We start from the raw sequence: 72,089 nt of genomic DNA on the forward strand, positions 1-72,089 counted from the left end.
CCAATCCCAATTTCCTGCCAGTATCTGCGTTCTGTTTTTGAATGTAAGGATGTTCACCAGTCTGACCGTGGATTCACTGACCACAAACGAACTGGGATTACAAATGATGGTAAAATGTGGTTAAACGTTAAATTGTCGCGACAGATAACAAATGTAGCTGGTCAGTCAAGACATAGTACTGTATCTGATGTCAGAAATTTGCTTTGTTCGGTTCGACAAGCACTAATGCTAACACTTTATGGAAGCAAGGCATGCCTAAATCATCACACACTCACCTCATGCATTAAAATAAGACTTGCTTATTTGGGTTCTGACAAAAATGGACAAAAAAAATAATCATTATAGCCATCCTTAAGCAGGAATGACTTTCTTCCATAGCACATAGTTTTATATGACTCCATGCAAACATCAGACTTGGGTAGGAGATGCAATTCTTTACATATTCTGTTCTTTTATGAAACTGTTCATGAACAGTGTCTTGTGAGGCTGAGTGTATAATGACAAACTGGTAGCTAGAAAGATGTCTATTAGCGTAACAGAAAAACATTCACATTATCGTTGGAAATTGAATCCTGACAGCCGGTGGCCAGGAGTTCAAGACAGAGTAACTGGCAGTGATTTCTGAGTGGGAGGAATGGCATTACTCTCATCTGAGAGTGTTACGATGTCCTGTGATGTAGCATGAGCAGCAGTTCAAAAAGATGCTCAAAAAGATGACTAGCTTCATGTTTCTCAGAGGAAGCATGTGTTAGTCTTCCTATTTCTAGTTTTTTAGCTGTTGTGTGGAAGAACAGCTACTGGGTAGGAATGGGAAATTACTAAAATTGGGAGAAGAATTGAAAAATAAAAGAAACACTGGTAGCTAAGGGTAGCGTATAACATAACGTACTGTAAGTTTTTACTAGTCAATCAGTAATTTAAAAAGTAGTCGACTAGGCATCTTTTCCATAGTTGAAGCAAAACTCATACAGGATATTAACTATTTTTATGTTATTTACTTAGCGCAGTTAAATACAGATAAACAATAGCAACGGTTGTCATATTCAACTCTGGCTTCAATAGCATCCAAGTCTGGATCAGCCTTTGTGAGCTGACAGGCTTTAAATGAGCTGAGTGGGCACAGAATGCGTTCTTTCACACAACGCTGGTTATGATAGAATTTACTACGCCAGCGTGCAAGGACATTATCCAAATTTTATTAAGGACAACACAATTTGGAGGAAGTCCTTCAGGAGCAGGCATGAAGTATATACAAACTGATATGAAAGTTTATTTGACCGGCATTTCTACAGACTGCATCACTATTGTTTTTTCACCTCTCCATGATGGTCTGGTCTACATCCCCACAGTCTATGCAGCACATACTACCTGCTGTAAGTCATAAGATGGTTAGATACGTCACTGAAGAAAATCCCAGACTTCAAACATACAGTATCTTGCCTTATAGACTGCATTTGGGTTAAGTGAAAATCATATATTTCATGTTCCTTAAGTTGTAAAATGATTCAATTAATCGTTCAAAAATTGATGCTACACCTTTACAACAAGGATCAGGTGTGTTGGATTAAGACTGGAACTGTGCAAAAAGGCATACTGGACAATCCTTGTTAGGAACAAGCTGTTACAACAATGCAATTACTATAAAAATTAATAGCATATGCATATAACAAACGAGTATGGGATGCCTGCCATGTGAAAGTGGTGACGGAGCGCCGGAATTGGAACCGAGCCTTGGTTGTTATACCCTCTCCTAAGCTGAAGCGTTTCCTACTATCCCTGCCACATGTATCACATCCTCCCTCGCTCCTTTTCTGAACCCTCTGACAACATCAATGATTAATGACAGGAAAAATAATTGAGCCAGCAAGGAGAGAGACAGAGGTCGGGAAATGACTGGCAAGCTAGAGAGAGGCTGGGGGCCTAAAGATCTATATCGGGACACATGAGGCATCGTTCAGTCATCTGTCTGTCTATTCTTTATCAATCTCTCTCTCTCTCTCTCTCTTTCTCTCACCTTCCCCAGGCATTTTTCTTTCTCTGTGGCCTTCAGGAAAAGTCAGTCATTCGCAGCGCTGAGTACAAGGTGCAGCCAAGGCCAGAGGGCCACAGATCAATACTTCATTTGCTGGGCGAGATTTACTTTCCTTCGTGGAATCAAACTCATCAGATGTCGAGAAGAAAAGGAACAGGATTTGGTGGAAAACTACACACATGGCCTTTAATTTCCCAAACATGTGAAAGGGTTTTAGAGGGCATGGCCCATTACAAGTCCAATCATGTGCACAAGGTCGGGACCTAAATATGCTTGAAGCCCAAATCAGGTGTCTTTGAAAAGTGTGTTTTAGTTCTGTAACCTCTGTTTTAATTAGAATAGCAGTAGTAAATATCTCTTCTGCACATTAAGTCAGCCTGGAGTATAATTCGGCTTGAACACTAGGTTGGGCTACAAGGAAATCCCAGGCTCATATTAAGCATTCGAATATGTGATCATTTCTATAGTTGCAACATACACAGCAACTTGAATATGCCATTGTTGATATGATGAAATTTTCTATAAGGAGTCTCCAGTGTCAGTGTTTTGTAACAGTCAGATTTAAAGCTGTAAATTTACTATAAGTTTTGAGACGTGACAGAGGACATGGTGATAGAGGTGTTATAATAGTGTTATAAATCAGGTGATTGTGTCTTTATTACAGTTCAGGAGACACTGTCATACACACACACACACACACACACACACACACACACACACACACACACACAAAAACCTTAAATTAAGGGCAGAATTTCCACTTAATAACATATGTACTGTTGTTTCAAAAGTAAATGAGTAAATAATGGCAGGTTTATGTGAAACTCATTAAATATAAATATCTACATAGAATTAGCAAAGAAATACAAAGATGAGTCACAAAAGTTCTGGAACCAAGATTAACCTCTACCAAAGTGATGGAAAGGCCAAAGTGTAGAGAAGGAAAGGATCTTCTCATGATCCAAAACATACAAGCTCATCTGTGAAGCATGGTGGAGGTAGTGTCATGGCTTGGGCTTGCATGGCTTGGGCTTGCATGGCTGCTTCTGGAACATTCTCACTAATCTTTATTGATGGAACTCATGATGGTAGCAGTAGAATGAATTCAGAAGGTTACAGGAACATTTTGTCTGCCAATTTACAAAGAAATGCATCCAAATTAATTAGGAGGAACTTCATCATGTATCAAGACAACAATCCAAAACACACTGCCAACTCAACAAAGGACTTTATCATGGGGGAAAGTGGAATTTTTTAGACTGACCAAATCAATCACCAGACCTTAACCCAATTGAGCAGCATTTCACCTCCTGAAGAGGAGACTGAAGGGAGAAACCCCCCCGAAACAAACAACTGAAAGAGGCTGGGCTAAAAGCCTGGAAAAGCAACACAAAATAAGAAACCAACAAATTTGATTATGTCAGTGAGTTGCAGGATTGATGCAATTATTGCAAGCAAGGGATATGCAACCAAATATTAAGTGTTATTTACTTTAATTACGCTTATCTGTTGCTATACTTTTGTTTGCCTTAAAATCGAATGTTCTGATACAAAAGGTTTTGTGTTTTACGTTGTTTAAACACATCTAGATGTTAATTCCAGAAAATAAAAGCTGAAATCCAAAACTCTCATCTCATATCCATCTTCTGATCTCAAACCCAAATGTCTTTTGTGTATATAGCACAAAGCAATGAACTGGCCTTGCCATTCTAGTAGTTTCGGAGTGAACTTCATTTATTTGTGCAACATGGACATTAAACCAATACGTAAAAACTACATACTTTACTAATGTGGAAACTCTGCCCTTAATTTAAATATGTGATCAATTATGTGATAAATGATACAGTGATACATCTTCTAGAAGTGCTGAGCTTTGTTTATTTACCTCACTAGGCAGCTTATGTCACTTCCTCACCCTGTGACACTCTGATATACCAGAAACAGACTGATTTCTGGAAAATATCTCAACACAACCTGCGTCACTTGACATCAAAACTGATGAAAGTTGGTCTTAATGATGATAAGCTGATGCTGGTTGGAATAAACCTTTAAAAATGTGTATGTAGGTTTATGTCAGTTGTCAGAAAGGGTTTATGTATAGACCTATGAACCAACCTTGTGTAAGTTTTACCCTTTGTTTCATTTCGTGCAGGCAATTTTATTTTAAATAATGCTTGCACTGCCTGTAAAATGACCAAATCCTTTAAGTGCCATCTAGTGAAGGTTTAGTCAGTTATTGTGTTCACTGCTGTATTTAAGCTTTTGCTACATTCCTGGTCAAACATGGAAAATCTCAGGCCTTACAACACTGTTTAACTTTGAAGCATTGCCGTTCATCTTATAAGTTGCTATTTTGTCCTATTACGGTTGCTATGCTTATGATAATCATGTTAATTTCTTATAATCTTTATGTAAGGACTGTTACTAGAGAAGCACGGCTATGGAAAAAGAAAAAAAATCATAATGATAACATATATATATATATATATATATATATATATATATATATATATATATATATATATGTATATATATATATATATATATATATATATATATATATATATATATATATATAAAATTAGTGCTCTGCTGCACTGAAGAATGTGCTTTGATTTTACATTTAGGCTACTGCAGCAATTATTACAAATGTTGTCTTCAGTGAATAAATCAAAGCACATGCTATAGTGCAGCAAAGCACTAATTATATACTCAGGGAAAATACAATATCTGGGACAAGACAGGATGTAGCTTTTCAGCTTTTCAATTGACCTTCAGTGTAGGACAAAGCATGTCTTGAACAGGCATGACAGGCTTGTATTCATAATCAAATTGATTTTAATGGCATCCATCTGCCTTAGAGGGAAATTATAAAACAATCAACTATGAAGTTATAAAGCAGCACTTACTCCTGACTTTTGCGTCACTATTTTCAAAAATGCGATGATTTTTTGTGCTACTGGCGATCGTATTTTATACAGAATATAGCTTGCTCTTGACAGATCTTGTTTTTAGTTGGCTTTAGTTTACTTTTAGCAGCAAGCAACATTAAGAGGAAGTGTGTTAAACACTAATTGTTCATTAGCAATTCCTTTATTTTGTTTATTTTCAGGAGGATGTCAAATCCTGCCCTCTTGTTTTCTATTGGCTCACAATTTCAAGCAGGGCCGTTTCCGAACGTTTAGAGGCCCTAAGCAAGAACTTCCTCAGGGTCCCCCAACCTACATCAATGAAAGAAGGTACAGAGTTAATGCTTCTTTATCTTGGATGAGGGAAATACAGTTGAATAAACAATAAAATAAAAAACAACTGAACAAGATCCAAGCTAGCTCTAGATACTAGATAGCTACCTGTAGCTAGTTACCCACTGTCCTTTCCCATTTCAATTACGTCAGCAGACAAAGGCAAACAAACGATCTCAATCCAATTAATTAGCACTGATTTCTTACCAGTGGTTTGGGTTTGTCTCTCCTCTCCTCTTTTTGACTTTTTGCGTTTTTCCATGCCAGATAAATATGAATTCTCATGTTAGTTACATTAGTTAATAAACTTAGTTGCATAAATTGTAGTTTCTATTCTTTTCACACCACAAGAGGGCCTTCTGCTACTGCCTGATATTGTACATGAACATTTTCACACAAATGATAGTAAAGTGTGATAGTAAATACACTTTACTATCATGGTGGTCCAGGGGCAATAAGAGACCATTTATCCCACTTATAGAAAGAAATGGCCCTGATTTCAAGGCTCACAAATATGTTGGTTATGTTCACTTCAATGTATGTGGACTCAAGCAATGCAACAGTAAATCACTAAAGTAGCAATTTCCTTTTTTGCCATCGCAAGCCCTTCATATAAATATCACTCACTCTGCTAAAAAGATGATTCTACTGAACTGGAAAGACAGAACCCATTTCTATAAAGCATGGGCTTCACCTCAGACTCAGCAAATATATATAAAAAATAAAATAAAAAAAACAAGAAATCATTTCAGGACACCTGGTACACATTGCACACTCTCACCTCGACCTATGATGTATCACTTTATCCTTGCACTATTATAAATGATCTGTAAAGAGAGTTATGGTCGCTGAAAAGGAAATGGTGTAGTGGTATGGTGCATCGATACTGACCCTGATTATTTTTAATGGGAACCAAAAAAATAGCACCAGATCAGTCATTTGTGTATGGTCTTAAAGCTCACTGTAATCCACACAACAATGCTAGCTGGATGGTAAATATACCTATAAACCTTCCACAAAAAAACCAACAACTGTATTAATCATTTGGAAGGTCAAACTGTTTAACCTTTATTACATGTTTGGTCATCAACCTGGCCACTACATTTTATTTAATTTTATGTATACAGTATCATATATGAAAATCAGTATCAAAAATGGCCGTGTCCCCGTAAACTAGCTCTGTTAAGGTGCGTGAACAGTTTACTGTTGTTTGCTATTGATTTCTGCTTTTTTATGATGATTAGGGAGCGCATTACTTAATGTCTAAATTCTCCCCACCCTCCAGGGTCCATTTCAGCAATTGCAAATGACATCATTACAGTTTCTGTCTATAATTATTGACCAAGGTCAAAGGTCACGGCACGTCCTTTACTGAGGGGTCAGACATTATGTTAGAGAGGTCAAGCAAACAGCAGTGTTGCATCATTTATGGCATGTTTTGTCCTGTTTGCACTCGATGATCTACAGAGAGGTGAACTGATGTATCCTTATCGTTATTAAACCAACATCAATCATGAAAAACATAAACAACGCGATCCACTTGTTGACCTGATTCATGCGGTGCTTTTGAGTGTGGCTCTGCAACTAGGGCTCAGATGTGAAAATTTTTGGTGCCAAGAATGACTTATTTATATTTTCATCTCTAACCGTAGTGCATGTGTAGCAGCCTGGTTTATATTTTGCTTCTCTCAGATGAAACATTCAGGTCAGAGTAAATTATTGCTGTGTTGTTTTTTTGTTGTTGTTTTTTTTAACATGTTTTTTTTTTTTTTCATTTTTGTGAACCCCAAACTCTAGTTACTGAGAAATAGAATTAAGATGAGCCAAGATACTTTTATATAAAGTACTTTTATATAGAGACAACAAGTCAGAGGAAAAGGTTCAGTAAGGTACTCAACCTTAACAATTGTTGATTTCAAGGCTTTATGACCAGCTGCTAAAATGATTACTATGCATTATTTGATAGTCAATGTTAAAACAGTTATGGAAGTCCATGCATAAATATTTTTCTATCCTATTATCTTCTCATGATCTTGACTTTGCAAAGTTTAATGAGATGCATATTAAGGAACATAATCTAATGTTTATCCAGTATATCCGGTGCTAATTTCCATACCCATGAGCCTCCACAGTATTCTCTTTATTTTAATCCCACTGAAACTGGATAAAGTCCATGTGTTGTTTTTTCCCCCTAATGTTCATCTGCCCAGTTTGGACGAGTCTGTGCACATGATAGCCTAAGATTCTAGTTCTTGGCTGACAAGAGTGAAACTCAATGTGGATTTCTGCTGATGTAGCTCATCCACTTCAAGATTTGATGATTTGTGAATGCTTAAGATGCATTTCTGCTCACTACGGTTGCAAACAGTGATTATTTGAGTTACTATATCCTTAGCGGCAGCTTGAACCAGTCTGGCCATTTTCCTTTGACCTCTCTTGGTTTCCACCCACAGAACTGTTGCTCACTCAGTGTTTTTTTGTTTTTGCACCATTCTGTGTAAATTTTAGAGACTGTTGTGTGTGAAAATCCCAAGAGATCAGCAGTTTACTCAAATAAATACTCAATCCAGCCCATCTGGCTTAAAGTAACTGTTATTTACCATTCTGATGTTTGATGTGAACATTAACTGAAGCTCTTGACCTGTATCTGCCATGATTTCATGCAGTGCACTGCTGCCACATGATTGGCTGATTAAATAACTGTATGAATATTCACCTGTACGGGTGTTCATAATAAAGTGGACAGTGAGTGTAATGTTCGCAGAATGAAGTTCTTATGCCCTGCACAGGGTGTGTGTGTGTGTGTGTGTGTGTGTGTGTGTGGTGGTGTGTCTGTATTTATTCAATCTTGACCTTGATGAGACAGAGACAGCAGGACACTGACTCAATTCAAATTTACTGTCATTACACTTAATGAAAAAATTCACCAGCATCACAAGTGCAATGTGCAAGGAAGAGAAAACAATACTAAAATGCACCACAATGACAAACAGTGCAAGAGAGGCACTGCACAGAGCAGGAATTGAGGACAGTATTACAAAATGTATTAAAGCAATGCCCCAACTGCTGCCCTTGTTCCATTCTAAGTGAGTTTTGAGTAAACCGCAGTTTCTATTTTTTTTTTCTCTGTTGCGGATAACACTTTAAAATTCTTGTCTGTGGTAAGTACGCATTTTACAGATGTGGTATATAGAGATTAGGTTGAAAACACACTCGTGTATTACTTGAGTATTAAATATGTTAGTAATATAATCAGTGACGAGGTGGTCGAATGTGGACTTACCACCCTAATGTTATATTATTTTCCTATAATAGTATGTCCCAAACTGTTTCATTCCTCTTATACCTCAGCAATTTGCTAACAATTGAAATTTTGTATTAATAAAAGTCTGACTAGTAATTTTTTGTTATCAGTTTATAGTTACATGTAATTGATTGTTGTAGAACATCTATGAAACAAGTTAGTTCCTGTTATCACTTATGTTATAGCAGTCATTCCATAAACAGTCATTCCATCACCAGCTTCACTTTCTTATGACAATTTTTTTTTTTTTTTTTACAGAACCACAGCTTGTCATGTTACTGAGAAACCGGAAAGCACAAAGTGCTTCATCCATCCTGAAGACAGTGGATTACTCACTGACTGATTCAGTTTAAATGTTAAATAAACATTAAGCATCATGATATCAGCGATGATACATTTTTCTTTGTTAAATATGTGAATGAGTGGTTAATATAGAAGTAATAACACATTCAAACAGGTGTAAGTCTGCACTAATGTCATAGCTGCTGTTAATCACCACCTTCTGACCAATCAGAATCAAGAATTCAAGAGTGGTATAAAGTGTGGTATAAACAAAGCATAACCATACAGTGTAAAGTAAATTCTGAACAATTCTGAATAAACCACCCAAAAGCTATGCTAACTAGTATTATATCTTATGTGTTCATATGTCATGTTATGCAAAAACGTTTGTCTTCAAGTTGTTTTCTTGACATAACAGGACAGGAAAGCATGCATGGCATTTTATGGAATGTAGTATGCCTGTAAGTTACTCTTCTTTACACTATACACTTCGATCAGAAATAAACAATGAAATTTTCCTCAGCTGCTGTTACACCGAGTGTAAATGGAGCACCTGTGTGTTTTCTCTGCAGCTGTTATTTTATAGACACAAGCCATGGTGCATTCTGGGGAATTGGAGTTTATTGATCAGTTTCCTTGGGATGATGGATCTCTTCTCTTAATCATTACTTCGAAGGTCAATGCACGGCCATCTGCTCAATGCGGCCAATTGTACTGTACTGCTCTGAAAACGTTTTTGTTATTTGCTGAGTCTTCTTTTTCTTTTTTGTTTTTTAATCCTTCATGCTTTGTATCATTTTAGCCCCAAGTGTATTTAGTACTATCAGGATATGAGTATACAAATATGATTTTATCTTAAATAAAAATGCTTTGCTTTTGGCAAATGGTTAGGGAAAGCATTATCAGATTCCTGAACATTATGTCATGTGAGCCAGACTCAGATGTAGACATAATGCAGATATTAAATTTCCATACTGTAATAAAGACAGAATCTTTTGTCACAGCATTCCATGTGTAATGAATGAAACACTTGGGGCATGTTGTTATAGGAAAATAATCATCGATGGGGTGGTGTGATGCAGCCCGACACAAAGTACGGTTAATGTTATGACCCAGAATTATTACTGATTATTAATTATTGAATTAGCTCAAGTAATAAAAATATATATTTTTAAAAATGTGAAGAAGAAAAAAACATTTAAGGGGGTAGTTGGTAAATTGTTGTCATATGGCAACAATGTGCAATGGTGGAAAATATGTCATGTTCAAAAATAACACAAAATGCATGAGATTACAATTCCAATTACTGCATTTTCCAGACAATAAGTATTTTTGCCACCATGTAAATTTTATATCTCCTAGAAAGAAATTACAGTTGTAAAAATATGTGGATGGATGGTAACTTTTTATTTTGTTATGTCAAAGTTAAAGCCCCATTTTTTACAGTTACATATGAAAATAGAAGTTTTGTATTATAGCCTATCAACAAAATGGAAGATTAATGAATTGTCATGAACACCATGCAGGAAATGTTGTGGAACAGCCAAAAAACAACATAGTACCTGTTATTACACACTATCTAGCACCTATATAGTTATTCAATCACCAACCTCTTTTTTCTTTTGGCTATTAATTTCAAGATATTTGTTTGTGATGGTTACAAAATGTTAGAAAGTGCTGAAACTGGAGACTCCTTCCAAGAACATTAACAAATATCTCCTCACAGAAAATGTCACCATATCAGCAATTAAATGATTTTTAATCAGTTTATGGACAGTGGAGCGTCCACAGTACAGCTCCCAGTGAATGAGCTGTTACTATAGAAACTATAACATAAGAACCAGGGCATTACACTACATATAAGAACCAGTGCAAAGATTTCAATGCACAAGTGTACTGATTTAGGACGTGGTCTTGTGAGCAAAATCCTGTAAGCAGTGAGAAAGTCTGATCTTAGATCAGCACACTTACGCTGAGGGTCTTCATAAACACAAGCTTTGTTGTTACAGTCAGTTATCCTGGAACAAAAATGAAACGATAGAATGAAAATCATTTCAGTTTATGAATCGCTGCTCTGGCTGAAGTGAACATCAGTGTGTAAGTGATGCTTTTTTTTCTCAGCAGCAGTGTGTGTGTGTGTGGGGGGGGGGGGGGGGGTGGAGAGAGAACGGATGGTGCCACACACTTTATAAAGGTTCCACACAGAAGGCATGAAACACACATTGCCGCCTGGTTGCCATGGAAGTGAAACCTTCTGTCAGTGTGTCTTCCCTGCCTCCATCACCCTGTGTTCCTCAAAGAATAGCTCAGCCATCTCTCTCTCTCTCTCTCTCTCTCTCTCTCTCTCTCTGTAATTCCACACACACACACTCACACACACACACGTGCACACACACACACACACACACACACACACTCTCTCTCTCTCTCTCTCTCTCTCTCTCTCACACACACACCCCCATATACACATACCTATGTCACACATCACCAATGACAAGCCCCTGCGGTAGGAAGTAAATGAGTGCTTGACTCAATTGTGTGTGTGTGTGTGTGTGTGTGTGTGTGTGTGTGTGTGTGTGTGTGATTTGCTTTTGTAGAAAGACATGATGTAAGTCCAGTTTTTCTGATTGCGATCACTCATTAACACCCAACTGAATCTATTTTGGTGCCTTATCCTTCCTCCAGTTATGAAAATAATACAAAAAAAATGGAGATCATTATTTCACTCTAGTCAAATTGACTCAGAATAAACACACAATACCCAAATGGCCTTTTTAATACAGTACAAAATCTGCTTCTTTTTATTTTTGGTATTAAATTAAATAGTTTTTTTTTCACTGAATCTTTCTTAAATGAATCAGTATTCTTTAAATGGTACCAGTTTAGAAAAGCGCAGATGGTTGTACTTCCTCCACCTTGGCGTGTTATCAGTGCTACTGTTGTGCTCTCTGACCCCAGTGGTAGTGCGCACTCATTACACTACTGCTCTCACGGGCTCCCCCTTCTTATCCTTCTCTGCCAATAGGGAAGTATAGAAGGCCATAAGTGCCAGAACAGATGGAAAAAATACCCCCGAATACTCTGAATGCATAAAGTTTTTCCTGTACAAATGGAAACAACATACTACAATAAACAATTTTAATACATTTGCATATGAATAAAGGAGCACGGCAAAGTTTAAACATATATCCCTATATAACATACCCTTCCTCAAAAGACAAGCTTAAAAATGTGTTCGTTACAATTTATAATAACATGGTTCTCATGTATGCAATATTTATGACAAGTAATTACAATGGGGGAAATAAGTATTGGATGTATCAACATTTTTTTCAGTAAATATATTTCCATCCATCCATCCATCCATGCATCTTCTACCGTTTACTCCTTTTCAGGGTCACAGGGAACCTGGAGCCTATCCCAGGAAGCATCGGGCACAAGGCGAGGTACACCCTGGACAGGGTGCCAGTCCATTGCAGGGCACAAAAATATATTTCCAATGAGGCTATTCACATTAAATTTTCACCAGACATCAGTATTAACTCAAGAAATCCACAAATATAAATAATTCACAACACTAAAGTCCATAAATAGTTATGTGTAATAAAATGGAATGACACAGGAAAAAAGTATTGAACATGCTAAGAAAAAGCAGTTCTCCAAGTCAAGGTAAGGCAAGGAACCAGCTGTAATCCGTAAGTAATTATACCCCATATCTGTGCAAATTAATATCAGCTGGGTTGATAAGATTGCATAATGTAGTTATGCATAGTAATCATGCAAAATTGAAACATCAAACGCACTGTATGTCAACGAAACACTTGGGGTGTGTTGTTATAGAAAAATAGTCCATGACAGGTTTGTATAATGTAAAGTAAATCGTCAATTGAAAACATTCTCATGGGCACTGCTTCTTGTAGTTCTCAGTCTTTTCAAGTGGTTTACAATATGTTTGAAACAGTGTCAGCAGGTATGACATATCAGTTGGTAATTATTTTGCATTGTGTTTCCCATATTTTACATTGACAGTACAAACTGGTATAAGTCTTGTAATCTTTGTGGTACCCTACTGAATATCGCATACATAACTGTCCTTATTGTTGCTCACTGTTCCGTCCAATAGTTTTTACCTTTGTCCACATTTCTACAGATCTTTGCCATTCCATTAATACCTGTTCTAACATCTCATTTTGATGACAATTATGTATGAAACATTCTGTAGTGGTCACGTTGGATCTCAGTTTTACAATCTAACAGAGAGTCTTCTACAGTTCTGTGCTGCCAATCATGAAATAAATTTTAAAAAGTATCGATATCTTGTTATAACGAAATAAAATCATGTTATTACCTTTAAGCAAATTACGTTATTATATAGAAAATATCATGCTATTAGAAGAAAAGATCACGTTATTATGAAAAATATCATGTTATTACAAGAAAAGATCATGTCATTACAAGAAAAGATCATGTTATTATGAGAAAAGATCATGTTATTATGAGAAATGCATCGTGTTATTATGAGAAAAGATCATGTCATTATGAGAAATGCATCGTGTTATTATGAGAAAAGATCATGTCATTATGAGAAATGCATCGTTATTATGAGAAAAGATCATGTTATTATGAGAAATGCATCGTGTTATTATGAGAAAAGATCATGTCATTATGAGAAATGCATCGTGTTATTATGAGAAAAGATCATGTCATTATGAGAAATGCATCGTGTTATTATGAGAAAAGCATCACGATATGTGGCAAAATAGCACAATGTTTTTCTCATAATAACATGATTTTTTCTTGTAATAAAATTATGTTTTTATTGTAATTACAATGTTTTTCACATAATAGTATCATTCTTTTCTCCTAATAATAAGGCAACATTTAACAAGTGATCTTTTCTCTGAATAATGCGATTTTTATGGTATTTTTTGTTTAATGTGTTGCAATACAGAGCTTTATAAGTTTTCCTATTGACAGTCAGTCAAAGACCATTTTTTTTTACCTATTCCACAAATGTTTTATTTCTTTTATTTATTTGTTTATTTGAAAGTTTTGTCCCTTTTGGCCATCCATATTGGTTCAACTCCTCGGTTAATGGCATGGTTTAGTAATGTATGAAAATCAACCGTGTTGGACACAGCTCCTGTGCTCTCTTGGCCCTTTAGGCCTTCCATAACCCAGGCTACTGCTCCGTCTCCCTCCTTCCTCGTCTGTCTGTCGCATTTCAGCCGGAGGAGCCTCGGGGTCGAAGGTTCTGCCCTGCTCGCCTCGACCTCCACCTCTGCACGGCACCCAAATCTCCGATTATCCGATTACGGACGCCTCGGACACTTTAGCGGACGAGCCTCGCGCGTTGGGAACTGACGGGAAAAAAGGTAATACTCGAATGGTTTTGTGGGGAAAAAGAAAAGAAAGCGGAGGCACAAAGCGGCGGGTTAGAGGTGGCTGCTCTGCTCGTCATGCTCCAGGAAGAAAAGATCACAAGCTTTTCCTGTCGCCGCTTTCTTTCTTTCTTTCTTTCTCTCCCCCGTTTTTTTGAAAACATTGAAACATTTCGAGTTTCTCGCGCGGGTTTATCCGTTCATTCAGCATCGCTCGTGCGTCTTTAGATAAAATACCGAATGAGGAAAGAGCGGGAATCATTAATAGCTTTAATAGCGCCATGGAGCTCATTGGCTGATTTTTTTTTCCACCTTCAAGCCAAACGTACAAAAAGCATTCCTTTATTTTGAATTTAGGATGTCGCTTTTCTTCCATTTCTCACAATGTTGACATATTTTGCGACCTTGGTGCACCTTCGAGCTCGAGGGCAGACTTTTTTTTTTCTCCTCGCTTAAGCGAGGTGTTTGGAGGCCAGACTCAGAGTCGAGCTTCTTCATAATTATGGAGTCCGGGGTTTCGAGTTTGGCTCGTCCGGCTTTCAATAATCAATCTTTTCCATGTTTATTCAGCCCAAATGATCCCTGCGCAGTGGTCACCGGGGTCAAAGTTCAAGTTTGGGGTGGAAAGCTTGGCCTCGGCCTTGTAGCTAAACGTCTGTGTGGAAGATTTTACCTCAGGACGAATGACCTGGAAGCTAAATTAGGTCAACAAGGCTGCATGGGTTATTGGAGCTCTGCCTCTGTAATTTGGGTTCATTATACACTGTACAGGGAATAAAAATAATATACTGAACTGTACCTTTCCTTATCATCTTTTATACCTGCAGGGCATGTCTTTTACATAGAAATGTGCATGTTGTGTATCTACATCTGTGTACGTGTTACTCTAAAATCTCATTAAAGGTACAACAATGGTCTTTAAAGGAAAACTCCACCCTGAAATACATTAAATATATTTATTCTGAAATATTTGTGATGTGGTTCTGGTGCTAATTTGCTTCTTGATACTGTGTTTTTGCCTGAGAAGTTAGCAGTTGTGTCACGCTGATGTCACGGGAAGACACTTACAATAGGAGAAAAAAAACCCCAAAACAATCTTAAACCTAAGGAATAATGCACATTTTACTGTTAAAGCCTAAAAATAGATATATATATTTTTTTACCCCCGCTCAGACACCGCAGTCCCATGAGGTTCGACATCATATTAATGAGAAACCCACTACAGAGTAACGGACACAACAATGCAACTGCAGGAAAGTTCCAGAAAGCAGTGCAGCTTATACGATGCCGTTTCTCTGAGTTATGTTTTCATCTGTATCTGCGTCTTTGTGGTGATATTAGCACGAAAGTTGAAGCGTTGGAAGCTGATCTTTGTTTGTGCAGAGGTGTGAGATCTGGGATTAAAGTGTCGCTGCGTTGCTTAATTTAGGTAGAGAGGAAGCCAGACACTATCAGGAGGTAGTCGAAAATAGCATTGTAGGAAATTGTTTAAATGAAAAATAAACCAATATGTTGATGAAAGAAGTTGTGTCAGCTCTGAATTTAATTAAAAAATACATACTGTTAGTCACTGAAGATCATGTATTGATTATATTAGATATTAGATTAGTATGCAAGATGTTTGGGGAGGAATTGCCCTTTAATTCTGTACAAAAGGCATGCCCTTGACAAGCGTTTACTGTTAAACTTCCGAATCCCGAGAGTGTAGATACGGATCGTGTTTAAAGCATGTTTTATACTGAAGTGGAACATTACATATAAGTGAATGTTTCTCCAATGTGTGTAGCTGAGAAAATTCCAAAAATGTTATGTCGGTCAGCCTTGCATATGGTTGGGTCGGGGTGTGTGTGTATGGTTGTGTTAAGACAGTAATAACAAGCCATAGTTGTCTATGAATGTGTCCGTAGTAAAATATGGCATGTTTGCACATCCTTATCACATTATAAATGTTTGCCTGCCTCTAAACATAAAAAGGGTAGTAAACTGCACCTTTCCTTGCCACTGGGGTAAAAAGCGTACACCTTTTGTACTTTTAGTGTTTATTGTTTGCATGGAAATGTGACCGTAGTATAGCTTTAAAAATAATCCGACCTTTAAAAACAAAATCCACCCTGATGATGAGCCTATGCCAGTATTCATATTAAAAAATATTTAGGAACACAGCACCAACCCTCGAATTAGCACCGGGATTGTTCAGTGCATTAGGAATATTTATATATAAATATATTTAGTGATTCAGGTTGGTGTTTTCCTTTTAAGGTACATAATTAGACCTTAAGGACTACTGTTGTACTATTCAGGAAGCATTTGCATTGGTTGTATATCGAAGAAAAAAATGAGCTCTTTTCCAACACGTAGTGGGTAAAAACATTTCACTGTTTAGCTTTGTAAATGCTGGATGTGGTGCTTGGTCCTGTGTGTGTACATTTGACATTTTTAGATCAAGTTTTTGTTTTGATGTTGTGGGGTTTAGGGTAAAAATAGACTTCAATAGACCACAGTGTTTATCCTGGTCAGGTATGCGGCAGAAGCCTATGCCGCGAACATTGAGTGCCAGTCTATACTGCATCATGCACATAGACTTTCACACACTCGAACACAACTAGGGGCGATTTAAATTCACCTACTAGCATGTTTTTTTTTGACAGCGGGAGGAAACCAGAGAACCCAGAGGAAACCACAATATTTAGATTTCAAATAGCTGTTATGGGTAATGATGATCGTCATTGCTATAAAAGCCCTAAAGATGTGTGTGATGCTCTCAGAAAAGTATATTGTCTCATAATATATTGTGTTATTGATATTTTATGGTCATATTGCACAGAGCCATTCTGTGCAATATCTTTCTTATGAATAATTACCTACAGAAAATAGAAGGATTCTTTTTTTCGAACTCATTTGTTACCAGTATGTAAGGGTTTGTGCTGCTTTGCTCCCTCCGTCTCTCATCGTCCTCTCACTGTTCCTCAGGTGTGGATTTTGGGCGGCGGGCGTTGAGTGATGCCCGCTGCGCGGCGCGTTGATCCTGTTGCCCCCCGCTGACCTGCCCATGACCCCAGGAAGCGGCGTTATGGCGCGCCGTGGCTCCTCCCACTCGAAGGTGACCATCACGGTAGACGAGTACAGCTCGAACCCCACACAGGCCTTCACACACTACAACATCAACCAGAGCCGCTTCCAGCCTCCTCACGTGCACATGTGAGTGAACGTCACTTCCTGTTTCTGGCCTCCTTGCTGCTTTGTGCTTTGCTCATTGAAGGGATTGATCTGATTGATCAGTACTCTACGAACAGACATCTGGCAGCTATTTGGGATGTGCAGTGCTCCAGGTGGCCTGGGGGTGTGGTATTGTTGTATATGTAAATGAGAATGAGGGGGAGGGGGTGTTAAATATTTTTTTGGTTAAATATCTTCGGTTGAGGTTGTTTCTCTCTTTTTTGGGGGGGGGCTCATACCGAGTAAATATATGGGAAATTGAATACTGGAGTGTATCATTTTGCAAGTCTTCAAAATCTTTTCTTATTAAGTAAAAGTATGCTAATGATCATCATAGCGTCCAAGTTGGGTGTTGGTCATTAAAAATAGCAACAGTTAGATTTGTTTTAGCTTTTTGAATAAGATATGAAACATGGTGTTAGAACAACAGAAAAATTATACAGTGTCATGTGAAATGGATGTTCGTACTGATTTGAGGTTCATACAAGGATTTCCGAAATGACAAAATAGCTCAAACCACAATACCATTAGTTTGAAATCTTCTTGAGTAGCCATGATCTATTATACAGTATACTACATAACACTGCAGTGCTGTTAAATTCTCGAATCTGTTTGGTTAATATTCTATAACAGCAGCTCTGACAGTAGTTCTAACTGTTGGGCAAATCACAGGGTTTTAAATGATTGCACTCGTTCTAATTTCTATACTGAAAACCTTACACAGAGGCTTATATGATGGGCGCACATAAACTGATTTAAAAAAAAAAAGTGTGTATTGGTTAAGTTTTCTGTGAAGCCATGTTTTATGAGTATTTATGGAAGGAGTCTCCAGTTTTAGCACAGTTTCTTAGCACAGAAATATGACAAGCTGCATTTTCTTTGGTGTTATTAATATTGGTAGTGATAATGGGAACGAACAAGTTTTGTGGCTGTTCAGTAACATGAAAGGAAACTATAAACAGATTTAAAAAAAGTTTTGTGAATTATTATATTATATTATAAATCTTCTAATCTTTTGCAAATTTCTGTGGTAGAGGAAGAGGAAAACAAACAAAAAAAACCCTTAAAGCATGATGTTATTAGAAAATATAACATCATGCCCTCTAGTGTTTTATTCCGTATTACATATTTAACAAGTTTAAATGCCTTTAAATATCTTAACTACTCCTGTGTTAAAGTTGGGATATTTGGCTTTATTTATTTATTTGTTTATTTATTATTCTTTTCCCCTTTCTCTCTGGACAAACTGTGTTCTGTTTGGAATGCAGCATAAGGATAATTGTCTTCCATGCTTTCTGTCTGATTATAAAGCTGTCCAGTGAGATCAGATACATATAACTAAACTTATTAAATTTTTTATTTAATATTGATAGAATCGTAAACCAGGTAACCATTTAGGGATTTGGAAATTTGAAAATTGGCACAAAAGGCCGTTCTTGAATAATGCATGCTGAATAAAATTACCAGCTTAGTCAGAGAACCTCACCACGTCTTGTGCACTGCGTCCTCTCTTTAAAAATCGTATGTATGCAAATAAACACATGTGAATGAAAAGATCTTGAGCAGTCTCCGTATAAAAACCCAGCTCCTTCAGCTCCGTGTGCGTCCAGCGGCAGGTTCCCATCGACGATGTTACAACGCGAATCTTAACGATGATGAAGACATCCGGGCATGTGCCTCGCAAGGCTGCCATCATGTTCCTGTACTTATTAACCAGGAGAGGGGTCAAAGGTTAGTTCAGTTGATTAGCCGTTTAACAATGCCTCTTTGACCCGAGGGGCAGAGCTCAGCTTTTCACTGCCGAGCCTATTGACCGCTGATGATGATGCTCTCATGATGGCGTGAGGACTGGGAAGAGCAGAGCAGGCTGATTTAGAGCAAACCTCCAGCACAGTTCAAAGCTCTAGAGGGAAAAGGAGTTGGAAAGAAATGGTTAACGTGGTATTAGTTTTATACGCAGATGTAGATTTGCGTGTCTCCTGTATGTGTGATGTAGCTATTGCAAAATGTCTACAATTTCTAACACACGTTTATTGGCACTCAAGAAGTCCGAAGTTTTGCATAAAATGTGTATCTTATGCAAGAAAATATACAAAAACAGAGCTGTACATTTACCATATAACCTTTTTTTTTCTTCTTTTGGCTGAATCTCAAATGGTGAGCACTACACGTAGTATGTACTGACCTACGTAGAGCGCATAAGTAGTGAGTAGAAAAACATTTGGATTTTTAGCTGGCCGTTGGTTTGGTGGCCAAGTATCAGCTAGAAAATATATATTTATTTTTATTCGCTTGAAAACCATAGTTTGTTTATAATTCACTGTGTCTCTCATAGTCATTGAGATCCCATGACGAACTACTTCTTCATGTCACTTAGTTTTATCCATGTCATCCAGCTTTAATCTCGCATCCTGTCTGAATATAAAGCGCGACTTTAATAAACGTCCATCACTCCGGCAGGCGTTTAATCTTTTAATCAGCAGGCAGGATTGTGCTATTTTGATTGACGCTTAATTTTTTTTTCTTCTTCTAATTGGGTCTTGGTATAGACAGTACACAGATAAAGTAGTGTTGTTCATACCAACGAAATATCCGGTACTCCTCCAAAGAGTCCGTCATTTCCCGATCGCTTTATCGATGAATAATTCTGAGGCCGAAAGATTCGTAAGACTCAATAAGGCATGCGGTAACTTCACAAGTGTTTTGCGACGCAACAGGCGACATCTCGTAGTACAAATGTCTGGAACGGTTGTAAAATGATCAGATATGTAGAGAATGGACCATTCTTGAAGAAACAGGAATTATTATTATTATTATTATTATTATTATTATTTTTTTTTTTTTTTGTTGAGATTTTAATTCTCCCTCACTTTCAATTCTTGAAGCACGTTTATAACGAACGTGTCTTTATTCCATTTTTACATGATTTTTAGCCGAGTGTAGTAATCCACGCTAGCTTTGTGAATGATGACTCATTTCGAACGACCCGATATACTGCACGTTCGTACAGCAAATGCCGAAATCCAGAGCAAAATCGACCGCTGATTTAGTATAAAACCTACGTGACGCGTGCGTGAAAGAGGGCATTGTGTCCTCCTGAAGTTAAAAGGAAAGCGGCGATATTAAAGCGTGGTTAAATAATTGCTCAAGAGCAACTCGTAAAGTGAAAACGGGTCTGGAGGATAAATGCGCTATAGGTATAATGCTTCACCGGCGAGTTTTGAGCGAGATGGCGCATGCAGCCATGACTCCCTCACCCAATTCATTCATTTCATACATTGTTTAGTGATTAGGAATTTAATATTCAGTCTGTCATTTATTTATTTGTTTTTCTTTTACGTGCAGATCTCATCTTTTTTTTTCTTCTGTATCATTCACTGTGCTTTAGATGTTCGTGTCAGGTCAATATGGGTTACAGCGTGGATTCTCATCGGTCCATGTGGTGAAGAACGAATAGAAGGAATGATAGAATTTATTCGTCTTGAAATACTGGCATGACGAATTTTGCCTGGCTGAGGTCAATGGTGATGTTTCAGTTTAATATTCGTTATGAGCTCTGCCTCTTCTCCCATACTTACAGCAGCACCAGAGGTAGTAGCATACAGAGCACGAAGTTTAAGTGTGAACCTAGTGCTCTCGAAGCACGCTTACTTAACAGTCCAAACGGTTACGCTAACCAGAAGGAAGCGTTATGTGCTAAACGTAAGGACAAATAACGCACTACTGCTCAATGTTTTCACTCTGTCCAGAGTTTACAGCAATTCCGTAGCGTAGCCTTCTGATGGTAGTAACCGGAAACCGCTGCGTATATACATACACTCTGGTTTTGTACTGCGATCTGAAACACGGTTAAAATCGGTGCCTTCAGCGTGTGCCGTGCTTGATGTAAGTCACACTCGCGTCTAAAGCGGTTCAGAAAGCCCGTCTTGTGTTGTGCGGGCAGTCGCGTAACCAGAAAATGAAGAAATATACAAAATAAAAATCACGGTCGTTTTTTCTCATCTGCACGATTAGATTAGTAAGTGTGACACGCTCGTGCGTTTCAGGTGGATGTCAGACGGTTTAAGGAGCGTTGATGACATGAATATTTCATTTGGCCTAATCATGTAAGGCACAAGCTACTATCAAACAATCTTTCCATATTAATAACGTTCCCATGAAATACATTTATGACACTGCAGAAAATCTAAATAACAGGGAACAGTCAGTCCCTCCATGATTTTGCGATTTTGCAGTCGTAGAAATTAACGGAAGATCAAGCGAATTCCACAGTATTCTTGCAATTTTTCGAAATTACCGCAGATTTGGGCCGAGACGCGACACGTGACGTCATCACGACGTGCATTCAGCCAAAGGCCTCTTCGATTCACATGCGTGGAACGTGAGTACAGCTAAAAGGTCTCATTTACCAACAAACATCACTGGGAAAGAGTGTGCAGAACAATTCCGTGTCATTGTGATTTCGCCAATTCAAGAAGTTTTCCACAAAAAAAGGCACAAAACAGTCCGCAAGTTGCATAGCAGATTTTGAAAAAAGCAGCAGCAAACTCGAGCGTTTTTGGCCGTGACAGTCACAACAAACTGTGTGAACTCCTGTACGGACTGAATAATAGGGGGGGAAACAAGTGTTCTTATAATACATTGTATTGATATTGCAGTGGTTCGATTTGTTTTTATTAGAAAATAAATGTAAAATCTTATGTGTCACTATAGTCTGGTGATGCCTGTATATGTCTCATCTCATGCCTAAAGAACAGTAGTGCTCTGGTTTATGCTCTGGTTGCCTGAGTGCAATTGCTGCTGCATAGACGGTGATCATAAATTGCATTGAGAAACTAATCGAGATTCCCCCCACCACCGGGGTTGGGTTTTTTTTTTTTTTTATTTTTTTTTTTCCTGTTTTTTTTTTTGTGCAGCCCTGTTTTAGAATGGAGCGAGTGTTGTAAATATAGCAACTTGGCCAGTAATGGATCATTCTGTGTATTTTAATTAATTAATTAATTAATTTTTCTTTTCTCTCTCCTACATACATCATACAGCAAGATGTTGGAGGGAAAATGCTTTTAGTATGAATGTCTATGAATCACTCGACTACCAAGGATTGATTTTGATTTCATCAGTTAGCACTTTGAGCCCAGATGAATGTAGCATATAAATGTGTTTTAGGGTGCAGAGAGGGATTTGTGATGTCAAAATCGAGATAAACATCTAAATAGACCATAGGCCGTATTCAGAATTGTGTGGTGTTTTTTTTTTTTTTTGGTTTTTTTTTGGGGGGTGTTGTTCGAAGCCTCTGGTGCATTAATCGATCCCAGTAGGGCTGTTAGACTTTTTACTCCACTACTTTGCCCTAATTTTAGTCTATTAGTGTTGATAATTGGATTTGGCATTGTGTTCCTTTGCTGTTTTGTCTCTTGGTTGTATGGCTACTATTTTATTTTATTTATTTATTTTTAAAAAAATGCATCAGTGCATTTGTTTTTATTAGTCTCTTGTTACTTGTCTTCTTATTCTGTTCTTCGGTGGTTGGTCGATGCTTTTGGCTGATATGGAGGAGCTTGGAGAAAGCAGTATATAAATAAAACGTGACTGGTTTCCTCCAGGCTGGCTAACTCATGTGAATATCCTGTGTTCCCTGTTTTCGTTTGTTAATAGAGTCTGTGTGTGTGTGTGTGTGACGGCACTAAAGCTCTGTGACTCTTCGATCAAGGTCGTCCACAGGCGTCTTTTCGAGTAATATTACATGGAATCAATACGTGACATAGAGTTATTACTTTGTTTATAACAATATTTTTTTATAAAACAATACAGAAATTCACTGGTTTATTTTTTAGGGCCTTGTAAAAAATGCCCCAATTCCAGCATCCGCTACCACATGGTACTACCTACGGTACGCCAGTCCATACAGGATTTTTTTTTTTGTGATCGTCGCGGCCAAAAACGCTTGATTTTTGATTGACGTAAGCTTAGTGTACACCGTGGCTGTATTGTACAGATGACATGAAAGGACCACCATCTAGACGTATTTCGCTATTAATGATGATAGTTAAGGTTTATGTTTGTGTTATTTAAATCATGTTGGCGTATTGAAGAAGTGCTGAAAATGATTTATCATCTGGAAGAAAAACCCAGCTTGTAGAAGATTGAGTTCATGTTTACTTAAACATAAAGCCATGGTTTGGTGCTGTTGAGTGTCAAGGTTTATATGTAAACTACTTGGGCATTATTGTAGCAGCAACTAACTATTAATCACAGTAACAAGAGTAGGTACTTACTCGTACCCATGTGCAGTCTCACCACCTCCAGCTGCCTCTAGCATATTTTGGTGAAGGCGCTCCTGAAGGGTCAGGAACTGCTTGCTGGCACAGGCAATAACGCAAACTCAGCTGGATGGTGGAATTTTTTCCCTAATGTGGTCACCTGGTAAATCCCTCCCACCTGCCAGATCTGTATCATGCAACAGCTGACCACTGTGGAGGACGAAAGTTAAAGCCGGGTGCACACCGTGAGATTTTTAATAGATCTTTGTGACTGTTGCTTGTCAGACTGTACGAACATGATCCCTGCTATAAGCCTTGTCACACTGTATGGTCTCAATTGTCATTAATGTCAGACTGTGGGACGGTCAAGGCGTGAAAAATGGACGCAAGCACGAAGACTTGTACGGAGTAGGAGAAGTCACACTACAGGACTGTGCATCAAATCTTCTGACATTGCCAGAATTTAATTGGAGGAAAATTTTGATCGCAACGGCTGTCGGGGAACACGTCAAACTAGCGATCAAAGGAATACAGATTTTGGCCTAGGGTTATAGGAATCTTTTAGGATTCTCAACATTGGTCTCTGACTACCAAATCGTGGCCAAAAATCGTGCAGTGTGAACCCAGCCTAAGACGTGCTTCTGCAGAGACGTGTGAAACCAGCTAACGCCTTTTCGAGCTGTTGCTCATGATGCGTCACAGGGCAGCGTAATACACCCCGAGGAAATCGCTGTCTACCCTCTTCCACATACTTTAGCGCATGGAAGCCTGCAATTGGCTAACATCCCTGTGATTGACAGGGGAGAGAGTGTATACATCTTTTGTAGTGATTTGTCCGTCACTTTATTTGGATTGAGCGATTGAGTCTTCTCATGAGGTTTGAATCCCTGATTATAGCATAAGAGTTTTGGAAAATGTCCACCATTTTCTTCCTGTTGAGTTTCTTTTGTTTTTCAGCACTACGACTGCTTTATCATTTATTAAGAGTTGAATGGGGGAAAATTGCACTTACTACACCAGCCAGGTACGCCGCGATGTGTTTTTGTGTTTTATTTTTATTTATTTATTTATTTATTTATTTATTTTTAAATGAAAAGCCTGTCTCAGCTCAAAGGCAGTTTAAAGACTGCTGTCTTCTAAGATTCTTTTATTGTGAGCAAACCTGAATGCGCATCACGTTGTACTGCATGTGTCCTTCACAGAACGAGTGAGAGGCTGCCGAGACATGTGTGTGGTGATAAATGCTCAGTTTTCATAAGGTTTACGTTATAATCAACACGTGAGGGTGCTTGTAAAGCAGCAGCTACATGACTGGCATTGTTCGCATACCTGCCTGCGTACCTTTTTGTGCATCTGGGGTATTAAAAGCAAGATGCACCAGGGCACAGGTCATCGCAGAAACATCTCTGTCCTCCAGGTTTTCATATCGACATACTATGTTTAGCAATTTCCTGCCAACTATTCTGGGACTCGTACTTGTTGATCTGCAAGTAGCATACAGTGGAGATGTTAAACACACGGATGAGCTCTGTTAATTTCTTTTTTTTATTATTCCATCGTCGTCATGATTGCTTTCATGAACTGCTGTCATGATCGAAAAAATAATCAGCCAACTAATCGATTATGAAAATAATCGTTATTTGCAGCCCAAGTTTTGATACATTTAACAAAAAACAATGTAAACATTTTAAAATCTTTTCCATTGACCCCCTGCAATTACATCATTGACTGCTGACCACTGTCTGCGGACAATTGGATTCAAGTCAGGTGATTGACTTGGCCATTCTAACACCTTGATTTTTTTTCCTCTGAAACTAATTGAGAGTTTCTTTTGCTGTATGCTTTGGATCATCATCATGCTGGACAGTCCACCCACATCTCATCTTCATCATCCTGGTGGATGGCAGCAGATTCTTCTCAAGAATCTCCCAGTAAAGGGCTCCATTCATCGTTCCTTCAATTATATGAAGTCTGGCAGTACCATGCAATGAAAAACAGTTCCACACTACGATGCTTCCACCTCCAAACTTCACTGTTGGTACAGTGTTTTTAGGGTGATGTGCAGTGCCATTTCTTCTCCAAACATGGTGTGTAGTATGACTGCCAAAAAGTTCCATTTTGCTCTCGTCTGACCAGACTACACTCTCCCAGTATTTCATAGGCTTTTCCAAATGAGTTGTAGCAAACTATAAATGAGCTTCAACATGCCTTTTCTTTAGTAATGGAGTCTTGCGGGGTGAGTGTGAGCAGTGGAGTGCATTGCCGATTTTTTTCTGTGTGACGATAGCATCTGCTTCCTCCAAGTGTTTCTGGAGCTCTTTCTGAGTGGCCCTTGGCTCTTGGGGTATTCTTCTGACTTCCTGGTCAGAAATCTTGCGAGGAGCTACTGTGCATGGCCGGTATTTGATGGAGTGATGTTGCTTCCACTTGAGGATAATGGCCCCAATGGTGCTTTTTAATGGCAACATTAAGGTTGTGAAGGTCTTGGGAGAGTTCTTTGCTTTTACACATCATGAGATGTTTCTTGTGTGACACCTTGGTAACGAAAAGCCTTTTTATAGACCATCAATTTACTAACCCAGCTGATTTTAATTTGCACAGATAGGAGGTATAATTACTTATGGATTTCAGCTGGTTCCTTGCATTACCTTGCCTTGCAGAACTGCTTTTTTCTTAGTGTGTTCAATACTTTTTTCTGTATCATTCCACTTTATTACACATAACTTTCATACCTGCAAACTAGTCGCTTTTCGGCGAAATTTGCCGTTTTGAATCAAAATGTCATTTACGTGAATCGTGTAGATCCGAGGAGGTTTTTTTTTTGGGGGGGGTGGGGGGTGAAACTGGAAGTACAATAAGAACCCGTTCTTTTATTCGTTATATGAAATGTAGACGCACTCATGCTGTGTGACGCGCTTGTTTTCCGAGATGGAAAATCCCAACTTTTCAGAATTCCACAAGCGCACCGCAGGTCATGTGACAAGAACCAACCAATCAGCTTCACCCTTTCTCTTTGTCCACTCTGAAATAGGCTTTGAATCTCATGGAGCGGTTGGATAGGTGGTGAAATTCTCAGTGTTTTCTATGTGATTGAAGGGTGGGGTGCGCCCAAGCACGGCGTTTTTTGTCTCTCTTCTCCATAAATGAACCTAGTAGCAGAGCTTCTGCAAGGGATTTGCGGTGCTGTAAATCCATCCTGTGCTAAAACTTCCTCATCGCTTAGCAACGGCAGACACCACGATGAGTGCAAGCGTTTTCCACGCGTTTTTAGGAGCTAAAGGTGAATGGCCCCTAAACCTCTCAAAAATCGGAAATCCGCTAAGTTCCCATACACTGGAGTGAGACCACAGACGTCTCTCGAGCTGTCGCGACCTTTTCCCCAATACAACATCTTTGGTATCGCTTCGTGTTATGTTTTTTCTTTAATGTTACCCCATCAAACTTTTCTCAACCTGTTAGTACGCTTGCTAGCACGTAAGCTAACGTCAGTCAGTTCAGAATGAATCGAAATACTTTTGCTGAGTTTAAGACTCCCACTGCATCCGTATTTCTGTCTGATTTTAACGTCTGTCGTTATGGAAAGTTACTAGGGGAATAAAAACGAACACGTAATGAAAAAGACCCACTGTGTTTTAATGAGTGATCGTGTTGACCATGGTTACGTGTTATACCCCTCTTCCCATGTCTCACCTCTCTTCATCTCCCTCCACTGGCTTCCTGTAGCCGCCCGCATCAAATTCAAGGCCTTGATGCTCACCTACAAGACCTTGTCTGGAACAGCACCCTCCTACCTCAACTCTCTCCTGAAGGCTTGCGTTCCATCACACAATCTGCGAACGATTAGCGACCGACGCTTAGTAGTACTTACTCAGCGTGGCACAAGGTCCCTTTCAAGAACATTCAAACTAACTGTTCCTCAGTGGTTGAATGAACTTCCAACCTCAATCTGGACCGCAGAATCTCTCACAATCTTCAAAATACAGCTAAAGACCCACCTCTTCCGTGAACACCTAACCAACCCATAAAAAAAAAATTGCTCTTACACCTCTACTCTGCGCACTTTGCTTCTTCTGGAACTCAATTAATGGATCTTGTATGGTAGCACTACTTGTATTGTTCTCTGCTTTGCTTATATTTTCTCATTTGTAAGTCGCTTTGGATAAAAGCGTCTGCTAAATGAATAAATGTAATGTAAATGTGTTAAAATTAATGGCGCACTTATATAGCGCTTTTATCCAAAGCGCTTTACACTGTGTCTCATTCACCTAGGGCTGCACGATTATGGACAAAATGATAATCCCGATTATTTTGATCAATAATGAGCTCTCGATTATTTATCACGATTATTCATTGATTTTAGTGACAACATATTTTTATTGCACTTTCACATTTAAATAAACAGACCGCTGCTTTCACCTCCATGTTGTGCTACATTCCTGCTATTGTACAAATCTTTAACAGTGTTTACAGGAGGAGAGACGCAAGACAATTTCCTTTAGGAGCACTTGTGCCCCTAATTACAAAAATTTAGGAACACAGTTGAAATTTAGTGTTTTTTTTTTTTTTTTTTTGTTATTTATTAATTTTTTTTATAGAGGAGGTCATAAACAGTTAAATGTAAGCTCTCTGCTCATGGTCACTGTTAATTTAATTAAAATAATAGCAATGAGAAATACTGTTGGTTAATTGATAAATAAACAAGCATAAAATATTTATTTTTAAATATCTTAAACAATAAAGAGTCCTAATTAAAAAGAATCTAACACAAGCATGATCCATATTAGGAAAAAGGCTAATAGCTTTCTAAGGAAATAGTGAACTAAGATTAATGTCAGATTGATATTAAAAGCAACCCATAGTAATTAAATCATAATAATTATATCATTTAATTTCTCATTTTATTCATATTTAATGAAGTTATTATAATATCTATTTTTATATTAAATTATTTACTTATAACTAAGCACATTTTCGGTCTTTACATTTTATTAGTTTTCTGTTTGTTTGTTTATCAGTTGTTCTTTTTTGATCAGTTGATAATATTGTGTTTTGGGGGGGATTCAATGAAAACATGGAAACTGGAGTTGACTTTTCTAGTGATATCTGGCAACCGTGAGTTTAAATGAAGTGAATTAGAGTCAGTGAAGGCGAGTGTACTGTATGTTTACAGACTGAACAGTTGTTACTCTTGATTATGATCGGTGAGGAATTATTTAATAAAGAAGTTTGAATTAAACCCACCTTGTAGCGTTAGCATTATTATTAATTTACGCCGCGCGAAGACGCTGTGTGTACACGAGCATGTGCAAGTTTAGGCCATTTTGCGGGATCAATAAAAGATGGCGGTTGTGAGATCGGGAAGTTGAGAGAAGCAGATGATGTACAGAGTTACTCTCTTCATCATAATGGCTTCTCTGCAGTATTTACACACTTGTTCGGTTGACTAACTCCGAACAGGTCACTTGCACCGGTGCGCCTAAATATTTATTCACAGTCGCACAAAGTACTTTTCAGTCGCAAATGCGAGTGAAATGATCACACTGTAGAGCCCTGAGTTTATCTGCAAAGTTTTTTCCTGTTTGGCGTGATAACGTTTAATGTCCCCGACAACCTCTGTAGTGCCATTTAGCATCATGTTAATGTCATGATTTCCCCTCACACAAAGCACTGGAGCGTGCAGTGAAGCAGGCTGCTCGAGTGCTAAAATGCTAACGCCATTTCCGGGTTTTGGCACTACAAAATGACGTATTCGCTGCGCCACTCTATGGCGATTGGCTGCAAGTTTAGGAGGCGCTTGATTTGATCTGCAGTGGAGTTTTCTATGAGCAGAGGACGAACTTTAAACGTCAATATCGCAGTTGATCATGTTCATTTAATCGTGGGCAGTCAAAATCGTCATCGCGATCGATATTCGATTGATTGTGCAGCCCTACATTCACCCATACTCACACCAATGGTAGCAGAGCTGTCATGCAAGGCGCTAACTTGCCATCGGGAGCAACTTGGGGTTCAGTGTCTTGCCCAAGGACACTTCGGCATGTGGAGTCAGGCAGGCCGGGAATCGAACCGCCAACCCTATGATTAGTGGACAACCTGCTCTACCACCTGAGCCACAGCCACCATGTTAACATGATCAATGTTTGCTAATGTATTGAATTTAGAGATGTAAAATTTATGAAACACCTTTTTTTCTTCAGTTTTATGCTTCAAAGTCGCGAAACAACAGTTGGGTTTTTAATATTTGTGTATGAGCTTCACCTTGGTCATATACACTAATATATATATATATATATATATATATATATAATCTCCATCTTCTGTACCATTTATCCTTCAGGGTCATGGGGAACCTGGAGCCTATCCCAGGGAGTATCGGGCACAAGGCGGGGTACACCCTGGACTGCTGGCACGCACTGTGTAGCGCACCGCTGGCACGCACTGTGTAGCGCACCGCAACATTGTGTAGCGCACCACAGCACTGTGTAGCGCACTGCAACGTTGTGTAGCGCACCGCAGCACTGTGTAGCGCACTGTGTAGCGCACCGCAGTACTGTGTAGCACACTGCAACATTGTGTAGCGCACTGCAGTACTGTGTAGTGCACCGTGTAGCACACTGCAACGTTGTGTAGCGCACTGCAGTACTGTGTAGTGCACCATGTAGCACACTGCAACATTGTGTAGCACACGGCAGCACTGTGTAGCGCACTGTGTAGCACACCGCAGCACTGTGTAACGCACTGCATAGCGCACCGCAGCACTGCGCAGTGCACCGTGTAGCACACTGCAACAATGTGTAGCGTACCGCAGCACTGTGTAACGCACTGTAACAAAGAAACCAGTTAGAGATCATACTCAAATACTTCAAATTTTAACTAGAGGATGTGATTTGAGAAACTTTCTTATTTCTTTCCCTTTTTTTGCCCATTTTCCCTTCACCCTCTCTACTTTCTTTCTTCCTTTTTTTTTTCTTTCTGTTCCCCTCTTCTCTTCTCTTTTTCCTTCTTCCTTTATCTTTGTTCTCTGTTTTCTTTTCCATTTTAGTTCTTTCCTTCCTCTCCATTTTCTTTTTCGGTCTTTATTTTTCAATCTTCTTTCTTTCTTTCTTTCTTTCTTTCTTGTATTCTTTGTTTCCTTCTCTTCTTTTTCTTCTTTCTTTCCTTCTTATGTCTCCAGTTTCTTTCTTTACTTTTTCATTCTTTCTTTCTCTCTTCTTTCTTTCGTTCTTTTCTTTCCTCTCCGTTTTCTTTTTCAATCTTCTTTCTTTCTTTCTCTTTTTTCTTTTAACTTACTTGTCTCTCCATTTTCTTTATTATTTTTTTCTTTCTTTTAAAACAGACCTTTCAGTAGGTTTGTAGTTACTGTAATGGTGAAGTTGGATTAGAGGAGTAGTAGAGATGTGGGACACAGGTGTAGTTTGTTCAGTGTGCTGCCGTCGTTTTTAAGTATTTTGGAAGTGCAGCATCACCGAGCTGAATGATCACATGACTGCAGTCTTCCCCATGCACAAGTCCAATCTAACACCGCTCTGTGATATTGTACACTGCAATAAAGGGTTTGGAGATTTATTGTAGTATGAAAGTGTATGAGATGATGATGATGGTCATGGTCAGTGAGGTTCACACTCTGGTTCTGTTGCAGGGTGGAACCCATTCCGTACGATGCCCCTAAACCAGCAGGTCACACGCGTTTCGTGTGCGTCTCAGACACGCACTCGAGGACAGATGGCATCCAGATGCCATACGGCGACGTGCTGCTCCACACGGGTGACTTCACTGAACTCGGCCTCCCCTCTGAGGTGAAGAAATTTAACGACTGGTTAGGTGAGGACCTGCTGACAGCTCCTGTTCTTCACCGAGTTATGTAACCTGCAGCAACACACACTCTGATACTGCACACACGCACACACACACACACACACACAGATACACACTTTGATACAGCGCACACCACACATACACTGATATACATACATACACACACACACACACCACACACACTGATTTGCGCACACACACACATACACACTCTGATACAGCGCACACACGCACACTGATACACACGCACTCACCGATACACACACACTGATGCACACTCTGATACAGCGCACACTCACTCACTCTGATACAGCGCGCGCACACACACTGATACAGCACACCACACATACACTGTTGCACACTCTGATACAACTCACTCACTCACTCTGATACAGCACACACTCACTCTGATACAGCACACACACACACTCACTCTGATACACACACACACACACACACACACACACACACACTCACTCACTCTGATACAGCACACACACACTCTGATACAACACACACACACACACTCACTCACTCTGATACAACTCACTCACTCACTCTGATACAGCACGCACTCACTCTGATACAGCACACACACACTCACTCTGATACACACACACACACTCACTCACTCACTCTGATACAACACACACACACACTCACTCACTCTGATACAGCACACACACACTCTGATACAGCACACACACACTCTGATACAGCACACACACACTCTGATACAGCACACACACTCACTCACTCTGATACAGCACACACACACACTCACTCACTCTGATACAGCACACACACACTCTGATACAGCACACACACACTCTGATACAGCACACACACACTCTGATACAGCACACACACACTCTGATACAGCACACACACACTCTGATACAGCACACACACACACTCACTCTGATACAGCACACACACACACTCACTCTGATACAGCACACACACTCACTCTGAAACAGCATGCACACACACACACTCACTCTGATACAGCACACTCACTCTGATCCAGCACACACACTCTGATACAGCACACACACTCACTCACTGATACAGCACACACTCACTCACTCTGATACAGCACACACACTCTGATACAGCACACACACTTACTCACTCTGATACAGCACACACACTTACTCACTCTGATACAACACACACACACACACACACACGCACTCACTCTGATACAGCACACACTCACTCTGATACAGCACACACACACACTCACTCTGATACAGCACACACACTAACTCTGATACAGCATGCACACACACACACTCACTCACTCTGATACAGCACACACACACTCTGATACAGCACACACACACACTCACTCACTCTGATACAGCACACACACACTCACTCACTCTGATACAGCACACACACACTCTGATACAGCACACACACACACTCACTCTGATACAGCACACACACTCACTCTGATACAGCATGCACACACACACACTCACTCACTCTGATACAGCACACACACACTCTGATACAGCACACACACACACTCACTCTGATACAGCACACACACTCACTCTGATACAGCATGCACACACACACACTCACTCACTCTGATACAGCACACACACACTCTGATACAGCACACACACACACTCACTCACTCTGATACAGCACACACACACTCACTCACTCTGATACAGCACACACACTCACTCACTCTGATACAGCACACACACTCACTCACTCTGATACAGCACACACACACACTCACTCTGATACAGCACACTCACTCTGATACAGCACACTCACTCTGATACAGCACACTCACTCTGATCCAGCACACACACTCTGATACAGCACACACACTCACTCACTGATACAGCACACACTCACTCACTCTGATACAGCACACACACTCTGATACAGCACACACTCACTCACTCTGATACAGCACACACACACACGCACTCACTCTGATACAGCGCACACACACTCACACTGATACAACACATACACTCACTCTGACTGATACAACACATACACTCACTCTGATACAGCACACTCTGATACAGCACGCACACATACACACACACACACACACTGATACAGCACACACACTGATACAGCACACTCTGATACAGCGCGCACACATACACGCACACACTGATACAGCACACAGTCTGATACAGCACACACACTCTGCTACAGCACGCACACATACACGCACACACACACACACTGCTACAGCATGCACAGATACACACACACACACTCTGATACAGCACGCACACTGCTACAGCACACACACACACACACACACACACACACTGATACAGCACACACTCTCTGATACAGCGCATACACACGCACACATACTTTGATACAACACACTCACTATACCCTGCTGTTTTGTGGAGCTTCTTTTGCTGGTATTGATCCACATACAGCTATCTGCTTTTGCACTAATTTAACCTGTATTTTTCAATCACATATGAAAAGTTGCTGATTTGGAAATTGACACAGTTTTAATAAAAATGTATTAATACTAGGCTTGTGAGAGTGTGTCTAAAATGCCATTGTCCTATCATGCCCCCTAACTTTCTCTAACTATCGGAATGCTTACAAAACTGAAATCAGGACTATAAACAAACTTAGCGAGTTATTAGGTGTAACTAAGCTCATTAGAAAATGTGCATGTGCTCTGTGTTAGCAGCATAATACTTGGCTGAGATACTTATTGAATTCTTGTATAGTGAAGTCTCCTTGATGAACAACACATTGTTTCTTCATTTAAATCTCCGTTCATGTTTTGGGAGCGATGACATTCATGGTTTTATCTGTTCAGCAGCACAGTCGAGGGAAGCTAAGCTGCTAAGAGAAGGTTATTAAGGTTTGTATAGGACACAAAATGGGTGATAAGGAAATGCATATTACGAAATACAGCACTTTATTTTTGTCGATCTTAAAGGAGACAAGATGTAATATAAGTCTCGGGTGTCCCCAGAATATATGTGTGTGTGTGTGTGTGTGTGAAGTTTTAGCTTAAAATACCCCACGGATCATTTATGATACCGTGCTGAAAATGCCCCTTTTTAGCTGAAAGCAAAAACACGCTGTTTTCATGTGTGTCTCTTTAAATGCAAATGAGCTGCTGTGCCCTGCCCCCTTTCCGAGAACAGCTTGTGATTTGGATACTACATTAGCCGTGGAATCTGCTAACAAGCTTGTTCACAAAACGGTCTGGTGTAAAATCATTCAAAAAAGTTTTCAAAAAAGACAGTCACCTTACTGTCTCGTGCATAATAAAGGTGCGCTCCTGAATTCTACAGACAGTAGGCATTTTCGGGTACATAATAAAAACTATCTCTGTGAATACAATCAGAGACATTGGTAACTAGCCGGGTTTGGCTGTGGAATCTGCTAACAGGCTCATTCGGAAAGGCGATTTGCAAACATTCACAAAATATAAAGTGCAATACTTGCGTCTTCTGGATGCGAAGCTGGATCACGAGCAGTTGCTACTTATCCGTGCTTGAGAATCAAGTTTTTAGCAAATCCTGCTTTGTAATGAGCCTCGATCACAAAGCAGTCTGGTGTAAAAGGATTTAAGGTATTTTTTTTAGGCATATTTCCTTCAAAATAAAACTTCTCCACTGCCTCTGATGCCAGGAGGACATGAAGACGCTTATGTTCGTTCTTACAGCCAACAGCAGAACACTGAGACGTTCTTCTCATCACTGTAGCTGCTCCAGCGCGGAGAACATGGCGGACCGTGTACAGCTCACTCAGGGGAGGAGATATGTTAATAGGGCAGAGTCCCTGGGCGGGGCTTGTTCCAACGTTACGTCACATTAGGGTGAAAATGTGAATATAAAAAAAAAAAGGGGGGTGGGAATATAAAAAAAAAAAAAAAGGAGTGGGTGGAGTTTTCCATTTTAGGGTGGTTGTGTATACACTCTGTAAAAGTGAATGTTGCGTAATAGGTCCCCTTTAAAGCTGCAGACACCCCAACCCCCACCATCCCCCCCCCCCCCCCACACACACACACACAGTGTGTCCATCGCCGATTCCTGATGCTATCGTCAGTCCTCCCAAGGCTAATCAATACCAACATGTCCAAGGTCGATACCATGCTCATTTCCTCTCTGATACTAACATCTGATTGCATGTGATACTGTGTGATGTAAGCCCAGTGAACACACGACACCAAACTCCAGCGATCTGGACGTATATCGAGATTAACGATCAAGCAAATACAAATAACACGTACTGCTAAAACCTTTTACGGTGTTTAAACCAAGGTTATAATCGTAAATGAAAACGAACGAAATAACGAAAACTAGGTGTGAAAAAACATTGTCGTTAACTGAAATCGAAATAAACACAAGACATTACAAAAAACGATAACTAACTAAAACTATATTGTCTGTTTGCAAAACTAACTAAAATAAAATACAATTATAGAGTAAATGTCCTTAGTTTTCATCTTTGTCAATGTCTTTCATAGAGCAAATATCTTTCAGAGTTGACATTTCCGACTGGGAACCCGGAAATTACGACATTCCATGTCAAATTGAACACAGCATAGTCCATGCTCCTCGCCTGGCATCATGGCGGTACTGAAAGTCGGAAGAAAGCGGCAGAGTCCTATTTGGGATTACTTTGAATATGACTGTGTGTCAGATAAAAGCAAGTGCCTTGCAGTGGAAGGTGGTGAAATATGTGGACAATTTATTGAAGGGAAAAATCCCACGAATTTGAAAGTACATTTGAGAAGCACGCACAAGAAGCCTTACCTAGCTTACTTAATAAGGTAAAGGAGAATGCCACGCCCCCCTCCCCCAAAACAGAAGCTAACCCCGGTACGGGGCTAGACAGCATGACAGAGACTACCGCAGGACAGAGAACACTACAGCAGTGCTTTCACCGGAGAACCGATGGCTGCTGGTTAGTAAATACGCAGGAACACCACAAGCGGGAGGAAGCACTGGTTCATATGTTTATTGATACTGGGATGTCTACACAACTGTGTGAGTTGCCTTCAAAAAGGTCGCCACTTTACTCGAACCAAAGTTCGAAACACCTGGAGCTGCAAGAGTCAATAGCCTTATTAGAGCTAAGAAGGATAAGGCAAAGCAGAAATGAAAAGAGCTCATTAAGGATGCGAGGAAGCTGACCCTATGTGTAGATGGTTGGAGCAAGAGAGGATTAACAGCATCTTTCATGGGTGTGTCAGCTTATTTGTGCCCATATGTACATTTTATGTACTGGTGTTATTGTTGAATACATATTTCTAAAATTGTATGATGTTTTTGTTGAGTTTTTATTACACAATACTTTTTATGGCCTTGACAAATAACCCATATTACAAAAGACTAAAACTAATAAAAACTAAACATTTTCAAAAAATAGAAACTAAACTAGCAAACCCACTTTAAAAACTAATTAAAGCTAAACTGAATTTGAAAACATAGTCAAAACAAAATAAAAATTAATGAAAAATGCAAAACAATAATAACCTTGGTTTAAACAGTGTCTTTACAGAGCAGCCTGACCATGCAGCAGTATTAGTGAGCATGAGAGCAGTTCAGTTCTGCGAGCACTGAGACATGCCATTACATCCTAAACAAAACCTCAGCACCATCATTCTGACTGTGAGACATTTTTGGTTCAGATAACGCAGGGTGAACTTTAACCCCGAACGTCAAGGCTTCACCGCTCGATTGTATTACAAGGCAATCTCAGTGTAGCCCCGTGTTCATATCCTCCGCATCTATAGAACAGATTTATGAATGGGAACTCCTCTTTTGGCTCCAGCTCTTGTTTCTTCATGTCCCGCAGCTCAGCTCGTCTCCGAGGATTTTGCTGGGTCAGCGGTTTACAAACCCACACATCGATTTCACAATTCATGTAGCGTCCTCAGTACCTGCCTGCCATATGGCCGCTTTGCTCTTCTAATTAAAATGCCATATTTAACTTGTACCAGACCCTCACTGACTCCACACACTGCTGCCATAACCACTGTGGAGTCGAGTCTTCTCTTCTCGTCTCTTCTCTCACTGTCTTGTCTTCTCTTCTCTTCTCTCATTCTCTTCTGTCTTCTCTTCTCTCTGTCTTCTTCTCTTCTGTCGTCTTCTCGTCTTCTCTTCTCTCTGACTTCTTTTCTCTCACTGTCTTCTCTTCTCTCTGTCTTCTCCTCTTCTCTTCTCTCTGTCTTCTCTTGTCTTCTGTCTTCTCTTCTATCTTCTCTTCTCTCTCCTCTTCTCTTGTCTTCTGTCTTCTCTTCTCTCTGACTTCTTTTCTCTCACTGTCTTCTCTTCTCTCTCTTCTGTCTTCTCTCTTTCTTCTCTTGTCTTCTCTCTCTCTCTTCTCCTTGTCTTCTGTCTTCTCTTCTCTCACTCTCTTCTGTCTTCTCTTCTCTCTGTCTTCTCTCTCTGTCTTCTCCTCTTGTCTTCTGTCTTCTCTTCTCTCTCCTCTTCTCTTGTCTTCTGTCTTCTCTTCTCTCTGTCTTCTCTGCCATGCGCACTTTCTTTTGGTCTTTTTCTTTTTTGCTTCCTTTCTATTCTTGCTTTCTTTATTTTTTTTATTCATAATTTAAGCTATTTAAACTTCCAGGTCTTTTCATATTTATCTTTCTTACATTTTTTGTTTTGTACACATTTTTGTTTTTGTCCTGTCTCTTTTTGCTACATTTGCGTTCTTGATTACTTTTAATTATTTTTTCACTGTTTCACTTTTTTTTAAAATCTCATTTGACATTTAATGCTACAAAAACATATTCTTTCTTTCTTTCTTTCTTTCTTTCTTTCTTTCTTTTGTTTTTTCTCTTTGTCTTGAATTCTGTAATTCTGTAATTCTTTCTGTATGTCTTTTTGGCTTGCTTGTTTGCTTGCTTTCTTCTGTTTTTGCCTTTTTGTTGTCAGTTTTGCTTTTTTTGCTTTTCTTTTCCCCCTTTTGTTGTCTGTTCTTTACATTTTTTGCTTTCTTTTTTTAATTTGCTGTCTTTTCTTTTTGCTTTTTTCTTTCTCTTTTTGCTTCGTCTTCATTTTCTGTTTTTGTTCTGTTCATTTAATTTTTTGCTTTCCCCCTGTTTTTGCTTTCTTTTCTGTTATCCTTTTGTACTTTCTTCTTATTTTCTAAGATTTGTTACATTCATTTTTCATTTCTTGTTTTCATTCTTGAGATTCCTCTCTCTCTCTCTTTGCTTTCGTGCTTGCCTATTATGCGTATTATACTCTTTCAGGTATCAGATCTCTGTGTTCCTAAACGTTACTCATGTCTCGTGTCTCCTCTACAGGTTACACTGCTTCTTATTTAAACTTCTTCACTTTACCAGCACATGTATTCTTTACCCGGATAAACAGTTAAACGATTGTGTGCATTTTCACTTTCTTTTGATCACGTCTCCTCTTCATCTGCAGGAAGTCTACCCTACGAGTACAAAGTGGTGATCGCTGGGAACCACGAGCTGACGTTTGACAAGGACTTCATGGCCGATCTGGTCAAGCAGGACTACTACCGCTTCCCCTCTGTGTCCAAGCTGCGGCCCGAGGACTTTGATAACGTTCAGTCTCTGCTCACGAACTGCATCTACCTGCAGGATTCCGAGGTCACGATCAAAGGCTTCAGGATATACGGGACCCCGTGGTGAGTTCCGCATCTGTTTTTCACAGTCTTCTCATCTTACATTTCCAGAATCACACAGAATTCACACAAAACCTAAGTCTCAGGCTTACATCTTTAGTTCAATTTTTTACATTTTTAAAAATTTTTTTATAAATGTTTTATGGGTCGCCCCCCCCACCCCCCCCTCAGTTTTATGGCCTACGCTTCTGTCTTTGAGATGGGCAAGGACAGACCTTTCAGCTGTGGCACTTCATCAATAATGTGATGTTCGTCCTTGGTTCGGGCCCTCAGAGAAAAATTGAATTAGTGCTTATTTTAACAGAAGAACCGGGTGGGAGTTATGTTTGGACTTCCTGATTATGGACTATAAAAGAGAGAGGAAGTTCCAATAGCTTTAAGTCCTTGGCGATTAAGTGGCTATTGAAAACCTCCTTTACTTTTGGTTTCCGTGTTTTTCTATCACTTGTAATACGCTTTTGAATGGTTCTGTTTTAAATCGTTTTTCTTTCACTCTTTGAGCCTTTTATATACTTTTTAATGACTTCCACGCGATTTTAGCTTGGCTGCTTTTTATCCTCGAGTTCACCACGCCGCAGTTAGACCCTGCAAAGCCATGCCATGCTCTGCTGACTTCTAGCTATGTTCCTGTACGTCTAAAATAAGGCCAGCGGTTGCAGTCGTCTTTAATGGAGCTGCACAGAGCTTAACGTTTTTCTGCATCAAGGCCACTTAGCATTGCTCTGTTGGTTTTAAAGCAAAGGGCCTTTTCTTTTCTTTATTTCATTTAATTGTATTGCAATTTGGCTTTTGGAGATTTTCCGATAAGATGCCTTGGCTAATGTTTCTTCATTTATCGCAAATCCCCCCCCCCCCCCCCCCCCCGAAAAAAGTACAACGTCGAGGATCTGAAAGCTGCTCTGATAGATATAAGTTATAAAGGTAAAAGGGCGGAGTTACGAGTTATTAGAGAACATACTATGCTGAGAAAGGAGGATTTTGAACTGATGTTTTGTTAACCTACAGTATTTGACTAAGTTTTTGTAATTGTGCCAATGTACAATGAAAATGTAACACACTGGTTGTCTCAGGTCTCATTCATATAAAAGCATTTTCCCCTCGTCTTCATTTTGTCCTAAGGGTCTGCATAATTTTGCACTCATCTGTGACGGTTTAAATTTTGATAACATAACTCTGTTTTACAGAATTAATCATCCATTTAAAACACACAAGCCAGTAGTGAAAATGTAATAAAAAAAAATATTTATTATGAAAGATTTTGCGTTTGCACATCCTTGCATACATCTTGCATTCAGAAACTAGCAACAAATCCCCTAATTGTTCCTTTGTCTCATAAAAGAGATATTTTTAAAAGATATATATATTTTTGATAAGGTAAAAAACTATGAACACGTAGATGGCAATAGACAGAAAGGCATTTTAATCTTTTTATTTATTTATTTATTTTAATTGTTTTTATTTATTTAAATTAACCATACCTACACATCTCTCCACTGGGTCACAGCAAAAAAAATGACTTTTGGTTCCTTCTGGTTTTTATGTTGTGGATTTTGTCTTGTATAAGAGAAATGGCTTGTAGCTGGGGCTATAGACTGAAGTCTGTCCATAGAAACGGTCCTTGACGAGACGATCCAAGTAACACGTTCGGTGACATCAGAGTCGTACAGATACGATTCCCACTGCTGAATGAGGTAGGGATTCAAACCAGGACTGGGCGATGAGATGATTTAATCAAATATCAGCAGAGTTGAACAGGTAATCAGCACTTAATCCCTGACCGACAATCATATCACTCATTTTGGAAAGAGGACCGAGTGTGCAGTTTTAAACAGTTTGGGAAATAGGCAACTGTTACCCAAATATTTACATTTTACTCACATTTAATAAGACAACTAACAGCAACTGGCCAAAATTATTCTGAGTTCTGTGATCTAGTAAGTAGTGTAACATTAGGCATCAAATAAATTAACAGCAGCAGCAGGCAACTTGAATCGAAAGAAAGAAAAAATAGACAAGGTGTATTTATTTTTAAGTGTTAGTTGTCACAAAATTGATTTAGTAGAACAAATTCAAACTCGTGCTTGTTAATGACTAGAGTATGACTAATCATAAATAATTTCAGTGTACCGCCTCTTCTGCCTCTTTTCCTTTTTACTTCTTTCTTTTTTCAATCATAATGAATGATCACGCCAACCAACGTAGATAGCAGGATGCTGTAATGACTCTGGACTTCTGGGTTTTGTAGATTGTAAGCCACCGAAGGTGTTGTGGATCAGCTTTTTAAAGGTGTTGGTAGGGGTGGGCTAATAGAATTGCAGTTATTTCTTTTTTTTTTTTTTAGATATTATTTATTTATCATTGCTACAATTATTTTTAGTTGATATAAGAAGGAATTTGTTGGTCATTTGTTGGCGTGGTTGGTTGGTTTCTTTAACCTGCTAGTTAAAAGCTCAAGTCCCCGACATTTAGGAATCAGAAGCATTGAATTTCTTTTATTTTCTTGAAGAAGGAAAAAAAACAAGCCGAGGTCCTCAATCCTTTAATGTCATTAATGTTAAGAAATGTGTTTGAATGAACCTCTTTGCTTTGTCTGTGTGTGCCAAAGGTAGCAGTGCTTGCTGTACACACTTATTTAAGAGACAGACTCTCAGAGCTGAGGTTAAGGTGGAGACCTTCAGCCGATACACAGTTATCCAATTTAATTTAACAGGACCGTGTTATTGTGCATGGATTGACACACACACAATGATATGTCCTTTAGTTAAGCAGTTGTCTGTCAGCAGGAGGAGGCTCACCTTCTACTATGTCTCAAGGCTATGCGAGATTGTGATGTGGATGAATAGACTGGGGGGGGGGGGGTAATTACAAAAATGTCATTATTTAAAGGTATAATTTTGTTCCTCTCTGAGATTGCCCTTGTTTTCAGAGCATCTGTTTGCTAATCTGACCATATACCCTTGGTATAGCCAATCATAAATGTGTTTTTTGAGGCAAGGCCTGTCGTTCAACAATTTTGTTATTTTCTAAAAATGCTACTTGCAGTGAGCAATACCCAAGATTGCAAGCAGAGAAGAAGCAAGAAGATCTTGCCCAGAAAACCAAATATCTTTGGCTGTCTGGCCACTGAGAGGAAATGAGATTCTTGGTTTGGAGCAGGCAGAAGCAGCCATGTGGGGTCGGGGGGGGTGACTCTTTCGGTCCTGCTTTTTCCCAGCCTCTCCCGCAGGAAGTGGCCTTTGTTCCTGAACATCCTGCCTCTTTGTTGGGATTGTGGATCAGACGTTGGGCTGACCCAGGCTGTGCTGACCTCCCTGACCCTGGGGGCCCCAACAAGCACCGAGGTCATTTCCACTGGCTCATTCTTCACGGCACAAAGAGCTCAGCCAGGCTCGACTCTCTTGCCGATGCTTGTCTGTGTTGTGGGGCCAACCAATACACAAGCTCTCCTTAAAAAAATAATAAAATGAATAAAAAATTATTTATCATGCTTTCATTTCATGGTGGTTCTGACCTTTTTCTGCTTCTGACCCAGACAAGGCTGATGATTATTCAAACAACGTCGTTCCAGATATACACATTTTTCCCCCCTCTAAGTTAACTTTCATTTGCAAGATGACTTCGAAGATGGCACAGACTAGCATAAGCTCCTTAACATTATGCATTATGCCGTGTGTTATATATCCTGTGTGTGTGTGTATGTATGTATGTGTGTGTGTGTGTGTGTGTGTGTATATATATATATATATATATATATATATATATATATATATATATATATATATATATATATATATATATATAAAATCCCATGAGCAGCCCCTGTGATTGGTTAGACTGAGGAACAAGCTTTACATCCAGCTTTTGCAAATCAAAGACTTTCCCCTCTAATCCTCTTAGAGAAGCAGACAACAGTCATGTGACCTTGGTTCGCATCGAGTGCAAGCTTTGTATAGCAAAGCCACAAGTGAGAGATTTTTTGGGGGAAGGAGGGGTTGTCGTTGGTGTTGCCATGGAAACCATAGCATGGCTTTGTCCCCTGGAATCATGTATGTTATGGTAAGTGTGCCAACGAGGGTTGTGGGATATCAATAACAAATGATTAGTGTTTGCTTTGAGCTGCTGTTGGATTTTGGGTTCTCTTCAGCAGAAAGCAAGATATGTCTTCTCAGTATTTTATTGCTAATAGTCTGGATGCCTAGGACTGGACTGATGTTCCATCCAGCGTGTATTCCCACCTCGCAACCGGTGTTCCCGCGATCGGCTCTGGGTCCACCGCAACCCTGACCACTTACTGAGGATGAATGAATAATAGATTGGAATGTTTTCATTTATATGGTCTTTACATAGAAGACCATAGCCTAGTGGCTGTGCAAGTCTTTGGGACAGTTAAGATTTTAAGCAACCCTATGTCCATGAAGACTTGTCAGTACACCAACAATTATTCCCTCCTATTCGCTCCCAGCACCACCCTCATGAGTCCCTATGTCTTCCATACACTAGTAATGAGAATCCTGTATCGTATTGTGTTTATTTGGGATTCAAATGGACCTATGCCTGTTGTGAATTGAACAAATCCATCACTCTTTGCTTCCTAAAGTACCCAGTAGAGCCAATTACTGGCATGAGGACAGTCATTGTTGTTTAAACAATTGTTATTGGTTTCTGAACCCAGCAGTAACACTGACGTTCACATCCTTTACGCTTATGCGTCTGCTATGTATGTCTTAATCTAGCAGACAGTCAGTCGTGAACAACACCAAATAGGTTATATATCCACATTCTGAATAGCTGTAAACCAAATAGCTGCCTACATAAGCTGCAGGCATTATGCATAATTTAACTGAGGCAGCCTTACACGAATACCTGGCTTAAGCTTTAATTCAGCGAGCTGTGTGTGCCTGACAGATATCCTGATAAACGATCTCCTTTTTGAAGGTTCTTCACTGCAACCCAACTCACATTTATTGGACAGTAAATCGTGTGAAACAGTGATTTAAGTATTGATACAGCATTGGATAGAGTCTGGCTTAGGATCTGGATGCACTACAGTTCTGCTGTGGTTCCAAGGCCTGATTAGGAAAAGGATATGCATCATTAGATCTGATCAACGTTTGAGTGGCTGCACAGCAGATTGGATATGGCTTTTCGAATTTGATTAGGTTTGTGTTTTCAGGATCACACAGATGAGAAAAAGAAAGAAGATGAAGCCCTTCTTGCTTTATGCTGTGTGCTGAAGGTTCTGTGTGGTTTTACATGAGCAGATTATTACCCTATATTTATATTTTATGTGTTTGAAAGTAAACTGTTTGTAAAAATATAGTATTACATTTGAGCAGTGCAGTCTTCTCTAGACCACCGGGACTCACTTTCCCAGCACTGTGAATTATGAAGTGACTTCTGATCCACCTCCAAACCCCCTCCATGGCACAGTCATTTGTCAGGTGTTATCACCTTGGTTATTTTCAGAGCTATGAGTGAGGGCTTGGCCTTTATTTTCAGGCAATACATTATTACCTGTATTACTGGTAGTGTTTTTATTGAATTAGACCTTTTCTAGGGATCTTTTTAAAGGTGTATATATAATACATTTGGCAAAAGGTTGTAAAGGTTGACCCAGAAACCATTCACTGACAGACAGCCTATGTTAGACATTGCAACCAAGCAGGTAGTGCTACACTGAATTATGTTATATTATTGTTTTCTGTGGCTAGACATCATTGTATAAGTCTAGCATCTGGTCCAGAGACAAGCTGGCTAGGGTCAGTTCTGAAAAACTGAAATTAAATTAATGCATAATTATAAAGTGGATGGGGGGGACAAGAAATCCTGAGGGGTCAAAAATTTCATGTATACCAGAGACACTGGGCTATCTCTAGCTCCTTATCGCTCCCAGAGTCAAAGGAGTAGTCCAGGATTCTAGATGCAGAGGATCAGCTCAGGCTTTTAGAATTAGGGGAAATAATCAGCCTTCTCTAGTCAGGGGGACCAGCCCAGGTGACTTGAGTCCTCTGTTGACAAAACCTCTGGCTTCTTGAGTCGGGGGACCGACGCCTGGCCTCTTGAGTCGGGGGACCGACGCCTGGCCTCTTGAGTCGGGGGACCGACTCCTGGCCAGGAATCAGAGGACCACTTCAGGCTTCTAGACCTGTAGGACCTTTGGTCTTCTCAAATCACAGGTCCAGGCTTCTAGAGTCAGAGGTCCAGGCTTCCCAAATGAATATCTATGAAATATTCCTGAGCAGAGAACCAGCCATGGCTTTTAGAATAGTAGAATAGCTTAAAATTCCTCACCAGCCCCAGCTTCTAGACCGGGAGTGACTTTCTTAAACATTCCCACTAAAATTGTATGGTTTCAGATGACCATGAAAGTCTAGGAGTTTAATTAAGCCAACATTTTTCTTTTTCCGGATATGGAAAAAGGGTCTCACTGGTTGCTCTGGATTTTTACAAAAAGAGGTGAATAGACACTTCATAGTCTTTTGTATTATTATTATTTTTTTTGTATCATCAGCAGATCGGCACATCAGACTTCTGCACAACTAGAGTGGTGATTGGTGGGGGGAGGGAGGCATTTGTAAGTGTTAGTTTTGATTTGATTTGTAAGGTTGGTGGTTCTTGATATGAAAAACTTGTCTTCCTTATGGATTCATCAGGAATAAGTGCTAGAAGTTACAAAATAGAGTACATTTAGTTAAAACATTCGTTAAGCCATTAAAGAATGAACAAGATCACCAGATCCTAGGAGAAGCATGGACCACTAACCCTGTGCAGAAACGGTGTGGACAGGAAATCCCAAAGCCCTCTCATTTCCTCTCTCTTTCTTTCTCCCTTGTTCTCTTTTTGTGCTCGCTCTCTTGCTCTGCCGCTTACCCTAAAGTGACCCTGTGGCCAGTCTCTGTTCGTCTTCTCCAGTATCACTTTTGACATTGGCTGTCTTTATCTTTCTTTCTCTCTCATTACTCTCACTCATTTTCTTTCCCTCCCCTTTCTGCCAACGCTCTGTTAGTTACATTTATATGGCGCTTTTCTGTGGGGGGAGGTGTTCCTCAACCACCACTAGTGTGTAGCATCCACCTGGATGATGCGACAGCAGCCATAGTGCGCCAAAACTGGTTTAGAACGCTATTAATGGAGAGGAGAGAGTGATGTAGTCAATTCAGAAATGGGGATTTAAGGTCAGATAAATATTTCACTGAACTTTTTGTCTCTGACAGGCTGCAGGAGCTGACATAGACAATGTCTAGAAGCTGTAGAAGTTCTAGATTGCTGCTCTGCTTCATAAATACCATGAAGGGCCTAGCCTATTTGTGTGTGCATGTGCGTGTGTGTGTGTGTGTGTGTGTGTGTGTGTGTGTGTGTGTGTGTGTGCGCGCGCACGTGTGTGTGTGTGTAGCTGGGTCAGTGAGAGTTCACTAACCTGAAGTGCTGAGGTAGCCAAAACACACAATTGCTCTGTGAAGGCTCACCGACTGACAGGTTTGACTTCATTTTTTCTTCGTTATGACCGCATGTTTGGAAAATTCAGATGAAATTGAAAGCCTGCAACGGTTATTGATTTAAAAAAAACAAAACCAATTCATAAATCTGATGCACATGAAGTCACATATTGCTTTGAAACAGTGCCATTTTATAGATTTAATCAGTTGTGCGCTGCTTCACCTTTACATTTTGAACATTACTATAGTTTATTTATCTTTGCTACTCTGTAGCCATGGCTCTTTCAGACTATATTTCTTTTTGTTGAGGATCAGATAAGACAAGCTTGGTAGGAATTTCTGCTTGCTTTTGACATGGCACATCGATGCCTGTGTTTGATCCTTCTGTTGCTCTACTGGCAGGAACTAAATATCCCTAAAGTCTAGTAAGAAGTCATTTTGTACGATATAGAGCAGGGGCTCAAAGCAGCTGCTCACCTTTATTTACTCTCACATCCATCACACACACATTCTTTCACTGCTATCATTAAAGAGGTTTGCATTGGCCTGTTCTGTGTTCTGTACATTACATTATGCCTATAGAAAACCCTAAAGGTTTTCTCTTTCACAAAAAAATGCACACATATATTATTCAAATTTCATACCATTTACACATTTGAAGGGAAAAAAAAAATCTACATTCAAATGTTTAAGGTCCCATGTTTCTAAACCTTTTGGCCAAATGACCCTTGGTGTACAAAAACGGGTCAGAATAAATGCATACCAATAATGGCACCGCATATTTTTGCATATTTTTAAATTACGTATCATTTTCTAAGCTAAAAACGAACTGGCTGAATCTCAAATTCTTTCGGTGTGTGTGTGTGTGTGTGTGTGTGTGTGTGTGTGTGTGTGTGTGTGTGTGTGTGTAGTGGATTACTTAGGAGCCACTGCACCATTTTTCTGCCCTGAGCTGTTTTGAGATTTGAGAACTGTGTTGAAGATGGCTGATTTTTACATGGATGCTGAGTCATTATGAGTAGAGAATGACTTGTAAGTAGAGATGCACCGATGTATCGGCCAATAATCGGTATCGGCCAATAAAGGCTATTTTTCCCCGCTAGCGGCCATCGGCCGGTAGTTTGACCTGATGGTCAGGGCCGATTATATCCTGTCAATCAAAAGGGAAAACACTGCGATTTCGTGCTGTGTGTAAATATGTCTCTTGTGTGGAATGATGACAAAACTGCAGTTTGTAATCTCTGTAAACTCTGCACCGCTAAAATTTTACACCGGAAGTGAGCAGCAGTGAAGCGGGAGTTTTTCCGCATCAAGTCTTAATTTTTTTTCCCACGCTGTTTGAGCTGAATTAAAGTGCCAGTACACCGTTGAAAGATTTAAATGATGAGTTGACAAAAAAAAAAAACAGTATATATTGCACGGAAAAATATATTTGTAGAGTAGTATTTCTTATCCAGTTAATGTTAATATATAAAAAAGTTGATATTATATATTACCAGTTTGATGTTCAGTGATGAAGTAGAAATGCTTTTGTTTGTGGTGAGTGAATGTGAGACTAACAGGAGTTTTTTTTTTTTTTTTTTTTTTAGAATTCAGTCACTTAATTCTGTTAATATGAATTAATAACATTCAATAAGTTAAGAAATCTTACTTTAATCTTCAGAATTTAGTTCATGTGTTAATGTTAACGTGAGTAATGTGTTTTCTGTTTATGAGACCAGTTACTGTGAAACAACTGGTTGAAATGGAGAGAATAAAGTATTCTTTCAGAATTGTGGAATTAATTATTATTAATTTAAACGAAGGTATAAAAGGCAGAACTATCGGTTATCGGTATCGGCTGATATCACTCTGAATAATCGGGTATCGGCTGAGAAATTTCGTATTAGTGCATTGCTACTTGTAATGCATACCCACCGGCAACTTAACACCAGCGAAGAAACAAGTCACATGTGTTGCTTGTAGTTTGTCTCTAATGGGTGTGTAGCAATCAATACTGTTATTGCTTTTTTTCGCGTGAGAAATGGTTGTAGCTAGCTAGTTAAACTAAAATTAAATAACACGCTAATCAGTGTCAAAATTGGTTGGTGGACTTAAATGTTATGTGATCCATACGGCAGTACCTCCAGGATTTTGCGATCGCAGAAATTAATGCAAAATCAAGCAATATTCAGAAGAGCTTGAACTTGGTCAAAATTACTGCAGATTTTCCGCAGATTTGGGCCAAGACGCGTCACGTGATGTCATCACAATGCTCGTTCAGCCAAAGCCCTGTTTGATTTGCGTGCATCAAACATGAGTACAGCTAAAAGGCCTCATTTACCAACAAGCATCACTGTGAAAGACTGTGCAAAACAATTTTGTGCAATTGCAATTTCACTAATTCAAGCAGTTTTTTGCAAAAAAAAAAAAAGGCACAAAAAAGTTTGGGCAAAAGCCTCAGCGAAATCATTTTTGGCCGCAACAATCACAAAAAACCCTCTGAAATCCTGTACTGACTGATACTAGTATTGTTTGGCAGATTAGCAAAGTAAGCTATCTGTTCTACCTCAGTATGTACACTCACCAATGGCAACAGTGATCTCTGCTACTTCCATCCAAGCTTTATTTTTCTTTAATAATGTCTTATTTAATTAGCGGTTGTATCTGACCGGATGAGAGTTTTAAGTTATAATTCCATTTCTGTAGGTCAGATTTAAATTGGGAACCATTTGCAGGTAGGAACTGCAGTTGTCCGTGGGGAACTGAAGAAACATCGGACCACACACACCACATTCGAGCTAGTCATTTGGTTTTAATGAAATTTTTTTTGCTTTACTGTGTCATTTCTTTTGCGTCAAATTGAGAAAATCTTGGTTCAAATGTCGCTTTTCGCTGTGCCACTGAAATTCTGGCTCTTGCTTACTTTGAAGATTACCGGCTACTTGTCAGATTGTCCTTTTACTGGTGTGAGCGCACGGTTAGCTAAATATCAGCGATGCGATTACTGCCATTATTCCAGTTTCAATCACCTTAAATGTGATTTATGATATTTAGCTGCATTTTTACAATCTATTGAATGTGTGTGGTTGTGTTAGCTGATTGTCCAGTTTGTTGTGCTTCAGTCAGAGCAGGGGGTCTGGAGCTGAACCAGCATGAGCTGATGAAGGACGCAGCGCATGTTGACGGAGCCGGCATTCTCGCTGCTTATCTGACGGCCCGGTTTGTTTTAGTGAACGATCCCAGGCTGACAGCTCTTCCTGGACGTGAACTCATGCAAGCCGCACAATCTGCCACAAACCACAAGCTGGCAAATGGGGGTTTGGGGATGTTTTTTCCTCTTTTTCCCCAGCTTGTATTTATAGAGTTCTTTTGTTTCTTGTGTATGGAGACGGACGACTGTGGTAACTCGGGGAAAGAGCGCTTGAAAGAAAATTCCTTGTTTCTTCACAGAGACAGTAGACTAACTGTTCTAGCCATTTCTAGCTTCTGGATTTGTTTCTTTTTCTTTTCTTTTTTTTTGTTGTACAAGGTTACATAAGCTATGTAGCTCATAAATTCTCTTGCATTTAACAACACAACCGGTACAAGCTGCAAATCGACCCTTTTTAGTCATCGTACATTAATTTAAAAAAATGTGTACCTATAGTATAGCTCGTAAAGTGTAGTGTCTATTTATGCTTTTGCAATTTAGAGAAAAATTGCATAGTTTTTCTTCATCTAGAAGGTTAGAGCGAGAGAGAGAGAGAGTGTGTGTGTGTGGATACGTGAATAAAATCCATACGGTAATCCTGCTCTAAAGTGAACAGAGGCCTGACACACTAAATCGCTCGAGGCTCGCTCTTCTTTTCCGTAATTGGCACTCGTCTACCATATTCTAACACGATTCTCATAATATAATTCAAGTGAAAAAGAAAGTGTGCGGTTGCTGAAGTCCCTCAGTTCCTCCAGTGCTTGCTCAGCGTAATTTATTAAATACAGACCTCAATCAGGACTTGTGGTCTTCAGGAGACTGCCCTCTACACACCATACACACACCACCCACACACTGTTTAAAAAAACCCGCAGAGATCAGACGCCTTCAGGTCACGGTGCTCCACGTGCACTAAAACATGTACATCAACAGTCCGATTGTCTCGGGCAGTATTGCAGACCGGTACAATACACGTACTGTGCCAGAATCCTTTTCTACTTTCTGAAAGCAAACCATTTGAATCCAAGCTTGTATTGAGGTTGCGTTTGTTCCTTTTTCATTTCGAAGTAAAAATGTTGAAAGCAAGGAAACAGCTTTTTGATATTTTAAATTTTTAAATAATTTAGTTTTTTTCTCCCCATTCCAGTTTTGTCAAAGAATGAATGTAGCATACATAGACTTTATATTTTAGATCAGATTATTTGTCTTTCTCTCTCCTATTGCGAATCTTGTTATTATTATGGAGCTCCTTTGAGACTAATCAGCCTTACTAATGTGTCCATTAACTTAATACTTTGGACTTTGGTCATTTAGCTGTAAAGATGATGTTGAATCCACAACAACAATTAGTGTAATGTAATGAGGCACGGCAGTGGCTTTAATGATCATTCTGATTCATGTAATTCATGATTATGAAATAAAAAAAAGGCTACGTTACCTCAAACAGGACGTCCGCATAATAATCTCACTGATTGCGGACTGTGCTTTTGGAAAATGCTAATTATAAACAAAATTACTCTATAAGACTCTCCTAATAAATATTTTGAGAAATGCCCAGGTCAGACTGTTTAAACATGTAAACGGGGAGCTTGTGATTTTCAAGTTGAAAAATTATAATAAACAATGATGTGTATGTGAATTGTTCAAAATCACGATGAAATATTTCGTAAAAATGAGCTTAAAACTTTGATATGATCAGAGTGGTAGTTTTGTCCAGCATGGTTTTCAGAATGAAAATGAGTACGAGAACAGATGTATACTAAAATGACGTGAGATGCATCTTGAGATTTCCCAAGATGAGAACTTATTTTTCTTATTCCACGTGACGGAATTTCCTCAGGAGCCTCAAACTCTGCCCGGAAATTCGGCCCTCCTCGGCGGCCTTCTTTTAAACGGAGTAGCATCAGGAGTGACTGTATTCTGTCGCATTCATGATAACGATAACTGTGTAACATCAAGGTCAGCCGATAGTGGATTTTACCGATGACGAAGTTGGGCAGTACCTACCAATAACCGATTAATCAACCGATGTTTTCATTCCGTATCAATATTAAAAACTAACAACTCAAATTATTGCTGAACTTTATTACAAAAATAAACATTACTGACTGCACCATGATAATGTACTGTACTTTTTTTAACGAAATAAATATCTAAATAATAATATATGTGAACTATTAATAAATATTAAGGTAAATAAGAGATGCCTCCAAACTGAACCAAAAAATAACACTCCAAATACAAATAGAGACGTCCAAAATGAATAAAAAAACACTTCAAATAACACAACAAAATTGGCCAGTGATTTATTTCGCCTCTAGAGGCCGCTCTTGTACTGTTTAATGACGGCGGACCTTTCTCAGCCGCTCCTGCAATCGGTGTGGATCCTTGTCGATAACCATTCCAGCAATCGTTTTTCGGTGCCGATTAATCTAAATTGTAGCAAGAATAGGAATACGATCAACCACGGGGTAGTGTGATGAAATGGAGTTATCATTATCATCGTAAGGTTTCCCAAAACAGCATGACATGGTGTTTAATTCTCCCTTTATAACACAGCAGCTGTGGTATAAATACAGTAAATATATCCCCGACTAATCAGCTTGTGTTTAACCGAGCACAGCGTATGAAGGTGTGTGTTGTGTACAGTTTATAGAAGTCAGTAGTTTTCTGGTCTTTGAACTCTGGCTTTCAGAGTGAACGTTAAGTCTGGACGTGGCAGGAGGTGCACTAAAAGCCCCGCTTATTCCTGCCTCTTCTTTATATTTATCTTCATCCGTCACTCAGCATTACTTCCCAGCACGGGACCCTGACCTCCCCCTCCCCCCCCACCCCGACCTCATCCAAACAGCCTGTCGGCGTCGTCTGGCCTCGATCAGCCCGGGTCTGGACTGGGTTAGCCGTGTTAGTGCGGCCTGTCGGTGGCGCCGTTCCCCAGGGCAAATAAAAACTCGCATTAACAAGCTCCAGCTCGGCAGCGCTGACAGCGTGATCAATCGGCCGCCTCTGATTGTGACCTCTGCTCCGGGGTCTTTGCTTGGGAGATAACCTCTGCTCCTTCAGACAATGGCAGTGGCCCTGATATCTGATAGTGCAAACACACTGTGGTCTTGGTGTTGCACATCTCTGGTGTAGAATTAGACTGATGCACTTGGATGTGATATTTATAAAGTGTGTGTGTGTGTCTGTGTGTTTCCCCAGGACGCCTTGGTTTAATGGATGGGGTTTTAACTTGCCTCGCGGTCAGTCTCTGCTGGACAAGTGGAACCAGATCCCTGAGGACATCGACATCCTCATGACTCACGGGCCTCCTTTGGGTAAAGTCTACTTCATTTATCGTGTGTGGTTTGTTTCAGTAAGTGTAGACGTTTGTCTGATTGTCCTTCCGTCTAAATTATTCGGATTAAACCTAAAAAAAAAAAAAAAAAATTCTGAACTCCTAATTTAATTACAGGCTTTAGATGTTCAACTATTTATTCTTAAAAAAAATAAAATAAACATGAAGTCCTTAAAAAGATTACATTTATCTAAATGCCTGTAAACACTCTGTGTGTATAGAGAGTGAATGATTTAGTTCATTTGTTTATGATTAGTGTGGGGTTAAAGATTAGGGTTAATGTTGCATGTGTAGGATTATGGTAAGGGGTAAGGTCATCAGGTCATGGTGATGGTTATTGTCATCATCGTGTGTGTGTGTGTGTGCGCGCATGTGTTTAGCCCTCTGGGAGGAATGAATGGCCCCATAATGAAAAGAATACATGATGATTCTGACCTTGGGGACATTTGGCTAGTTCTCATAAAAGGAAGTGCGTTTGGTTGATTTTATTTATTTTTTCTTTTTTTTTGGAGAGATTTTCTTTCGAGTATTGTGGTTAGGCCTAACATCAGGTATAAACACAAGCTGGAACAGACATGATGTACCAACTAAACCTTAATGACTTCGATTCCTACCAAAATCATTTAAAAGGGAACAGGAATAAATGGAGAAAACAAATCTGCAAGTAGATAATCCTCTGACATAAAAGGCTAATATCTAAGCAACTAGCTGTTCCTTTGCAGCTGTATTTTAACCACTGGTTGTTAACAGGCCCTGCGTAATTAACGGAAATTTCATTGTTATGAAAGCACACAGTGTCGCTGCTCTAGCAGTGCTGAGGATACACGCGTTCAGCTCAGACGCGTGGTCTAATGTTCTCGTCTCGGTCATGTCACTCAGCTCAGATACTGTACGTTGGACAAACTGAGATGAAGGTGTTTTTATTCACGCTGTGCTGTTGGCTTCAGGGTTCAGAGACTGGGTGCCTAAGGAGCTCCAGAGAGTGGGCTGTGTGGAGTTACTCAACACGGTACAGAGACGGGTCCGGCCCAAACTCCATGTCTACGGCGGGATCCATGAAGGTGAGACCCAAAATTCACACTGTACACAGTTTCCTGTTAGGAGCGCTGTAGTACCACCATTATTTTTGTGTGTGTCCACCCAGAATATTTCCCAGTGAACCGAGATGGTTTGATTTCCTCAAATATTGCACCCAGAAGGGAATTATTTTCATATAACAACACAGTCCAAAGTGTGTTATTCTGCTTCTAGCACAGAGATGACAGTTTTTCTCTTATTAATGATAAACAGCATGCTTTTTAACGGTTTATAGTTAGATTTAATGTTACAGAATGTTCCAGTTATCACTTATTTAAAGCAACAGTAAACAGTCATTACTGTACCTGCATCTTCTTTTCTCTCTCATTCAAAAACCACCAGAAAGCATAAACGTTTCTGCGCTGGGAATCTTTACAAAGCACCATGAGTGTTACAAAGCTCTGACGCCCGAGACGCCTTCCATAAACGTTAGAAAAACGTAATCACATTGTAAAATTGTCACAACCACATTGTTACAACAATGTTAAACAACACATTTTTTGTTTGTTTATTATTTTGTTTATTATCTGTTTTATTATTTATCTTAGAATAGTCCCTGTGTGTGAGCTGTTACTATAGAAACAATAACTTAATAAAATGGGTGCATTGATTATAAACCGTTCATGATTACAGCCAGAGTTACTGTTATACGGGAATATTGCACACCTTCTGATCTATCAGATTCAAGAAGTCAATAATTAATTAAAAGGAATAAGTAATTTAAACGATAACAACCATGGCCAGGATAAAAGTTACTTAAGATGAATGAATAAATAAAATAAGTCTAATCATTGTGGCCTTTCATGGTCTCACAAGCTTCACATCGAACAGCGTGCCAGGGGAAAAAAAAAAGAAAAAAACCCCCACCTTTGCCATTTATAATAATATAAATATCTAGTATAAATCATATCAAACATTTGGTTATTCATTCTAGATATGTGACGTGACATCTAGACCTTAACATTTTTGGACCTTTCTGTTGTTCTGTCTCTCATCCTCCAGGTTATGGCCTAATGACAGACGGATATACAACATTCATCAACTCGTCTACGTGTACAGTCAGTTTCCAGCCCACCAATCCACCCATCGTCTTCGACCTTCCCAACCCCGGAAGCTCGTGAAATTCCCCCTAATTCCCCTCCCACCTTTTTTTTCTACTCCCCAACTCTTCTTATCTTTAAAGTAATGGTCTTTTGTACTTTGCTTGTATTTAAACAAAACAAAAAAAGATGAATGCATGGATATGTAATATTTTTAAAAAAAGTAAGATCATACCATTTAAATAATGATTTGCTGGAGGAAAAAAAAAGGAAGAAAAATGGTGACTTCATATTTATGGTTCTTTTGTATTGGTTGCCTTGTTAAATTTGTTTTAGTCTGTATCTAAAGTGCATTATAAGGTACCATTAGAGACTCAGCAATACATGTTTTCACAGCAGGAGTGTATTAAAGAACACATTTCAGTCTGCTGAGATGAGACATTGATTTGAGGATTTAAGTTACTCATCGTTCCCACGATGCTTTGCGGTTCTATTTATTGGTTCAATCAAAATCGTTTCATCAAACTATTCTCCAAGCCAAGATATTTTATTTCGACTGTAATATTCAGGAGAAAAAAAAATGGTTGAGGTTTCACAAGGTACTTTTCTTTCATTCCTGCCATGTTCCATTTGTTACGAAGCTGCCTAGGTAGGCATCATTTTTAAGCCACCTAAAATCTAGGAAGGTTCACAAAATGTCAAAATTGTTATCCTGACAGATGGATAAAAGAAAATACATTATTGTGAAAATCTGTCAAACCATCATAAAAGTTTCAATAATTGCTGTAATTATTAAAGTATGTTTAAAAAAAAAAAAAAAAAAAAGTAATAATAATAATAATGTCACCAGTTCAGGATTGTGCTGTTTGAATTTTGATAGCGCTTTTTGTATTTTAGTTCTTGCCTCGCTTGTGATTTCTTTAAGCTGAGACTTTAACTTCAGAGGCTCTGTTCTACAAAATCAATAAAATGTACATATTTTTTTTTAATCAAGCCAAATTTAAATGTTGCTTCAACAAGGAGCTGGGAAAAAAATCTTTGCAGCTGCTTTGAGCCCATGGTTATTATTATGCTTATGGTTTACTTTCTCATCTCCACCTGGTGGATCGTGTTGTGTTTGTTGTATGTCGCGCAGACAGGACAAAAAAAATCTATATATTGCCATGATGTCATTGGTGCCATTTGTAAATGCCTTGTTTCTATGTTCATGAGACTTTTTCTTAATTCATCGTGTCATTTAGCTGACTTTATATGCAAATAAAAACTGCAAGATTTTTATCCCATGATTGTCAGTTTTCATCGTCACCAAATCACGAGGACATTCTGACATTTTGCTTCTGTAGTTTTGCACAAGAGCTGCAAAGCATTATGATGGTAATGTTAATGCTAATGTGTAAGGAAAGTGTATAGTATAACCTGTAAAAGTCTTGTTGAAACTCTGGAATCTGTTTGAGCAGAGGGTACAGTCCTGGGTGAGAGCTGGACAGACTACATCAATCAGCCATAACAGTAAAAACCACCTGCCTAATATTGGGTAGGAACACCATGTGGTGCCAAAACAGTTCTGACGGGTCAAGGCATGGACTCCACAAGACTTCTGAAGGTGTGCTGTGGTATCCGCTACCAAGATGTTCGCAGCAGATTTTTTAATTCCTGTAAGTTGCGAGGTGGGGCCTCCATGGATCAGACTTGTTTGTCCAGCACATCTTACAGATGCTCGAATGGATTGAGGTCTGGGGAATTTGGAGGCCAATTCAGATTCGTCATGTTCCTCAAACTGTTCCTGAAGAATTTTTGCAGTGTGGTTAGGAGCATTATCCTGCTGAAAGAGCCCACTGCCATTAGCGTATACTGTTGCCATGAAGGGGTGTACTTGGTCTGCAGCAATGTTTAGGTAGATGGTACGTGTCAAAGTAACATCCACACGAATGAATGCCAGGACCCAAGGTTTCCCAGCAGAACACTGCCCAGAGCATCACACTGCCTCCACCGACATGCCTTCTTCCCATAGTACATCTTGATGCCATCTCTTCCCCAGGTGAGTGACACACGCTCCTGGCCGTCCACACGATGTAAAAGAAAATGTGATTCATCAGACCAGGCCACCTTCTTCCATCGCTCCATGGTCCAGTTCTGATGCTCATGCGCCCATTATAGGCGCTTTCAACAGTTGACAGGGGTCAGCATGGGCACTCTGACTGGTATGTGGTCACGCAGCGCCGTACACAGCAAGCTGTGATGCACCGTGTTCTGACATCTTTCTATCCAGCATTAACTTTTTCATGCAATTTGTGCTACAGTAGCTCTTCTGTGGAATCGGACTACAGAAGAGCTACTGTAGCAAGAAGAGCCACGTCAGTGAGCCTTGGGTGCCCATGTCCCTGTGGCTGGTTCACTGGAAAATCCCACAAGACCCGTTTTGGAGATGCTCTAACTCTGTCATCTGGCCTTCAAAATTTGGCCTTTGTCAAAGTCACTCAGATTCTTTGGCTTGCCCATTTTTCCTGCTTCCAACACCTCAACTTCGAGAACTGACTGTCCACTTGCTGCCTAATGATGTCAGTGGTTTTAATATTATAACTGATTGGTTTAAAGGACTATAAAGCCACTGCATCACTCTCTTTAGGTAGAGATGAAGCAAGGGCTAAATCTGAGCTAGAGTAAACTTAATTGTTGGGGATGTGGAACGAGCATTGTGAAAAAAAAAAAATTCTAAAATCTTTGTGCCCAACATATTTTAATATTTTTTGCTCCATGCGTCACTTAAGATTAATTTGAAATCCTAAACATTTTTCCTGTAGATGGAGACATTTTCTGGGTGTTTTTGTCACAGTGCCAGCATTTAGCATCACCTCCGATTGATCAAGTCCATTAATTACCCATCAGTGGCTGGATTTAATCTGCCCAGCTGACACGAGCGACCGTGACCTCTCGCGTTCTCCTGACAGCTGCTATTGATTGTGGGAAATTTGTCAGCTCAAGGAGCGAGACGTCGGGGGTCTTGACCCTGTGTGTCCATGGCGACGGATCGAGACTTGCTTGATCACTAGCTGCAGTAATTCATTGCTTGGCCTTGTGGATCTGCAGGCGAAAAAAAAAAAAAACAGATTTCTTCAGACTTCACTTTTTTTCATGTATTTTATAAACATTATACTTCAGGGTTTTTTTTTATTTATTTATATAAACTCAATGCTTTGTGTTTTTCAAAGAGTAAATGTATGTGTGTGTGTATGTGTATATATATATATATATATATATATAAAATTGACAATAGACTGCATTTACAAGCACACGGCACATGATAAAATATTTAAAATGGTCCAGGATGATAAGAGGATGCTGTTTGAAGATCCTCTGACTGAATGAGTGAGATCTGCTATGTATATCTCAGCATAAGAGTAAAGACAGCTCATATCACCTGGATTTAATTTACAAAGTAGGATTTCCCGTGGTGCTCCTCCAGACACTCTTGAACATCGATGCAGAACTAGTGTGCTATCTCTGATTTATGTCTATCTAGATGTGAATGCTACTACCTTTTAAAGTAATTGATGACCCATGTACCTTTGCTGTTATATACATTACTCTGTCTTCTTTCATTCATGAGCTTGTAGCATTTGACTGCCTGTAACTAGAGTTTGTAGAGAGCTAGTATTTGCTACAGCCCATGTGTTTTCTGTTGCCGTTGTGTGTTATTTGTTAGCAGAGTAGAACACTGAAATGCTCCAGTTTCTTTCTGACTGAAAATGGATACCTCAAACCCTTCAGGAAAGGAAACGGAACTGCTTTTTACTGTATGGACTTTAGTTTTGGATGAAGTTAAAACTTAATACGAACAGCTTTGGAAAAGTTCTCTCAGATCTGACTCATTCTAACACTTATTGTAAGAGTAATGGATGATGTGGTAATCTCTCAAGTGCTACAGATGCTAAATTCACATTCATTTACATTTATTCATTTAGCAGACGCTTTTATCCAAAGCGACTTACAACTGAGGAAATACAAGCAAAGCGATATATCAAGCGGAGGACAATACAAGTAGTGCTCCCATACAAGACTTATAACATTCTTCTAAACAAAATGAATAACCAGTTAATTCTGTTGTCATGTATTTATGTATTTACTTATTTATTTTTAACATAAGCTGTATGCAGGATTATTAAAATAGTGGGAAAGCTATCATACCGGAAGCTACGCAAGGAAACAAGCACGCATGCAAGCTACGGAATAGCTAGGAATGAGCACATAATAATCATTTACTGGACATTTATTCAAATTCCATGTCACACATTGTCAATAAAGATAACATTAAAAACTACATGATGTAAAACCATGGTGTTCCGTACACTTCAGTATTCCACACAATTCAGTATTCTGTACACTTCAGTATTCCACACAATTCAGTATACTGTGCACTTCAGTATTCCACACAATTCAGTATTCCATGCACTTCAGTATTCCACACAATTCAGTATTCCATGCACTTCAGTATTCCACACAATTCAGTATTCTGTACACTTCAGTATTCCACACGATTCAGTATTCCGTGCACTTCAGTATTCCACACAATTCAGTATTCCATGCACTTCAGTATTCCACACAATTCAGTATTCTGTACACTTCAGTATTCTGTGCACTTCAGTATTCCAAACAATTCAGAATACTGTACACTTCAGTATTCCACACAATTCAGTATTCTGTACACTTCAGTATTCTGTGCATTTCAGTATTCCGCACAATTCAGTATTCCGTACACTTTACTATTCTGTGCACTTCAGTATGTCTGTAAGCTTCAGTATTCTGTATGTTTCCGTAATGACAAGTAGGTAAAGTGAATAACATTATCTCGTTACAGTGGCACCTGTCAAGGGGTGGGATATATTAGGCAGCAAGTGAACTGTCAGTTCTCTAAGTTGACGTGTTAGAAACAGGAAAAATTGGCAAGCGTAAGGATCTGAATGACTTTGACAAAGGCCAAACTGTGATGGCTAGATGACTGGGTTAGAAAATCTCCAAAGCGACAGGTCTTGTGGGGTGTTATCGGTATGCAGTGGTTAGTACCTACCAAAAGTGGTCAAAGGAAGGAGAACTGGTGAACTGGCAACAGGGTCATGTGCGTTCAAAGCTCATTGACGTGCGTGGGAAACGAAGGCTAGCCCGTCTGGTCCGATCCCACAGAAGAGCTACTGTAGCACAAATTGCATGAAAAAGTTCATTCTGGCTATGATGGAAAGATGTCAGAACACAGTGCATCACAGCTTGCTGCGTACGGGGCTGCATAGCCACAGAATGGTCAGAGTGCCCATGCTGACCCCTGTCCACTGTTGAAAACACCTATCGTGGGCGCATGAGCATCAGAACTGGACCATGGAGCGATGGAAGAAGGTGGCCTGGTCTGATGAATCACATTTTCTTTTACATCACGTGGACGGCCAGGAGCGTGTGTGTCACTTACCTGGGGAAGAGATGGCACCAGGATACACTATGGGAAGTAGGCATGTCAGCGGAGGCAGTGTGATGCTCTGGGCAATGTTCTGCTGGGAAACCTTGGGTCCTGGCATTCATTCGTGTGGATGTTACTTTGACACATACCATCTACCTAAACATTGCTGCAGATCAAGTACACTCCTTCATGGCAATGGCAGTGGGATCTTTCAGCAGGATAATGCTCCTAACCACACTGCAAAAATTGTTCAGGAACAGTTTAAGGAATGGCAGGAGTTCAAGGTGTTGACTTGGCCTTCAAATTCCCCAGATCTCAATTCGATCGAGCATTTGTTGCACGTGCTGGACAAACAAGTTCGATCCATGGAGGCCCCACCTCACAACTTACAGGAATTAAAGGATCTGCTGCTAACGTCTTGGTAGCGGACACCACAGCACACCTTCAGAGGTCTTGTGGAGTCCATGCCTTGACCCATTAGAGCTGTTGTGGTGGCACAAAGGAGGACTAACACTATATTAGGCAGGTGGTTTTAATGTTATGGCTGATTGGTTTATATTTCAATATTTCACACACTTCAGTGTTCCGTACACTTCATGCTGTTATGAAATACTGTTTGTTTGCAGGAGTGGTGCAGGTTTCGAGCCCTGGTTCCTAGCTAACATTTAATAGATTTTAGGGACTTAAAATATGCACCAGTTTATTGTTTTTTGACATAATATTCATAGTTTGAAATGACCTGTAGTTTAAATGAAGGTGCATTAAAATTTGTTGGAAAAGATGACATTTCAATCCTAGCCAAATGTGAAGCTGCAAACATTCCTCAGCCCTCCTCTTATCTTTCCGCCTTATAAATCAAGTCTAGCCTTGGCTCAGGTTATCAAGCTGATGGAGGGATTCTGCCTTGTGGATTTTAAGCACTTGGTTTGAAGTCCAGACCGAACAATGACTTAATGCTAGCATCATGGGATCAGATATTGAAAAGTTACAGTTGATCCATTAGTTGTTGTTTTTTTTTTTCCTTTGAGGCATTTTGGAGGGCAATTAAAGCACCAGGCTTTGTTCAGTGACATTTTCATTCAGATGAAATGTCAGTTGTCTGGTTTTGATTTGTCATTGTGGCACTTTGCCATATAAGCACTTACTCTCCTTTTTGCTTGAGTGTGTGTGTGTGTGTGTGTGTGTGTGAGAGAGAGAGAGAGAGAGAGACTGCCTCTTTCTCCCATTATGTTGAATACATTTACTGCTCTCTCCTCCTTCACTAAAATGTTTGTAAGATGATAAAACGAGTCTCATTCTTTTGTGCACCACTGGACTCTTAGTACCTTCCTTACATAATCATGTATATCATGTTAATCAGTAAGTGCTGCATCTTTTTTGATGCACTGTAATATATATATATATATATATATATATATATATATATATATATATATATATATATATATATATATATATATATATATATATAATTTTAGTAAGGTTGAGTATTGCTAAAATAAAATATCGTATTCCAGAATGAAAATGTGATTTTTTTAGTGAATGTACAGAATATACATTTTTAGTCACTGTAAACCTTTTAAAATCTGTTTTTGTTATCATGTTTCAGTATGGACATACATGCCATGTTATGCCATTTTACCAGTAGAGTGGGTGGGGCATGTAGGGTTAGGGGGCGTTTCCTCATTTGCATATTAATAGAATCTGGAATTTTTGCAGGAGGGTGTAAATCATAGGTGTTGCTGTGCCTACCCTTGTGTTGTTTGTGGAACTAGCATGTCAAGCAATTCATAATGCAATAGAGAATAGAGGGTTCGAGTCCCGCCGGGACCATGTGTGTGCGGCGTTTGCATGTTCTCCCCGTGCTGCGGGGGTTTCCTCCCCGTACTCCGGTTTCCTCCCGCAATCCAAAGACATGCATGGTAGGCTGATTGGCATGTCCAAAGTGTCCGTAGTGTATGAATGGGTGTGTGAATGTGTATGTGATTGTGCCCTGTGATTGACTGGCACCCTGTCCAGGGTGTACCCTGCCTCGTGCCCGATGCTCCCTGGGATAGGCTCCAGGTTCCCTGTGACCCTGAAAAAAAGGAGTAAGCGGTAGAAGAAGGATGGATATTTAAAGATATATATTTTTTAAGTATATAAAATTAGACCTTAGGCCATAAGGTTGCACTGAAAATCTCAATGGGAAAACTAGTATTAAACACATGACAGAGAAATGTTATTACATCATAAAACATAACAGCCAATCTAGATACAATATGCAAATACAGGCCCTGCTATTACATCAGTTTTGCAGGGGAAAGAGGTGAGCTTGTGTGTGAATATGCAAATTGCACCGAATCTAAAAATATACATTTTACACCTTACTTCCAGGTTTTCCCACTTTCCTCCCATTTCCCAAAAACATGCTGGTAGGTTGATTGTCTATGTTAAAATTAAATGAGTGGCAACTGGCATCCCATTCATGGCGTATTCTCGCATCACACCCGATATTCCCAGGATAGGCTCCGGATCTATTGTAATCCTGACCAGGATAAAATTCTTACTGACAACTGATGTTATGAGTGAGATGAGAACTCTGTGTGTTTAGCTCCTCCATGTGGTGAGAAAAAGCAACATCAATTTTTCATGAAGATAGAAGACAAGTTTATTTTAAACACGCATAAACAGTGAATAATCAATATCTCCTAGAAAAAAGGCCTTTTTTTTCCAATGAAATGATAGGGAGATGTATTTCTTTTCTTTTTCTTATGTTCAGTTATATAAGTTTATTCTATTTATTTTGTTTCACCATGTAACCCACACCTCCTTAATTCCCACAGCAAGTAGCACAACATTAAACTACACAATAACAATCAATCAATCGAGCAATTATTTTATAATAGCAGAACAAATAAATTTTTTACAGGGGTATTATTTACCTGCTACACAATAAAAAGAGGGACTATAATTCAAAAGATAAAGGAATAGTTTACTTTTTTAAATAGAATTTAATATTGTATCAGATTTCACACTCTTATTATTTAGTCTCTGTATGTTTTTTATTTGTTGTATATTTAAATTTTTTATTTTTAAAATATTTTTTCAATATATTTCAAGGTATAGTGGTATATATAGGTAAAATAATAATAATAATAATAATAATAATAATAATAATAATAATAATAATAATTATTATTATTATTATTATTATTATTATTATTATTTATCTTTCATTCATTATTTATTTATTTATTTATTTATTTTTGTGCTAGGAAGTTATGTTTTGAAAAGAAAAAAATATTACTTCACTTATACAGATATAATGTATCCCATGTACAAAAACATGTTGAAGAAAACCCTAACAGACAAATAGCTCAAAATAAATAGATCTTGATTTCCTCATGAAGCTCAGGTAACTTTGGTTATTATACTTATTATATTTAGTGTTTTTATTATAATGATTATATGATTGTTTCTGAAACCTTAACAACATGGATGGTTTTATACAGTCATATTTTCTTCAATAAAGTATTAGTTTAGGGGTGTGCACACTTATACAACAATATTGTAAATTTTTTATTTTCCCCGTTTTTACCTAAAATGTTTCTGATTGTTTTTCACTTAATTTTTTATACGTTGTAATTTCACATCGAGGGTGGAAAACGTTCTGACAAGATATATATTGGCTTTTTTTATTTTTATTTTTTATTACATTATAAAAACCTGCCAATTTAACAGGGATGTGAAGACTTTTTATATCCACTGTACAAAACATATCCAGTCTAGCATAACCTGTTTCCAAAGCATGTCACTCATGAAAATTGCCAGTGGAACCATGGCACTATTGTCTATTCAGTTAAATTCATTCAATTCATTTGTATAGTGCTTTTAACAATGGACATTGTCTCAATGCAGCTTTACAGAAAATTATATGTTTACAGAAACATATAAACACATTGTCTAGAGAACAAGACATGCTACACTCAGTCATTTAACATTCTAGAAGATAGACCTTAGCACATAATGGAGGTTCAGGTATAGTATATAGTAATTAACCACATAAAGTGATAACATGGTCTATATCAGGCTTCTTCATTTCCATCGCTGTGTGGAATCGAGTCCAAACATTTGGAGTTGACTCTCGATACCCAAATGCCTGGAGTCGAGTAATCACTTTAGTAGAAGTTAGTAGAAGAATGAACATAAGTGGTAAAGTTTATTCCTGTAAAACAAAACAAAAAATTAAATAAAACAAGATTTCCCAAGTGACGAACTTATCAAATAGGAGTGATATTCCTGCATCAAGAATTTCCAATTTCAGGCTTGAATTTCTCTGAAAGTGATTTAGTGAGACTGGGGGTCAGGCGGTAAATTAGTGTGAGGAAACAGCAGGCTTGTGTGCAGAGATTGAAGACTCAGAGGTGTTCAGCTTGAACAGGACTGTGTTCAATGTGCTGAATAAATTGTGGAGGATAGAACTGAGGGATCGGATGTATCTAATCATGCTGAGTCGTCTGTAAAGAGCACTTTGACTAATCAGCGATGAGCGATGTTCTGCTGTCCCGAAGCCTTCGAGTTAAAATACTGAAACCGTGTGTGAGTGAAATAAAAGCACAGGAGTGTATTTCATGCTCATTGATTGGTGTTGGGAAATCCTCAAGTCACTGATTGGATTGTATAACAATGGCGAGAAAAGAGAACAGTGGTGCAGAGAAAGCACAAGAAAAGAAGCAGCATCGAGAAAACAGTTACTCAGTGACATAGTCTAGCTAACATTAGCTAAACAAAGGAAATGAATGATAAGCCTTCCTTTATATAAGCACTTATTTACTATTTGCATTGTGTTCTTTTGTCTCTCAGAAAATTCCCAAAGCTTCTGAGCGTATGTCTTAAGTGTTGGTGCAAAACTCCTTTGACACTAGAAATGGTTTTATTGAGTTTAATGGAGAAGAAAAAAAGCAGAAGGTTACTGAGTTGAATCTGATGCAGAAATACTGCCATCTAGTGAAACACTGCATTATTAATCTGTACATTCAATGTTGCTTGATTAAAATTGACTAAATGATGACTAAAATATAACAAAGTTGTGAAGCACAAAGACAGCAAAAACATACTACAAACTTTATTTGAGCTTCTTGTGAATTGTTCCAGACGAATCAGTGAGATATTGCATAATTTTCGCTTTGCTGAAGAGATTCACTGATAGATAGCTAACTTTATTTTGTTCATGGCCCTGCAACTAGTGCGGTGTCATTATTTTGCACTCGTGAGTGTGTGGATCATGATGATAGTGAGCATGCTGCAAATATAATTGGTGGAAAGGTGCCAAATCCTGCTGGAAAAGGAAATCAGCATCTCCATAAAGCTTGTCAGCAGATGGAAGCATGAAGTGCTCTAAAATCTCCTGGTAGACGCTGCATTGACTCTCGACTTGAGAAAACAAAGTGGACCAACACCAGCAGATGACATGGCACCCCAAATCATCACTGACTGTGGAAACTTCACACTGGACTTCAAGCAGCTTGGATTCTGTACCTCTCCACTCTTCCTCCAGACTCTGGGACCTTGATTTCCAAATGAAATGCAACATTTACTTTCCTCTGAGAAGAGGTGGTGCATGGTGGCTTAGTTCGCCTCACACCTCCAGGGTTGGGGGTTGATTCCTGCCGGGGCCATGTGTGTGCGGAGTTTGCATGTTCTCCCCGTGCTGTTGAGGTTTCCTCTGGGTACTCCGGTTTCCTCCCCCAGTCCAAAGACATGCATGGTAGGGTGAGTGGCATGTCCAAAGTGTGCATCATGTATGAATGGTTGTGTGACTGTGTATGTGATTGTGACTGCGATGAATTGACACCCCATCCAGGGTGTACTTCACTTTGTTATTATATGAAATATTTCACTTTATGTGTAATGAATGTAAAATATATGAAAGCTCCACTTTTTGAAAAAATTAACGCCATTTTTGAGATTAACCTGTGTGTGTATGTATGTATATATATAAATATATAATATTTATACATACATACATACAGTGCCCTCCGCTAATATTGGGACCCTTGGTAAATATGAGCAAAGATGGCTGTAAAAAATTTGATCTTTTGTTAAAAAAATCACAAAAATACTCTGCTCTGATTTTGTGGTCAGTAAACCATTTTTGTGTTGATTATGATGAATGTTTTGGATCATTGTCCTGCTGGAAGATCCAACCACAGCCCATTTTAAGCTTTCTGGCAGAGACAGTCAGGTTTTCATTTAATATCTGTTGATATTTGATAGAGTCCATGATGCCATGTATCCTAACAAAATGTCCAGGTCCTCTGGCAGAAAAACAGCCCCAAAACATTAAAGAGCCACCGCCATATTTAACCATGGGCATGAGGTACTTTTCATATGGCTAACTCTCTGTGTGCGCCAAAACCACCTCTGGTGTTTATTACCAAAAAGCTCTATTTTGGTTTCATCTGACCATAGAACCCGATCCCATTTGAAGTTCCAGCAGTGTCTGGCAAACTGAAGAGAGTAGAGGCTTTTTTCTTGAAACCCTTCCATACAACCTGAGGTGATATAGGTGACTTGATTATAGTTTCGGAGACTTTCTGGCCTCAACATGCATCTAACTTCTGCAGTTCTCCAGCTGCGATCCTACAGTGGGTTTTGAACAGAAATGGATGGAGAATGACGCAAAATGGGTTGACATGAAATTACTGGTGTTTATCATTAGTGCGTCTTTCTACGTTCGATAAGGAGGATCAATGTAAATTATGAAAGTAATCCAGCGCTATCCAATGATGTTTGTGTATGCAGCTACAATACATATGGCAAATTATATAAACAATTCAAAATGATGCACGTTTAATTCATATTATTTATTATACAGCATGTTTGATTTAGTTTACCCCTACGTGTTAATTAATACATTAACTAACAAACATCTACTAACGTAGCCTAGTTAATGTGGTCTCACGTCGTAGTTAAGGTTAGCTGTTCTACATGCCTTAACTCATCATTAGTTCATATTTCAGCAAGTATTAATTCAGGTATTAGTGCATGATTATTCATGTACTGTTATTGTAAAGTGTTACCACAACAAACTCCACGCAGACAGATGGCAACGCCACCCGCTGCACCATCCTGTTGTATTTTAATTACTTACATTTTTATATCATTTATTTATAATATTGTATACTGTATTATCATTTATGTTATTACTGTATGTTACAGCAGAGAGCAGCCACTAGGGAGAGACAGTGCTCCATCATTTTCACATCCAATCCAATTTCTTGTCCTTTTCACCTTGTATGCACCTGCATTTTTAAACCTTTGAAATATAGGCTTATTAATCAGTAAAATCTGATATCACTGCAAAACGATGAAGCTAATATTAATTATAATGACTGACGTGTATTAGTTAATTTTCTTTCTCTTGATTGCGTTTCTGGAGTTTAGAAGCTTTCAAACAAGCATGCACTCAAACCTCACAGCTTTCTCAATACCATACTGTTCTACATAGTGTATCAGATTGTAAGATTTTATTACAGATAAACATGTTCTGTAACTGCATTATATGATAGCATGGTTGTTTGACAGCGGTGTACGCTGATGCACTGGAGCTGTTTTCATGTAGAACTCCTGTGAGTTTTGCTTTTTGAAACCTGAAGGAGAAAAGTATTTTACCAAATACCGTCTACTGCATGAATTATTATATTTACATCAAAAACATTTTTTATGGAATTTTATTACTTGAATTAGTTCAAGTAATAAAAATATATTTAAAAAAAAAATGTAATTTTTTTATGGGGTGGTTAGAAAATTGTTGCCGTATGGCAACAATGTGCAACAGGGGAAAGCATCATACAGCCAAAAAACACACACAAAATGTATTAGAGTACAATTCCATTTACTGCATTTTCCAGACTATAAGTTGCAGAATTGTATATCATTGCAATAAAAAAAAAAATGGAGATAAATTAATTTTTGCCATATGACAACACCATGCAGTAAAGAGTTAAAAAATATATAACAATGAAGACACTTTTTGAGGAAAAATATTAGCATGATATTGAACAGATGCTAAATAATTCAGTGAACCGCGAGCAAAAATGTAGCTGAAATGACAAGGGAGAGAAGTGAGAGGGGAAAGGTCATTTACGCTGAAGCTCTTCTAAACAGCAGGAGGTCAGCTGTCAATCAAACATCCTGCAGTGACATCGCTGATCTACTGTGTGTGTGGGTGTGTTTGTGTGTGTATTTCAGATTATCTGAGCCTACATTAACTTTAATTTAACTTACTCAGATGAATGTAAATTTGGCAGTTCTTCATAAATTAGTTCAAATTCTTCACATATTCTGGTACATTAATAGATCCTGCTGCTAAATTCCCGAATCTGATTGGTCAGAAGGTGTTGACTCAGTTTCTGTAACAGCAGCTCTGACAGTACTTCAAGCTGCAAGGCAAATCACAGGTTTATATTAACACACTCGTTCTAATACATTATCGTTTCTATAGTAACAGCATGGATATACAGGGACGTGTATGCAGATGCTCAACATAACATCATGACATAATCTAAGACTTAGAATAAGTGGATAAATAAAAATGTTATTTATCAAAGAAAATGGAGGAGATACGTATGTATTTAATTTTTTTTAAAAGGAAGGTTCCTTTTTTTTTTGGGAGGGTTGGTGCTCGATGGCTTAATGGTTAGCACATTTGCCTCATGCCTACATGGTTGGGGATTCGAATCCTGCCTCCGTCCTGTGTGGGTAGAGCTTGCGTGTTCTCCCAGTGCTTTGGGGTTTCTTCTGGGTACTCCACTTTCCTCCCCCAGTCCAAAGACATGTGTTGTAGGATGATTGGTATTTCCAAATTGTCCGTAGTGTGTGAATGTGTGTGTGATTGTGCCCTGCGATGGGATGGTACCCTGTCCAGGGTGTCCCCACCTTGTGCCCCGAGTTCCCTGGGATAGGCTCCAGGCTCCACTACCCTGTGTAGGATAAGCGGTATGGAAAATTAACAGATGGAAGGAGTCTCCAGTGTCAGTGCTCTGTAACAGTCAGAAGTAAAGCTGCAATTTTCAGTTTTCTACCAAAGTAAAGTCTTCAGTTTCTTGTAGCTCTGTAATTTTAATATATATATATATATATATATATATATATATATATATATATATATATATATATATATATATTTTGTCTTGTTAGTTCAACAGGGAGAAAAAAGAGCAGCTGGTAAGAGAACAACTGTTTATAACTGCAATAATGTAAGTCTTAACAGAAACTAACTTGCTTCACAGATCTTCCACAACATTTAATGTATCTGTAAAAGGATAAAAAGTACAATGTGTTGTTCATTAACAAATAAAAAATGTCATTGTTGGGAAATAGTTGTAGTAGAAAAATAAAACTTACTCCTTAAACTTTATTCCTTACATAATTTATCAAGATAAGCTAGTGTCTCATGATACATTAAAAGATGGCTCTAATGGTCAGAGATTTAGTCAAAGGAATGGTTTGGTGACAAATTATTTTAACAAAATTTGGCCTTCAGTCCAAATGTAGTGGATCAGCCATGATGTGTTAGGCGTCTGACATTTACTTCCTTAGTCTTTCAGTAATGTCTAATGTTGCTAACAAGTAACAAAAGTCTATCTCATCCAAAACATGTGCGTATATATTCTTATACTTGCATTTTTAAATAAATGATTTTAGAAAACAGTGAGAGAATGTAGTTATGTATTTAACTTCACAGCAAAATGATATTGTCTTCTAGCTTTCTGTTGCAATTCCACATCTTGTGTTTAGTGCAGAATAATCCCACACTCTCTGGAGGATTCCGGATGTCCAAAATGGCCGCCTCCATAATGTTGCACGGTATGTTCTACAGTAAATTATGCTGTGTCATAAACCACAACAAGTGGATACAGTTTGATGCAGATACAAAAATTTTGGGAGAGATAGACCACCATTATTTATTAGTTTATTATACACTTTATTGCTTGTGGACACTTGATCCTCACACCCATATCTACCTATTCTAAACCCATGGGCATTAACATGGAGGTATTTCCTTCTTTGCTGTTATAATATCCTCGACTCTTCTGGGAAGGATTTTCAGTAGATTTTGGAGCATGGCTGTGGGGATTTGTGCTCATTCAGAGCATTAGTGAGGTCAGGCACTGATCTTGGGTGAAGATCTGGGGTGTAGTCGGTGTTCCAGTTCATCCCAAAGGTGCTCAGTGGGGTTGAGGTCAGGGCTCTCAAGTTCTTTCATAGCAAACTTGGTGAACCAAGTGTGGGCCTCTTAGTTCCAGTGAAGTGAAATCTAGACCACTGTGTGCAACAGTTTGGGGAAAGAGCACATATGGGTGTGATAGTCATGAGTCCACAACATGTCTTGTTTCCACTGGTTGGTTAATAACATAATAAGGAAATTCTGTAAATTTGATGTTAGTGGATCACTCCTTTAATGGGTTCAGTGTACAAAAACTAAACATTTTTTATTTTGATATGTATTTCTCAATATATTTCTGTATGTTGTCCATTTCTGAGAAAAGGTTAATGACCACAAGGTTGTGAGATTAAATCCCACTGAAAAGTGAATCTTTATTACAATAAAATAAAATAAACGTTCACATTTAACCCTCGACTGCTCAGCTCGGTGCCTGGATTGGAACTAATCTAAGCTTGTTCTTATATTTCAGATTTCTTCTCCATTTCGATTTTTCACACCTCGGAAACAGACTGATTTATTTTTCTGATCCATGCACCTGTCAATCCAGGACCATTTTTTTACACGGTCATCACACACAAATATTATTTTACCGCCATCAGCTTCAGCTGCTTTCATTTGCACTTAAACAACTTTTTTTTCTGTAAACACTCATCTAATAATGAAATATTCACCACCATTGCCCTCCATTTCACCACCTCATTTCCAAAACACCCCCTCCTTCCCTCTCTCTTTTCCTTTCACGTACCGCTCTAGACCTTTTCATCCCAAAAATAGCTTTTTGGAAATTACAGGCCTCTGCGTTTGTTGTGTGACCAAAACAATTATGAGAGTCTAAAGAGTCGGCTAATTAAAAGGTAATTTTGTCTCATCAGATCACCACCACCACCACCATCTCTCTCTCTCTCTCTCTCTCTCTCTCTCTCTCGGGCTGACTGTGGGGTGGGGCGGCCCATCAGGGTCTGATGTTTAAATGGGCCGATGCTGAACACATGCAGAATGACAGGACTTCCTGCTGAGATGATTAGCGCTGTGCTAGGCTAACCGGCTCCATTTGCTCAGGCTGCTGTCATTAGTGCTTATGCAAAGAAGGAACTGTGCTTCTCACCTGCAAGTGCACACACACACACACACACACACACACACACACACACACATACAGGAGCCGTTTGAGTAAGCGGGTGGGAGGAAAAAGATGGACTGACAC

At 39.0% G+C, this 72,089-nt stretch overlaps 1 protein-coding gene across 1 annotated transcript; it reads left to right on the forward strand.

Moving 5' to 3' along the window:
* The first annotated feature begins 13,808 nt into the window (after positions 1-13,808).
* On the forward strand, positions 13,809-56,545 carry mpped2 (metallophosphoesterase domain containing 2b). Its single transcript, XM_053631323.1, has 7 exons — positions 13,809-14,235; positions 17,212-17,439; positions 31,357-31,538; positions 38,945-39,170; positions 52,977-53,092; positions 54,060-54,173; positions 55,192-56,545. The coding sequence occupies exons 2-7, from the start codon at positions 17,291-17,293 to the stop codon at positions 55,308-55,310; spliced, it is 906 nt and encodes a 301-aa protein (XP_053487298.1). The 5' UTR covers positions 13,809-14,235; positions 17,212-17,290; the 3' UTR covers positions 55,311-56,545.
* Positions 56,546-72,089: the final 15,544 nt, after the last annotated feature.

This window comes from Ictalurus furcatus, chromosome 8, assembly GCF_023375685.1.
Source record: "Ictalurus furcatus strain D&B chromosome 8, Billie_1.0, whole genome shotgun sequence".
Taxonomy (NCBI): Eukaryota; Metazoa; Chordata; class Actinopteri; order Siluriformes; family Ictaluridae; genus Ictalurus; species Ictalurus furcatus.

Coding starts and splice junctions, on each gene's coding strand:
- mpped2 (XM_053631323.1), top strand. CDS start 17,291: ATGACCCCAGGAAGCGGCGTTATGGCGCGCCGTGGCTCCTCCCACTCG. Junction 31,539..38,944: donor GAAATTTAACGACTGGTTAG/GTGAGGACCTGC, acceptor CTTCATCTGCAG/GAAGTCTACCCTACGAGTAC. Junction 39,171..52,976: donor AGGATATACGGGACCCCGTG/GTGAGTTCCGCA, acceptor GTGTTTCCCCAG/GACGCCTTGGTTTAATGGAT.